This window comes from Bubalus kerabau, chromosome 9 (assembly GCF_029407905.1).
Source record: "Bubalus kerabau isolate K-KA32 ecotype Philippines breed swamp buffalo chromosome 9, PCC_UOA_SB_1v2, whole genome shotgun sequence".
In the NCBI taxonomy this organism is placed as follows: Eukaryota; Metazoa; Chordata; class Mammalia; order Artiodactyla; family Bovidae; genus Bubalus; species Bubalus kerabau.
The window spans coordinates 69,764,026-69,836,114 of NC_073632.1; the positions used below are offsets into that span (position 1 = coordinate 69,764,026).

Genomic DNA, 72,089 nt, shown 5'->3' on the forward strand with positions numbered 1-72,089 from the left:
AATTTTGAGTAAGACCATTTCCCATTTTAAGCCTCATTATGAGAATATTCCACTCTAGAGAGTAGCAGTACACTCAGTCTTTCAGTTCTTTTGGAGTTTGTAATGCTCTTCCTACCAAAAAGTGTTAATATACCATTCAGAATAAATTCTCCTCTCTCAGCTTGCATCATAAATTCCAATCATGGTGAGATCTGAAAGACCTCATCGTCACTGTAATTTTTGAGAATGATCGTTTTTACATACTCACTGTGTACCAAGTACTAGCTAGGTTAGGTACATAGCCACAAAGATTATATAATGCAGCTGGAGTCAACAAAAGCTTATACTTTAGGTCGACTGCTAAGAAAAACGTAAAAGAAGAAATAAAGAGCATAAATTCAATGTAAGCAGATCAGTACAGAGGATTAGAGGCAGTAGAGTTCCTTGTGGGGTTGGTGGTTGCAGCACAGCACGCTAATTCTTCCTCCCATCCCCCTAACACTCTTGGCACCTCCCACAGTATTTGAGAGGCCTTCTTCCATTAAAAATGCAATTCTCAACTTTAGCTGGGATCAGACTCCCAGCCTCGCTTGCAGCTAAGTGCAGTCATGTGACTAAGGGCATCCAATAAGATGTGAGTGGTAAATGGTATGTGCAACTTCCAAGTCACACTCTTCAAAAGAAGCTGCTTTATCCCCAGTTTTCTCTTTTGCCTTAACTGTGGTCTGAAATTGTGCCTTTTGCTCCTACTGAAGCTCTCACCATGTAAATGAATAAAGCAACAGGATGGATGATCTCTGAATCACCTCATAAACAAGACTCACCAAGTCATCCCAGACTGCCTGCCAGCCTCCAGATTATTATATAGGAGAGGAAAATAAATCTCTTATTTGAGTTGTTAAATGCTTTAGTCCCTTTATAATGGTAGCTTAACCTGTACTGAGTAAAAGAGAAGCTTCATGATGGAATGGTTTGAAGGGTGGCTTAGATCTAGATTAAAGGAAAGTGAAAATGAGAGATGCGAGGAAGAAAGAAAATGAGAATTCCCCCTTGAAGCAGAAAAATAAGAACAAAGAGGTGGATATTGACATGCTTGGAGAGGGGTTGATGGATTGATCTTGTTGAAGCTAAAGATGCACATAAAGGAGGAATAAAAGACAGAGTTTAAATTTAGTTTTGAGTCCGATTGTGTAAGCACTTGAATAAGTGAAGTAAAATTCTTCACATAGAAAAAGGGATCAATGTGTTATTAGAAAATCTGTCTGAAGGGTACTGAATGGCCAGAGGCAGCTGGGAGAGATATTCACCTAGGGGAGTCAAGGAAAGATGGATCTGAACTTGGATGAAAAAGAAGAACTGAATCTAGGGAGACATTTGCTGGCCTTGGAGATTATTTGGAGAGGTAGAGGTGAGGTTTTGAGGCTGCATGAATGGAAGACAGCGATATCACACAGGAGGTACTTCAAAAATATGCATATAAAGAAAGCTTCAGTTTCTGAAGATAATAGCAGTACATCCATGAAGAAATATCCAAACATATCAGCGGAAATACAGAATTAAAGCTTTGGGGAACGTTCAGATTCAGTTTAGTTCAGTTCAGTTCAGTTGCTCAGTCGTGTCCAACTTTTTGCGGCCCCATGAATCAGAGCACTCCAGGCCTCCCTGTCCATCACCAACTTCCAGAGTTTACCCAAACTCATGTGCATCGAGTCAAGGATGCCATCCAGCCGTCTCATCCTCTGTCGTCCCCTTCTCCTCCTGCCCCCAATCCCTCCCAGCATCAGAGTCTTGTCCAATGAGTCAACTCTTCGCATGAGGTGGCCAAAGTATTGGAGTTTCAGCTTTAGCATCATTCCTTCCAAAGAAATCCCTGGGCTGATCTCCTTCAGAATAGACTGGTTGGATCTCCTTGCAGTCCAAGGGACTCTCAAGAGTCTTCTCCAACACTACAGTTCAAAGCATCAATTCTTTGGCGTTCAGCTTTCTTCACAGTCCAACTCGCACATCCATACATGACCACTGTAAAAACCATAGCCTTGACTAGACGGACCTTTGTTGGCAAAGTAATGTCTCTGCTTTTCAATATGCTATCTAGGTTAGTCGTAACTTTTCTTCCAAGGAGTAAGTGTCTTTTAATTTCATGGCTGCAGTCACCATCTGCAGTGATTTTGGAGCCCAAAAAAATAAACTCTGACACTGTTTCCACGGTTTCCCCATCTATTTCCCATGAAGTGATGGGACCAGATGCCATGATCTTCATTTTCTGAATGTCGAGTTTTAAGCCAACTTTTTCACTCTCCTCTTTCACTTTCATCAAGAGGCTTTTTAGTTCCTCTTCACCTTCTGCCATAAGGGTGGTGTCATCTGCATATCTGAGGTTATTGATATTTCTCCTGGCAATCTTGATTCCAGCTTGTGTTTCTTCCAGCCCAGCATTCCTCATGATGTACTCTGCATAGAAGTTAAATAAGCAGGGTGGCAATATACAGCCTTGTCATACTCCTTTTCCTATTTGGAACCAGTCTGTTGTTCTGCTTCCTGACCTGCATATAGGTTTCTCAAGAGGCAGGTCAGGTGGTCTGGTATTCCCATCTCTTTCAGAATTTTCCACAGTTTATTGTGATCCACACAGTCAAAGGCTTTGGCATAGTCAATGAAGCAGAAATAGATGTTTTTCTGGAACTCTCTTGCTTTTTCCATGATCCAGCGGATGTTGGCAATTTGATCTCTGGTTCCTCTGCCTTTTCTAAAGCCAGCTTGAGCATCTGGAAGTTCACGGTTCACGTATTGCTGAAGCCTGGCTTGGAGAATTTGAAGCATTACTTTACTAGTGTGTGAGATAAGTGCAATTGTGTGGTAGTTTGAACATTCTTTGGCATTGCCATTCTTTGGGATTGGAGTGAAAACTGACCTTTTCCAGTCCTATGGCCGCTGCTGAGTTTTCCAAATTTGCTGGCATATTGAGTACAGCACTTTCACAGCTTCATCTTTCAGGATTTGAAACAGCTCAACTGGAATTCCATCACCTCCCCTAGCTTTGTTCGTAGTGATGCTTCCTAAGGCCCACTTGACTTCACATTCCAGGATGTCTGGCTCTAGGTCAGTGATCACACCATCATGATTATCTGGGTTGTAAAGATCTTTTTTGTACAGTTCTTCTGTGTATTCTTGCCACCTCTTCTTAATAACTTCTGCTTCTGTTAGGTCCATACCACTTCTGTCCTTTATTGAGCCCATCTTTGCATGAAATGTTCCCTTGGTATCTCTAATTTTCTTGAAGAGATCTCTAGTCTTTCCCATTCTGTTGTTTTCCTCTATTTCTTTGCATTGATCACTGAGGAAGGCTTTCTTATCTCTTCTTGCTATTCTTTGGAACTCTGCATTCAGATGCTTATATCTTTCCTTTTCTCCTTTGCTTTTAGCTTCTCTTCTTTTCACAGCTATTTGTAAGGCCTCCCCAGACAGCCATTTTGCTTTTTTGCATTTCTTTTCCATGGGGATGGTCTTGATCCCTGTCTCCTGTACAGTGTCATGAACCTCAGTCCATAGTTCATCAGGCACTGTATCTATCAGATCTAGTCCTTTAAATCTATTTTTCACTTCCACTGTATAATCATAAGGGATTTTATTTAGGTCATACCTGAATGGTCTAGTGGCTTTCCCTACTTTGTTCAATTTCAGTCTGAATTTGGCAATAAGGAGTTCATGAGCTGAGCTACAGTCAGTCCCTGGTCTTGTTTTTGTTGACTGTATAGAGCTTCTCCATCTTTGGCTGCAAAGAATATAATCAATCTGATTTTGGTGTTGACCATCTGGTGATGTCCATGTGTAGACTCTTGTCTTGTGCTGTTGGAAGAGGGTGTTTGCTATGACCAGTGCATTTTCTTGGCAAAACTCCATTAGTCTTTGCCCTGCTTCATTCCATATTCCAAGGCCAAATTTGCCAGTTACTCCAGGTGTTTCTTGACTTCCTACTTTTGCATTCCAGTCCCCTATAATGAAAAGGACATCTTTTTTAGATATATAATTAGAGGAATCCAAAAGAGAGATGAGGAAGACTAAGGGATTAAGCCCTAAGAAAGAGGATGACAGGGAGGTACATGGAAAGCAGAGTTACTGAAGTCAAAGGAGATTTTCGATGAAAAAAGAGGGAGGGGGCTAATTGAAAAAGGAGTAGGTGACAGGGAAGGTAACGATACAAATTAAACTTGGATTCTGTATTCACATTCTCTTTTCCTGTATATCCTCATATCTAGCTTTACTTAAAATCTTTTTTCCCCCTAAAGTCTGTTCTTTTTCATTTTTCTCTGCTGCCAAGACACTCATCACGTCCTGCCTTGATTTACACAAACTCCTTCTCATTGGCCTCTTTCTCATCAGTTCCCTACTCCAGTCTTTGCCAACTGTGACTGCCAAGTCCATTTTCCTTTCCTGCTGTTCAGACTCTGTTTCTCCCACTCTTCTTTGGCGTCTCTTCACCTTCCAGCCTCCCCACAACTCTGCACCTGCTTACAACTCTTTCTCATCCTTCCTGCAGCCCCCGGCCCGCACCCCCCCCCCCTCCACAACTCCTTCCTCTGGCCCTGCCAACTCCTCTGGCATCTTGAGACAGCAGATTCAGGGACTGGTAACTTCAGGCCAACACCCTACGTCATCCTCCCACACAGAGCTCCCTACTTGTGCACATCGATGCAGCTCCTATTCCTGCTGCAAAGAAACCGAGCACATCCACTCCCTTTCTGAAGCTTGCTCGCTCTAATAACTGTATGCTGCATGCTGCTTTCCCCTAGAGTATACAAAAGACTATTGCTTGTATTGTACTGTTTTCTGTCCCTATTACCTCTAGGGTCATATATTGTTTGTTCTGGAAGAACATGATTTCATTACTGTCAGATGATTTCTTTTCCTTGTAAAGCACTTTATTGGTGTTACCTGGGGGTACTGCATAAATAATACAAATCTCACAATGCCCAACTGGTTGGTCCAAAATCACCTTGAGTTTTATCTCAGGAATACCTAAAACCCTATCTGTCAGAAAAGGGAGAAGATTAATATACAGAAAGGAAGCTGTGATGTTCCTATTGTCCTCGACAAATAATGCATGCCAAAAAAAAAAAAGTATCCAAGTGAAAAAGAAGTTGAGTGGGCATTGTTGGTAGCTCAGCATAATTCCTCTAAGTGATGGAAACACTCCTCCAGGACATATCTACTGTCATCATATAAAGAGAACATTTGTATTACTACCTTTGGGCTTTTACTCATGCAAGTTTCACTTAGCAGAGATAGAAATGTCCTTTGTTTTTGCTGAAAATATTCACTACAGAGCCTAGGGACTCTTATTATTTCAAATAAGATCTATATTTATAAATACATGGACAGGTACAAAAAAATAATAAACTAGTACACATATCTCTAAGAACACGATTGAAATAATTGTTGCTTAGTCCTAAACTTTCTTTCTAACAAGAAAAAAACTTGAATACCTACCATTTATTCAAATGCATGGGGTATTTTCACAAAATGTAGAAGTTGAATATCAAAGAAAGATGTGTTCCTTTTTGCAATTTATTTCCTTTAAATTGTAAAGTAAAAACCTTAATATTCAACATCCTAGTTCCCTTTTCAACAAGAATCAGAAAGCTGTCAAAGGCAAACTGTTTTCCATCACACAAATGACTTGATCACAGATAATAAAACTGCACAAAACTCCAAGTCTAAATAACCATGTAAATGGGTTCTATGTTTTTTTGAGACAGATGGTGGATCACAACAGTGATGGGTTATGAATTCCAAAAAGATTGTCTTCCAGAATATAACCAAAAATGACTGGAGAAGATTTAAAATATAAAGTGGAACAACAACAACAACAAAAAAAAGCACATCAGTTTTCAAGAGATCAAGAAGACAGAAACAGAGAATATATGGATTATATTAGAGTCACTCTGGGAAGAAACCCATTTTGAGTTGAAACATTATGCCTATGTTAACTGAATAAAATTGAAATGCGTTTAAACAGGATGAGTAATTCCATGACATATTCAAGACTGTAGAAAACTGCAACCTACTCTGTCTATCAACCACCTTATCATTTGCTGCTGGCCCCAAAGTATGCCCAACAGCCCCTGTCATTGTTGTGAACTCAATCTTCAGAAGCTCTTAGCTGCATAATATGAGAGTGAATTAGGAACTATTATGGACAAGAATTAAGGCCTGATTAATGAGATCTTGCATTTCAGTAGGACTCAAAAGAATGCAGATTAATGATTAAACTACCCTATCTAGGAAAGCATCAAAGTCATTGTCAAAAGGCCAATAATAAATGAATTCCAGGAAGGCATGGGCAAATGTGATAAAGCAGAAAAAAAAAAAATCAGGAGTGCCAATTTCAACATGGACTCCCTGGATATGTATACTTAGGCCACTGAGCTACATTTTTTCATATGTACTGTATACACACAATCACCTGTTCCTGCATACATCTCCAGTCTCATCTCCCACTACTCGTTTTCTCTTTCTATACACTTCAGCTCAGTTAACCCTTCTTCAAGATGTGTCATGTTACTTTCTGACTCAGAGGCTTCACAAATACTGTTTCCTCTGCATAGGCTCCCTTCCGCCTTAAACAGGGCAACTCCTATGGAGGCTTTACGTCTCCTTTAAATGTCATTTCTCTTACTACAGCTTCACAGAAATTTGCAGGTTTCTTTCAATATATTCATCTCAGTTGTAGTTAGTTTGTAGTTAGTTTGAATGGCTGTCTTAACTCAAAGAGAAGGATCTTATCTTTTGTGGGGGGCACAGTCTGTATTCCTAGTGGCTAGTACAGTATCTGGCCCATAGGAGTAGCCCAATGAATGTCCGTTAATTGACAGGACAAACGAAGGAGTCTCTTGGTGAGTAGGGTGTCATTTGAATGCTGCACAAAATCCAGCTGCTGCATATGCAGACTAATGCTTTGGGGTCCAAGAGGAAGTCCTCTTTTTGGTGTGGAATTGCTTGGCTTTTCTTTACCTCTTGGACCCTGATGCAAACTTTAAGACGTGTGTGTGTGTGTGTGTGTGTGTCATTTTGGTGACCATAAGTAACAGATGCCTGGAATTTAGGAGTAGATGAGGACTAAAAGATGCCTCTGGCCTGGTCTACCCGGAGAGGAAAGTGACGGGTCCCATCTATAGCAGTGTTACACCCACATCTCCACTTCGGAGAGTCACAGTGTACATAAAGCACCTCGATGGGAAGTCTTGCATGGAAGTCTTCAACTCATTCAACCATGAAAACCTATTTTTCAGAAAACATGTGTCCCTCAGGATAGTCTTACTAAGGCTGCTGTATCAAACAGCCTCTAACCCTTACTGCTGCTGCTACTGCTAAGTCACTTCAGTCGTGTCTGACTCTGTGCGACCCCACAGACGGCAGCCCACCAGGCTCCCCCATCCCTGGGATTCTCCAGGCAAGAACACTGGAGTGGGTTGCCATTTCCTTCTCCAATGCATGAAAGTGAAAAGTGAAAGTGAAGTCGCTCAGTCGTATCCGACTCTTCATGACCCCACGGACTGCAGCCCACCAGGCTCCTCCATCCATGGGATTTTCCAGGCAAGAGTACTGGAGTGGGGTGCCATTGCCCTCTCCCTCTAACCCTTAGTGGCTTAAAAAGAACATGGTTTATTTCTCTTTCACACTACACATTTACTGTTCATTGACTGGAGATCCTGCACTGCATGGTCTTCACTCTGGGATCCAAGGTGTTAGAGCAGCCACCTTATAAGCATTTCTGGTTGTTCTAGCAGAGAAAAGTGAGCTCTGGATGTTTCTGCAGTGATATGGTCTAGACTGAGAATGAATTCGGAATTTGGGCTCATAACTCATGGACCAGGACTAGTCATGTGACCCCACCCAGTCACAAGGGTCTGAGGAAGTACTGCCCTCGCATATGGCTGGAAACCAGGTAGTCAGAAATATTCGCTAAATAGCACTGACAACTAAACCTCCTAACCTGACTGAACACTAATAGTCATTGAAGTATAGTTGGAAATGACTGCTGTTCATGGTTTTGAAAATAAGAATTGATAGTAATTACTACTGAAGAATGTTTAGCATCTGTGCTAAAGTTACATGACCATACTTAGTCAGGAATAAGAAATAGGAAGGCTTATTTTTTTTCATACATATCTGGGGGAAAGAGGAATATCTCTCTCACATACCACACACACAAAACAATTCTTTTGGAAGATTTTATGAAAACAATTTCTTTTCACTTAGTCTCTAGTGGAATTCCTACAACAGATAACAAAATCATTTCCCAGCCAATTCGTCATTGCTTCTCTCAAACACGAATGCGTTATAATAGAAAGCATGGAAAATTCCACAACACACCTACGTCTAAGCTCCCTGAGGGAGGTATACCATAAATGTCCATTCACAGCATCTTCACAGATGTGCAGAGTTAAGAAATCCCATAATTCCAGTAAAGTTGGTATACAATTCACCTAGACAAAAAATTAAATATATTTTGTGCTTACTATCATAGCCTCTGAAAATTAATTTCTGATGAAGTCTACCAAATCAGATTATCTAATGTCTTAGTATCTTGGTTGGTAGTTGATCACAACTGTGTCAGCTGATGACGCAGCAGTGGTTAGCAACCAGAAGGCAGTGATGGCACTGGGATCAGTTTTGAGACGTTGCCACCTGCATGCCGAACACAATGAAGGCATGCTATCAGTAGCCATGCAAAACTCCTTAATTCACTGCTTCTATAAATTACAGGGCATGGTAAATTCTTGTCATTTACTCAGCCATTCCCAAGTTCCTTCCCAGTTCTTCATTATATAATCTTTCTATATGCAATCATAATTAAATGGCTTAATACATGTAAAATGCTTTGAGCAACGCTTGGCACATAGCAGCTACTAAGTGTCAGTTGTTTTCATTATTATTATTATTATTTTATGTCTTAAAAGTGATGCTTTGCATGTCTCCTGCCCTTCAGGGATGTGAAAATTTGGTTTGCTTTAAGCAAGTTCAATCCAGTGCTCCCAGTGAGGAGGTCTAACATGCAAGGTATCTTCCATATGGTTTTTTTTTTTTTCTTGTTGAGGACCAAACAGGCAAATCACCTTAGAAGTGATAAAAGTGATTTAAAATGTATTTAAAAGATTTTGTATATGTACCTCTAGATAAAGTGAGTATCTGAAATGGTAAATGTTGAGAACAAATTTTAAAATTTTTGATAATTGCACCACCAAGATACACTGATTAAAAAAGCCCCTTCTTATACTGCATTACCTCAGACTATAATAAATCACTTACAATACTGTTAAAGTATTTAACTATATATTTTATTTTTATAATAATGAATCTGATATGCTCTAATCTCCTTTGGTTTGTTATACATCATCCATACATCATTCATTCCATTCACTTAAAGCATCATCTTCATGTCCAGGTATATCTGTTGGTGACTGGTCAAGAGAAGTTGAATCTTTGTATCTCATTGAACTCAGCTCAGACTGTATCTCAGTTGTCGAGGCCTTTGCCCCCCAGAAATCTTTGACTGCCGTCCTGGAAGAAAAAAGTTTTTAAATATTTTTTGAAATGAAAACTAAAACTTTAGTTTTCTATATATAGAAGAGCCTCCTTGTTGCTGTTCAGTCGCTAAGTCGTGTCTGACTCCACAACCCCATGGACTGTGGCCACTAGGCTCCTCTGTCCATGGGATAACCCTGGTAAGAATACTGGAATGGCATGTCATTTCCTTCTCTGAGGGATCTTCCCCATCCAGGCATTGAACCCAGGTCTCCTGCATTGGCAGATGGATTCTTTACTGCTAAGCCACCAGGGAAACCCATAGAAGTGCCTCCTTAGTCAGGATTTATTTTTATTTTGCAACCCATCAGCTGCACTGTGATAGTAGATGAGCCTTCAGATGTACCAGGGGGTGATACTCATGTAGGTATTAGAAATACTCTCAAATGATGAACTAGTTGCTTATAATAACTACATTTTAAAGTTGTGATTATTTTCAACTAGTATGCAGGGCAGGAAGCAACAGTTAGAACTGGACATGGAACAACAGACTGGTTCCAAATAGGAAAAGGAGTACGTCAAGGCTGTATATTGTCACCCTGCTTATTTAACTTCTATGCAGAGTACATCATGAGAAACGCTGGGCTGGAAGAAACACAAGCTGGAATCAAGATTGCCAGAAGAAATATCAATAACCTCAGATATGCAGATGACACCACCCTTATGGCAGAAAGTGAAAAACTAAAGAGTCCCTTGATGAAAGTGAGAGAGGAGAGTGAAAAAGTTGGCTTACAGCTCAACATTCAGAAAACTAAGATCATGGTATCTGGTCCCATCACTTCATGGCAAATAGATGGGGAAACAGTGGCTGACTTTGTTTTTCTGGACTCCAAAATCATTGCAGATGGTGATTGCAGCCATGGAATTAAAAGACGCTTACACCTTGGAAGGAAAGTTATGACCAACCTAGATAGCATATTCAAAAGCAGAGATACTGTTTTGCCAACAAAGGTCAAGGCTATGGTTTTTCCAGTGGTCATGTATAGATGTGAGAGTTGGACTGTAAAGAAAGCTGAGCGCTGAAGAACTGATGCTTTTGAACTGTGGTGTTGAAGAAAACTCTTGAGAGTCCCTTGGACTGCAAGGAGGTCCAACCAGTCCATCCTACAGGAGATCAGTCCTGGGTGTTCATTGGAAGAACTGATGTTGAAGCTGAAACTCCAATACTTTGGCCACCTGATGTGAAGAGCTGACTCATTTGAAAAGACTCTGATGCTGGGAAAGATTGAGGGCAGGAGGAGAAGGGGACGACAGAGGATGGGATGCTTGGACGGCATCACCGACTCAATGGACATGGGTTTGGGTGGACCGGGAGTTGGTGATGGACAGGGAGGCCAGGCGTGCTGTGGTTCATGGGGTTGCAAAGAGTCGGACACTACTGAGTGACTGGACTGAACTGATTTTCAACTAGACAACACAAATATTAATTCAATAAACTTTTTGCTTTAACAACTACTGTATAAAATTGTGAAAACTGCATTTAAAAGTTTTCTCATGGCTGGGGATCAAGTCATGAGATCAGGTAGTTTGAACCAGGATTGTCTCAGGAGGGATGAAGAGAGTTGGACAGTCTTAAAACCTGCATAAGAAGCATAATGGACAGGGCCTTAGATTCACTGGACAGGGAGGGGCAGACAAGCAGATTTATTATCAAGGGTGATAGTTTAGTTGCAGTTCTTCACCTACCAATTTATAATTATGAAGATCAGTACAAAGATCACAAATATGCAGATAATAACTCCTATGGTCAGCACAAAAACTAGGACTGCATCAGTGTCTGGTCGGCTTGCTCTTTTCATCTGTAATTCTAGAGAAAAAAACCACATAGTGATGTGTTACTACTGGAAAAAAAAAAAAAAGGAATGAACATCTAAATGTGAACTTTGTATCTGGAAAAGAGCTCTAGAAATATACAGCAAGAATTAGTGGAACGTGTTAATGAACTTTATCTACATGTTAGCAATGTTCTTTGCAAACATGCAGAAAGGTTCAAAGAATCTGACAATAAACATCCTGCATTTCCACCACCTAGACACTACCATCAAATTTTAACTATCCTTCTGTTCATGCTTCTATCAATCCACTGATCCACCTTATTTTTTTTTTGATGCATTTCAAGATAATTTGCTAATGTCTGCACACTTCTTACAGAATTCAAGAGAATATAATTAACTAGAGTGCAATATTTGTTTATATTTTTTCTTTTGAGGTAAAATGTACGGACCCTGAATTGAACAACAATCTTAAATATGTTATTTATTTAGTTATGGCAAATGCAAACACATATATGTAATTCAAATCCCTAAAAACACACAGAATATTACTCTACCCCAGAAAGTTTCCTTGAGCCCCTCCCAGTTAATCCCTGCCCAAACCTTCAGGCACAACTACAGTCCTGATTTTCTTTTCCACATAGATTGGTTCTGCCTGATCTAGAATTTCATAGGAATGGAAACATTCATTATACTTTCTTTTGTGTAAGGCTTTTTAACTCAGTATAATGTTTTAGAGATTCAACCATAATTGTTGCATATATCAACAGTTTTTTCTTTTTTATTACTGGGTAATATGCCTCAATTATTCAGTCTCTTGATGGACACCCACACTGTTTCAGTTTGGGGTTATTATAAATAAACTGCTATGAATATTCTTATACAAGTCATTCTGTGAACACACACTCCCACTTCTTTTGGATAAATACCTATGAGTGGAACTGCTGGGTCATAGGGTAGAGGTATGCTTAGTTTTCTAAGAAATTACAGGATCTTTCCCCAAACTGATCATACTTGTTATACATGGTTTATTAAATTTTTTCCCTGGATTTTATCTTTTCATTTTTCTAGTGATTCCTTTTAAAGAGCTAAAGTTTTAAATATTTTAATGTAAGTTTCAGGTGTACAGTATTATGATTTGATATCTGTACATGGAGACTCCACCACAAGTCTAGTTACCATCCACCACCATAAAGTTGCCTCTCCCCCATCATCCATTTCACCTACCCTAAACCCGCTTCCTCTCCGGCAACCAATAATCTGGTTCTCTGTATCCATGAGTGTGTTTCTGTTTATTTTTTTAAATTCAACATATGAGTGAAATCTTTATATCTGTCTTTCTCCATCTGACTTTACTTAACTTAGCAATAACACCTTTAAGGTCCATCCATGTTGTTGCAAATGTCAGGATTTCATTCATTTTCTGGCTGAGCAGTATTTTGTGTGTGTGTGTGTGTGTGTGTGTGTGTGTATGTGAACCGTGAACTTCCTGATGTTCAAGCTGGTTTTAGAAAAGGCAGAGGAACCAGAGATCAAATTGCCAACATCCACTGGATCATGGAAAAAGCAAAAGAGTTCCAGAAAAACATCTATTTCTGCTTTATTGACTATGCCAAAGCCTTTGACTGTGTGGATCACAATAAACTGTGGAAAATTCTTCAAGAGATGGGAATACCAGACCACCTGACCTGCCTCTTGAGAAATTTGTATGCAGGTCAGGAAGCAACAGTTAGAACTGGACATGGAACAACAGACTGGTTCCAAACAGGAAAAGGAGTACGTCACAGCTGTATATTGTCACCCTGCTTATTTAACTTCTATGCAGAGTACATCATGAGAAACGCTGGGCTGGAAGAAGCACAAGCTGGAATCAAGATTGCCGGGAGAAATATCAATAACCTCAGATATGCAGATGACACCAGCCTTATGGCAGAAAGTGAAGAGGAACTCAAAAGCCTACTGATGAAAGTGAAAGTAGAGAGTGAAAAAGTTGGCTTAAAGCTCAACATTCAGAAAACGAAGATCATGGCATCCGGTCCCATCACTTCATGGGAAATAGATGGGGAAACAGTGGAAACAGTGTCAGACTTTATTTTTTGGGGCTCCAAAATCACTGCAGATGGTGATGCAGCCATGAAATTAAAAGACGCTTACTCCTTGGAAGGAATTTATGACCAACCTAGATAGCATATTCAAAAGCAGAGACATTACTTTGCCAACAAAGGTTCGTCTAGTAAAGGCTATGGTTTTTCCTGTGGTCATGTATGGATGTGAGAGTTGGACTATGAAGAAGGCTGAGCGCCAAAGAATTGATGCTTTTGAACTGTGGTGTTGGAGAAGACTCTTGAGAGTCCGTTGGACTGCAAGGAGATCCAACCAGTCCATTCTGAAGGAGATCAGCCCTGGGATTTCTTTGGAAGGAATGATGCTAAAGCTGAAACTCCAGTACTTTGGCCACCTCATGCGAAGAGTTGACTCATTGGAAAAGACTCTGATGCTGGGAGGGAATGGGGGCAGGAGGAGAAGGGGACGCCAGAGGATGAGATGGCTGGATGGCATCACTGACTCAATGGACGTGAGTCTCAGTGAACTCTGGGAGTTGGTGATGGACAGGGAGGCCTGGCATGCTGCGATTCATGGGGTCACAAAAAGTCGGACACGACTGAGCGACTGATCTGTTTTATATATATATATAGCACCTTCTTTATCCATTTGTCCATCAATGGACAGTTAGGTGGCTTCTATATCTTGGCTATTATAAATAATGCTCCAGAGAACATAGAGGTGCATATGTCTTTTTGAATTAGTATTATGTTCTCTGGATAAATATACAGAAGTGGAAAAGCTGTGTCTTATGGTAGTATTATTCTTAATTTTTTGAAGACTCTATGCTGCTTTTCATAGTGGCTGCACCAACAGTGTACAAGGGTTCCCTTTTCTCCACATCCTCTCCAACATTTGTTATTTTTTGTCTTTTTTGATAACAACCATTCTAATAGGTATAAGGTAGTACCTGTGGTTTTGATTTGCATTTCCCTAACTAGTGATGTTGAGCATATTTTTATGCATCTGCTGACCATCTGTATGTCTTCTTTGGAAAAAATGTCTATTCAGATCCTCTGCCTGATTTTTATCAGGTTTTATTTATTTATTTTTTAATGTTGATTACTGTGAGTTCCTTATGCATTCTGGCCTATTAACCCCTCATCAGAGATACCATGTACAAATGTCTCCTCCCATTCTGTAAGCTGTTTTTTTGTTTTGATGATGGTTTCCTTTGCTGTGCAGAAGCTTTTTAGTTTGAAGTAGTCCCACTGTTTATTTTTGCTTTTGTTTCCCTTGTCTCTGCAGTTAAACCTACAAAAACATCGCTAAGACCTATATCAATAAGGTTCAGAAGTCAGTTCAGTCGCTCAGTCGTGTCCGATACTTTGCATCCCCATGAATTGCAGCATGCCAGGCCTCCCTGTCCATCACCAACTCCCGGAGTTCACTCAAACCCACGTCCATCGAGTCAGTGATGCCATACAGCCATCTCATCCTCTGTCATCCCCTTCTCCTCCTGCCCCCAATCCCTCCCAGCATCAGAGTCTTTTACAATGAGTCAACTCTTTGCATCAGGTGGCCAAAAGTACTGGAGTTTCAGCTTAGCATCATTCCCTCCAAAGAATACCCAGGACCGATCTCCCTTAGAATGGACTGGTTGGATCTCCTTGCAGTCCAAGGGACTCTCAAGAGTCTTCTCCAACACCACCGTTCAAAAGCATCAATTCTTCGGTGCTCAGCTTCTTTTATAGTCCAACTCTCATATCCATACATGATCAATGGAAAAAGCATAGCCTTTACCAGACGGACCTTTGTTGGCAAAGTAATGTCTCTGCTTTTCAATATGCTATCTAGGTTGGTCATAACCTTCCTTCCAAGGAGGAAGCGTCTTTTAATTTCATGGCTGCAATCACCATCTGCAGTGATTCTGGAGCCCAAAAAAATAAAGTCTGACACTGTTTCCACTGTTTCCCCTGTTTCCCCATCTATTTCCCATGAAGTGATGGGATCAGATGCCATGATCTTAGTTTTCTGAATGATGAGTTTTAAGCCAACTTTTTCACTCTCTTTTCACTCCCATCAAAAGGCTTTTTAGTTCCTCTTCACTTTCCGCCATAAGGGTGGTGTCATCTGCATATCTGAGGTTATTGATATTTCTCCCTGAAATCTTGATTCCAGCTTGTGCTTCCTCCAGCCCAGCATTTCTCATGATGTACTCTGCATAGAAGTTAAATAAGCAGGATGACAATATACAGCCTTGACATACTCCTTTTCCTATTTGGAACCTGTCTGTTGTTCCATGTCCAGTTCGAACTGTTGCTTCCTGACCTGCATACAAATTTCTCAAGAGGGAGGTCAGGTGGTCTGGTATTCCCATCTCTTGAAGAATTTTCCACAGTTTATTGTGATCCACACAGTCAAAAGCTTGGGCATAGTCAATAAAGCAGAAATAGATATTTTTCTGGAACTCTCTTGCTTTTTCCATGATCCAGCAGATGTTGGCAATTTGATCTCTGGTTCCTCTGCCTTTTCTAAAACCAGCTTGAACATCTGGAAGTTCACAGTTCACGTTTTACTGCCTATGTTTTTTTCCTAGGAATTTTATGATTTGAGGTCTTACGTTCAACTCTTCAATCCATTTTGAGTTTATTTCTGTGTACGGTGTAAGATAGTGACCTTCTTTCATTCTTTTGCATGTGGCTGTCAAATTTTCCCAATACCATTTTTGGAATATGAAGTTTTAAATTTTTTGAAGCCTAATTTATCAATATTTCCTTTTATGGTGACTGGTTTTTGTTATATCTAAAAGGGAAGCCTTGCCTACTCCTGAATCATACAGATACTCTTATATGTTTTCTTTTTTAAGCTTGATGATTTTAGCTTTTATTAATACATTTAAGACTATAACACATCTCTAATTTTTGTATATGTTTTAATATCCAAACACCACTTTTAAATCAGCATTCTCTCCCATATCTGTCTGCTCTTCCTTATTAAGGAGACAAAATGAGTCTACCACATGTATTATAACACTGCTACATTGTAAGCTGATAAAAATGCAATTTATAGCAAATATTACTAACTTTTGAATTATATACCTTTCTTATGGCTCTTCCTGGTCCCTAAATCATAGACTCATAAAAGATTCATGTGGGAAAGGTCCAGAAAGATCATCTGATACAGCTTTTATACAGATAAGTAAACCAACATCCAGGGAGATTTAATGATTTGTGAAAGCTATGTTTTATGTATTTTAATATTTTCATTTTGATAAGTACCATTCTAACAGGGGCTTCCCAGGTGGTACTAGTGGTAAAGAATCTGCCTGCCTATGTAGGAGATGCAAGATTCACAAGTTTGATCCCTGGGTCAAGAAAATCCCCTGGAGAAGGAAATGGCAGCCCACTCCAGTATTCTTGCCTGGAGAATTCCATGGACAGAGAAGCCCAGTGGGCTACTGTACGTGGAGTCGTGAAGAGTTGGACATGGCTGACTGCACACACACAACACTCTAACAGACTTGGTCTCCTATTCAGGCAATCTCAACTGCTTATTCATCTTGATTTTCTTCCTATTCTTTAAACACTATGAAATATAATTTTCCATTTTTCTTAGTAGTTCAAGAACTATAAACTCAATTTAGTAATCTCATTAAATACTTCCAAGTATGATAGACAATTTTAAAAAGTTAAAGTTAGTCACTCAGTCGTGTCTGACTCTTTGTGACCCCATGGACTGTAGCCCACCAGGCTCCTCTGTCCATGGAATTCTCCAGGCAAGAATACTGGAATGCATTGCCATTCCCTTCTCCAGGGGATCTTCTCAACCCAGGGATCGAACCCAGGTCTCCTGCATTGCAGGCAGACTCTACTTAATGAGCCACCAGGGAAGCCAATTTATATCATATTTATATTCTGACATTGTTAAATTTAAAAAATTTTTAACTTTTGATAATTTTAGACTTATAAAAGCAGTGGAATTTTTAAGCTCAAACAAACAAAAAAAAACTTTTAGGATTAAAACTTGAGGGGAAGAAATGCAAAATTTCTTTCCATTTATCTACTACCCTGAAATACTAGTCAAGAGAGGTGTAAAATGAGAGGTATCAAGATTCCAGTTCATTTTAATGGTAGTCTTCTTGCAAGGGTCCCTTAGAGTACTTTTATGTCTAATAAAAAATAGTTTCCATTTCTGTTGAAATTTTCTAATGAAAAACAGACTGAATTTTGATGCTCTTACATTTTAGAAAAACTAAGCTTATGTTTGTATTAGTTTTTGAAGGCCACCATAACAAAGTACCACTAACTAGGGGACTTAAAAACAACAGAAATATTTGTTATCTCACAGTTTTGGAGGATAAATGTTTGAATAGCAGGCATTGGTAAGGCTGTGCTCTCACCAGTGGCTCTGAGAAGGATCCTTCCTTTACTCTTCCAGGCTCTGGGAGCCCCAAATGTTCCTTAGTTTGTGACAGTGTAACTCCAGTTTCTGTGTCTGTCTTCACATGGCTGTCTTCTCCCCATGTGTCTTTGAGTCTTCACGTATTCTCCTCTCTCATGTTCTGTGTTTCTGTGTCCAGATTTCCCTCTTCTCATGAGGACACCAGTTAAACTGGATTAAAAGCCCACTCTTCTCTAGTATGTAAGATCGTGTCTTAACTGAATTAATTACACCTGCAACAACCCTATTTCCGGACACCATCACATTCTTAAGTTAGACGAGTTTGGACTTGAAAATATCTTTTTAGGGGGACATGATTCAATCAAAATAATGCCTAAATATAAAAGACAATTATCGTGGAAGTGAAAAATCTGTCATATGAGGGAATGAATGGGGCATTTTCATTAATTAAACCGTATCTACCCTGAAAATATTTCAGTCATGTATTTGTTTCGAGCCAGTACCATACTGTGAGAACATTTAAAGCCAAAACATTTGTCTGACGTCTAAAACAGCCAAAAGGGTCTGTCACAGCAGTATACCCAATTGTCCTTTTTAAAAGCAACTAATAGATATCAACATTTTCTGAAAACATTTTGTCATCTAACCAGTGCATGTGCTAAGGTGGCAGAGACACCCCCACCAGTCCTGGACAGCTACGAGAGAGAAAAGTCCACTTGTCTCACTTGCTGACCTTGGGGACTGTGCCCCAGTCCTTAGCTTACACCTGTTGCCTTTGAATCACAGGAAGAGCTAACCACTACTAAGCAGTCCTAACAAGGACCAAGCTGGGGGACACGAACTGAGAACGGCTGTCAAAACCTTTAATAGCCTGAACTGTGACTCACTGAGATCATTTTTAGTTGATGATGTTCGGTCCTTTTTTGCCTTTTATTGACATTATTCTTTTAATAACACCGAGTATATCCCAATATATGACTACGGTTAGCTTTCACTGTAACGATTTTTTTAAAGGACACTGAACAATACATCAAAGAAAGTTTACAGTTTATTTTTTTAAATCACCTCCAAAATACCTCAGCTTGTTTCCAGTTAAATAAAAGGCTAGAAGTGGTAGTTGCTCAGTCGTGTCCAGCTCTTTGCAACCCCATGGACTGTAGCCCACCAGACTCCTCTGTCCTCGGAATTCTCCAGGCAAGGATACTGGAGTGGGTAGCCATTTCCTTCTCCAGGGAATTTTCCCGACCCAAAGCTGGGATCAAAGCTGGGTCTTGTGCATTGCAGGCAGTCTTCATCATCTGAGCCACCAGGGAAACTCACACTACCTTGTAGAAAAGTCTTAATGGTATAAAACTAGTGCTTCCCAAAATGTGATCTCTGGACCAACAGCAACTAGGAACTTGTCAGAAATGGAAATTCTTGTGCCAGTGGATCTACAAATGCAGAAACTACAGGAGCTGGGCTAGTGGTCTGTGTCTCAACAAGATCACCATGTGATTCTGATACTCTCTGAAGTTTGAGATATAAGCAAGTCAAAATGTTGCTGGGTACTTACCAGTTGTCGTATAGATTGTGAATCTAATAGATGCTACTATTTCATTATTATCCAACGTTTCACACTCAAAAGCCTTGGGGTGAGTATCCCTGTGAACTTCCAGGATTGCTGAATCATTTGCAAGTATAATGGCTTGCTATTTTAAAAGGAAAAAAATATATCAATATTCTTCATGAAAATCTAAGATCAGAAAATAATTTATTTCTTATAACAAAATAAGAGTCACTTTCTCTCAGTCTAGGACAGTAATTAATTATGTACTTGTATTTTAAGGTCAGACAGAACAAGTACCAACTTCCTGACTGTGTAAATCAGAACGAGTTACTCTCTGCATCTCAGCTACAGTTGGTCCTCCATATCTTTGGGCTCCACATCAGTAGATTCAACAAATCATAGATCAAAAATACTCAGAAAAAAAGAATTTCCAGAAAGTTCCAAAAAGCAAAACTTGAATTGGTTGCACAGTAACTCTTTACTTGGCATTTATATTGCATTTACAAATACTTATATAGCATTTTCCAAGGCAAACCATTGGAAACCTTTGTTTGTTTCCAAGGCAAACCGTTAAATATCACAGTAATCCAAGTCTATGCCATGACCAGTAATGCTGAAGAAGCTGAAGTTGAACAGTTCTATGAAGACATAAGACCTTCTAGAACTAACACCCAAAAAAGACGTCCTTTTCATTATAGGGGACTGGAATGCAACAGTAGGAAGTAAAGAAACACCTGGAGTAACAGGCAAATTTGGCCTTGGAGTACAGAATGAAGCAGGGCAAAGGCTAATAGAGTTTTGCAAGAGAACGCACTGGTCATAGCAAACACCCTCTTCCAACACCACCAGAGAAGACTCTACACATGGACATCACCAGATGGTCGACACCAAAATCAGACTGACAATATTCTTTGCAGCCAAAGATGGAGAAGCTCTATACAGTCGGCAAAAACAAGACCAGGAGCTGACTGGGGCTCGGATCATGAACTCCTTATTGCCAAATTCAGACTCAAATTGAAGAAAGTAGAGAAAACCACTAGACCATTCAGGTATGACCTAAATCAAATCCCTTATGATTATACAGTGGAAGTGAGAAATAGATTTAAGGGACTAGATCTGATAGATAGAGTGCCTGATGAACTATGGATGGAGGTTCGTACATTGTACAGGAGACAGGGATCAAGACCATCCCTAAGAAAAAGAAATGCAAAAAAGCAAAATGGGAGTCTGAGGAGGCCTTACAAATAGCTGTGAAAAGAAGGGAAGCGAAAAGCAAAGGAGAAAAGGAAAGATATAAGCATCCAAATGCAGAGTTCCAAAGAATAGCACAAGAGATAAGAAAGCCTTCCTCAGCAATCAATGCAAAGAACTAGAGGAAAACAATAGAATGGGAAAGACTAGAGATCTCTTCAAGAAAATTAGAGATACCAAGGGGACATTTCATGCAAAGATGGGCTCAATAAAGGACAGAAATGGCAGGGACCTAAGAAAAGCAGAAGATATTAAGAAGAGGGGGAAGAATACACAGAAGAACTGTACAAAAAAGATCTTCATGACCCAGATAATCATGATGGTGTGATCACTCACCTAGAGCCAGACATCCTGGAATGTGAAGTCAAGTGGGCCTTAGGAAGCATCACTACGAACAAAGCTAGTGGAGGTGATGGAATTCCAGTTGAGCTGTTTCAAATCCTGAAAGATGATGCTGTGAAACTGTTGCGCTCAGTATGCCAGCAAATTTGGAAAACTCAGCAGTGGCCACAGGACTGGAAAACGTCAGTTTGCATTCCGATCCCAAAGAAAGGCAATGCCAAAGAATACTCAAACTACCACATACTTGCACTCATCTTACATGCTAGTAAAGTAATGCTTCAAATTCTCAAAGCCAGGCTTCAGCAATATGTGAACCGTGAACTTCCAGATGTTCAAGCTGGTTTTAGAAAAGGCAGAGGAACCAGAGATCAAATTGCCAACATCTGCTGGATCATCAAAAAAGCAAGAGAGTTCCAGAAAAACATCTATTTCTGCTTTATTGACTATGCCAAAGCCTTTGACTGTGTGGATCACAATAAACTGTGGAAAATTCTGAAAGAGATGGGAATACCAGATCACCTGACCTGCCTCTTGAGAAACCTATATGCAGGTCAGGAAGCGGAACAACAGACTGGTTCCAAATAGGAAAAGGAGTATGACAAGGCTGTATATTGTCACCCTGCTTATTTAACTTCTATGCAGAGTACATCATGAGAAATGTTGGGCTGGAGGAAGCACAAGCTGGAATCAAGATTGCTGGGAGAAATATCAATAACCTCAGATATGCAGATGACATCATCTTTATGGCAGAAAGTGAAGAACTAAAAAGGCTCTTGATGAAAGTGAAAGTGGAGAGTAAAAAAGTTGGCTTAAAACTCAACATTCAGAAAACTAAGATCATGGTATCTGGTCCCATCACTTCATGGCAAATAGATGGGGAAACAGTGGCTGACTTTATTTTTCTGGGTTCCAAAATCATTGCAGATGGTGATTGCAGCCATGAAATTAAAAGACGTTTACACCTTGGAAGGAAAGTTATGACCAACCTAGACAGCATATTAAAAAGCAGAGACATTACTTTGTCAACAAAGGTCCGTCTAGTCAAGGCTATGGTTTTTCCAGTGGTCATGTGTGGATGTGAGAGTTGGACTATAAGGAAAGCTGAGTGCCGAAGAATTGATGCTTTTGAACGGTGGTGTTGGAGAAGACTCTTGAGAGTCCCTTGGACTGCAAGGAGATTCAACCAGTCCATCCTAAAGCAGATCAGTCCTGGGTGTTCACTGGAAGGACTGATGTTGAAGCTGAAACTCCAATACTTTGGCCACCTGATGCGAAGAGCTGACTCATTGGAAAGGACCCTGATGCTAGGAAAGATTGAGGGCAGGAGGAGAAGGGGACAACAGAGGATGAGATGGTTGGATGGCATCACTGACTCAATGGACATGGGTTTGGGTAGACTCTGGGATTTGGTGATGGACAGGGAGGCCTGGCGTGCTGAGGTTAATGGGGTCACAAAGAGTCGGACACGACTAAGTGACTGAACTGAACTGATATAGCACTTACATTAATATTATAAATAATCTAGAGGTGTTTTAAAGTATACGGACAGAAGTATCTGTTATATTCAAATACTATATAATTTGCCATGTTATATACTGATATAATACCATGGTATTATATACTAATACTGTGTTATATAAGAAAATTGAGCATCTCTGATTCTGATGTCTGAAGGGGTCCTGGAGTCAACTCCCTGAGGAAACGGAGCAACAATTGTACTTATCTGCAAAATGGGTATAATGATGGGATTACCTCATAGATTGTTACATGAGTAAAAGAAACTCTAGCAGTTGGTGTATATCTGGCATTTAATAAGCCCTCAACTAATGTTAGCTACTGTTATCATTATACAAGAATTATAAATACAAATGAAAACCTTGCTTCCAAAATAGAACACTTTATATAAAATAGATGCTTCTATGTTCTGATAATAGCTGGCCCTAAACATATATAAAGTTGTAGCTCTACTAAGAAATGAAAGACAATTTAAATCCCAATAATAATAAAGTTGTATGATTTTTACTTCATTTTTGCAAACTGCTTTCGAAGAGAAAGTGCTCTGAGAGTCATCAAGCACTGGGAAACAAATCTTATTACTCCCTGGAAAGCACCAACTTATATACATTCATTACTCACCTGGTCTGGCCTTAGAAGTCTCCAAATATATTTGAAACGGTTTTCAGGAGATGTATGAACACATGCAAGCCTAACACGTTCAAGGCTTTCTGAAATTGGTCTACCCCCTGAAAAAAAATTATATACATATATACCAATGGGCCTTGTGAACTGCTTTATACACAATACTACTTTTAAAAGTCACCCCCAATTTTAAAAGAAATTACACGCTGGAAGTTAGTAAATGTATTACTGGAAGTTTGACTGTAGAGGAGCAGAGTCGTCATGGATGCAACGATAAAGTCACGGAAGAGGCAAGTAAACACCATACCTGTCTGTTCCTTTGGCAAAATAAACTATAGAGAAGAGACAGTAAGGGCAAGCTACTTAGTGATCTATTAAACTTTGAGATATACTTACTAGTGGCTGCCAATTTTCTGGTTAGGAACAACCCCTCCTCTGTCCACCTCTTTCTGGCTTAGAGATAATGAAATCTCAGACGAGTGAAATTTGATATAGAAAGGCTCTCAAAGTTCCCAATGTGGAGTTTACCAATCTACTGATAGACTGACACAACCACAAGGTCAAAAGATTTCTTTGGAGGATAGCTTCAACCAAAACCTGAGTGCAGTAAGGTTCCAGTGTACTAGAGAGAATGTTTGTTAAATTTAGACACAACTGAAAAAATGTAAAGAAAAGTAGAAAGACCTATAACTGTCTGGAGAAGTGGAATTTTAAGTTTTCTTATGATTTCCATTCAGTATATCAGTAGATCATTTTGATCATCTCCCTCCACTCAAGGCAAACTGAAGTTAAGGATATCTCCCCAGAGTAAACATGGCCCCTCTGTCTCCCTCCAGTATAAAGTCCAACTCACAGCCACAATCTACTGGTCCACGACATTCTTCCACTCGTACGATACACTTGGATTCACCACCAGGGCATCCACTTGTCAATATAACTTCTCTAATACCGATACCTTTGATAAAAGAAATTGGCAGATGTTAAAAAAAAAAAAAAAAGAATTCCAGGGTTATTTTATTTTTCCACCTAGGTCAATTTTGAAACTTTTCTCCTAATTTCAGAAATTAAATTCCTAAATTCAGGGTAATAACATTTAGAGATAGCTCAGCAGGTAAAGAATCAACCTGCAATGCAGGAGACCTGGGTTCAATCCCTGAGTCAGAAAGATCCCCTGGAGAAGGGAATGGTTACCCACTCCAGTATTCTTGCCTGGAGAGGAGCCTGGTGGGCTACAATCCATGAGTTCAAAAAGAGTAGGATACAACTGAAGTGACTGAGCACGAGCACAAGCACTTTGAATTATTTCATAAAACAACATTTCCAAAATGAGTCACATGAAACACTAGTTCCTCTGGTTGATAACATAAGAAAAAAGATTCCATGATTCTCTACATTTGGAAAGTATACATTAAATTAAAATGAAATGAATCTCCTCAGAATTTTAGAGGACCTTTTAATATGCTAGTAAATGAATGTGCCATTATGTGTAAACTTTCATTGATCAAAGATGCAAAAGTTTTACATTCTAACATTTTTGAGATCAGAATGCATTTTAGAATTGACAGCATGTCAAGAATGACAATATTTTTCCTTTTTAGAGATGTATAAAATGTGCTTATTACAGCTAATAAAGCCTACTACTGAAACAGTAGAAAGCAGTAACACACAGGGTCTTCCAAATTTATTTGACTATGGAACTTTGGAATGGGGGGAGTTGTAGCTTGCAGAGGAAATTACAAAAATTACACTGTAACATAAATGATGCTTTTTAACACCTAGACTGGTAAACATCTCTGTATTAAATTTATCAAGATAGACTTAATGACCAGACCTCCATTTCCAAAGTGATAACTCTTGTTAGAATTGCCACACATTTCATAAGAAATCAAGTCTTTACTGACCCATCTCAGATCTCCACTGAGTTTGCCCTACCAACATCAGAAGTGAGAGAGATGATAAAAGCTGGTTAAAAGCTGGTTCAGTGACATGCCGAACATGTCCTGTGATAAGACTGTGCTGTCACAGGCTAAGGAGTAGTCTGTCTTGATATTCTTCCTACCAAGTTCCTTCTTTCAGTCCCTGTAAGATGTTAACCATACAACCCGTTCTCAAAACAAGGGTAAGCTGAAGTCTAGAGATGGCTTCAGTTCAGTTCAGTCACTCAGTCATTTCTGACTCTTTGAGACCCCATGGACTGCAGGATGCCAGGCTTCCCTTCCCATCACCAACTCCCAGAGCTTGCTCAAACTCATGTCCATTGAGTCGGTGATGCCATCCAACCATCTCATCCTCTGTCATCCCCTTCTCCTCCCACCTTCAATCTTTCCCAGCATCAGGGTCTTTTCTAATGAGTCAGTTCTTCACATCAGGTGGCCAAAGTATCGGAGCTTCAGCTTCAGCATGGGTCCTTCCAATGAATATTCAGGACTGATTTCCTTTAGGATGGACTGGTTTGACCTCCTTGCAGTCCAAGGGACTCTCAAGAGTCTTCTCCAACACCACAGTTCAAAAGCATCAATTCTTCAGCACTCAGCTTTCTTTATAGTCCAACTCTCACATCCATACATGACTACTGGAAAACCATAGCTTTGACTAGACACATTTGTCAGCAAAGTCATGTCTCTGCTTTTCAATATTCTGTCTAGGTTGGTCATAGTTGGGGTTCCCTTGTGGCTCAGCTGGTAAAGAATCTGCCTGCAAGGTGGAAGACCTGGGTTTGATCCATGGGTTGGGAAGATACCCTCAAGAAGGAAAAGGTTACCCACTTCAGTATTCTGGCCTGGATAATTCCATGGACTGCATAGTCCATGGGATTGCAAAGAGTCAGACATGACTGAGCAACTTTCACTTTCACTCTCTAGGTTGGTCATAGCTTTTCTTCCAAGGAGCAAGTGTCTTTTAATTTCATGGCTGCACTCATGTGTAGTAATTTTGGAGCCCAAGAAAATAAAGTCTGTCACTCTTTCCATTGTTTCCCCATATATTTGCCATGAAGTGATGGGACCCTATGCCATGATCTTAGTTTTTCAAATGTTGAGTTTTAAGCCAGCTTTTTTACTCTCCTCTTTCACTTCCATTAAGAAGCAAGTCTTTATTTTCTTGCTTTTGGCCATAACCATGGTGTCATCTGCATATCTGAAGTTATTGCTACTTGTCTCTGCAATTCTGGTTCCAGCTTATGCTTCATCCAGCCCAGCATTTTGCATGATAGATTCTGCTTATAAGTCAAATAAGCAAGGTGACAATATACAGCCTTGACGTACTGCTTTCCCAATTTGGAACCAGTCCTTTGTTTAATGTCCAGGTCTAACTGTTGCTTTTGACCTGCAAACAGGTTTCGCAGCGAGCAAGTAAGGTGATCTGGTATTCCCATCTCTTTTAAGAATTTTCCAACACAGTCAAAGGCTTTGGTATAGTCAATGAAGCAGATGTAGATGTTTTTCTGGAATTCTTTTGCTTTTTCTATGATCCAACAGATGTCGGCAATTTGATCTCTGGTTCCTTTGCCTTTTCTAAATCCAACTTGAACATCTGGAAGTTCTCGGTTCATGTACTGCTGAAGCCTAGCTTAGAGAATTTTGAGCGTTTCTTTGCTAGCATGTGAGAGAAGCACAATTGTGCAGTAGTTTGAACGTTCTTTGGCATTGCGTTTCTTTGGCATTGGAATGAAAACTGACCTTTTCCAGTCCTATGGCCACTGCTGAGTTTTCCAAATTTGCTGGCATATTGAGTACAGCACTTTCATAGCATCAGCTTTTAGGATTTGAAGTAGGATTTGATGGAATTCCATCACCTCCACTAGCTTTGTTCATAGTGATACTTCCTAAGGTTCATTTGTCTTTGCACTCCAGGATGTCTGGCTCTAGGTGAGTGATCACACCATTGTGGTTATCTGGGTCATTAAGATCTTTTTTTTATAATTCTTCTGTGTATTCTTTATACCTCTTCTTAATATCTTCTGCTTCTGTTAGGTACATATCATTTCTGTCCTTTATTGTGCCCATCTTTGCATGAAATGTTCCCTTGGTATCTCTAATTCTCCTGAAGAGATCGCTAGTCTTTCCTGTTCTGTCATTTTCTTCTATTTCTTTGCATTGATCACTGAGGAAGGCTTTCTTATCTCTTCTTGCTATTCTTTGGAACTCTGCATTCAGATGGGTATATCTTCCCTTTTTTCCTTTGCCTTTTGCTTCTCTTCTCCCAGCTATTTTTAAGGCCTCCTCAGACAACCATTTTACCTTTTTGTGTTTCTTTTTCTTGGGGATGGCTCTGATCAGTCTCCTGGACAATGTTATAAACCTCCATCCACAGTTCTTAAGGCACTCTATCAGATCTAGTCCCTTAAATCTATTTCTCACTTCCACTGTATAGTCATAAGGGATTTGATTTAGGTCATACCTGAATGATCTAGTGGTTTCCCCTACTTTCTTCAACTTAAGTCTGAATTTTGCAATAAAGAGTTCATGATCTGAGCCATAGTCAGCTCCCGGTCTTGTTTTGGCTGACCGTATAGAACTTGGCTTATAATACAAGAGATGGCTTATAATCTGTTGGTTTATCATATAAGAGATGGCTTATAAGAGCATGTTTCAATCTTCAGAGTGCATGCAAAACACCTGAGACATACTAATGTGCAAATTATGATGCAGTAAGTAGGTCTGCAGTAGGTCCTGAGGTTCTGAATTTTTCACAAGCTCTCAGGCTATGCTGATGTAGCTAGCCTGTGGACCAAACTTTGAGAAGCAAACAAGAGAGTTCTCCATATGAGATAAGGAGAGGGAAGGTTGGATGAGGAAAGGTCTCTTTTGATTAAACGAGATTCTTAAGAATGGCTGCAGAATGGCTCCACTTAAATTTATGAATAGTACTTCTCTAGGGGGATAGTCTTATTCTGAAATGCATAAATATTTTCCAAGCAGGAATTTTATGTATTTATTTATTTAGCCAAATAGATTTCATTGCAATGATGTGTGTAGATGTGACATGTAAGTCAAAACTTAAAAACATGCTTGTGTGTTCCAAGAAAACAAAACTTTTTGAATGCTAAAATATTGTTTTGGGCATTCAACAGAATTTTCACTAAAGCATTTTTTTCTTTTAAATAATTTTTACAGGTTGAAAATATTTTTAGTAGTTAAAATATTATAGATGTGAAATATTGCCTTTTATGGTTTATTTTTAGAACTTACCACCATCTGACATATTACGTTTTACATTATGTATCTTTTTGACCCTACTAAAAAATATACTCCTTAAAGGCAGAGAGTTCTCACTGCTTTGTTCACTGCTGTATTCTAACACCTATAATAATACCTGGCACATAGTAGGCAAAAACTTAAAAAGCAGAAAACAAAAACTAACTTGTTGAATGTGTGTTAGACACTCAGTTGTGTCTGACTCTTTGCAATCCCAGGGACTGCAGCCCACCAGGCTCCTCTGTCCATGGGATTCTCCAGGCAAGAATACTGGAGTGGGTTGCCATGGCCTCCTCCAAGGGATCTTCCTAACCTAGAGATCCAACCTGGGTCTCCCACACTGCAGACAGATCCTTTATCATCTGAGCCACTAGGGAAGCCCAAATTTATTGAATAAAGATATATAATTTCTGAAGTACATCTTTAAAGAGTAGGACATACCAATTATTAGAATTGTCATAAAAATCTTTCTCTGTGAGATTTCACAAGCAAGCAGCAGAATAAAAATATAAATTGCAAATGAATAAATACAAAATTATTACATAGATTCCTCTCATCTCTGACTCTAACTGACCAAGAAATTAAGGTAAAAAACAGGTTTAAAACTATCTCAAGAGACAGAAAGTAGAATAATTGTTGCAAGGGATTGGGGTAAGTGGGAAATTAGTGTTTAACTGGTACAGAGGTTTCAGTTTGGGGATGATGAAAAATTTGGGAGTGGATTGCAATAATGACTGCATGACAATATGAATGTGCTTAGTGTCATTAAAACGTACATTTAAAAAATGGTTAAAAGCGTAAATTTTGCTAAGTTTATTTTAGCATCATTTTTTAAACCTTATCTCAAATAAAAACAATTTAGCTATAATTTTTGACCAAAAAAATAAAAAAAACCATACATAATGTTTTGATCTGTATCTGCATGGACTTTGATTTCTTTCCCTCTGGTTTTTGTTCTTCCCTTCTGTCACTATCTTTTTCGAAGGCAGACTCTATTTAGAATAAACTTAATTACATTGTGAATTATCTACTGTCTTCTTAGTATATTAGTCTATAGTGGTTCTCAAAAGATGGTCTTTGAAAAAGCAGCATCAGCTTCATTTGTGAACTTACTTTAGAAATATAAATTCTTAGACCTCATTGAAGGCCTAAGTGAGTCAGAAATTTTGAAGTAGGACTCACAATCCATGTTTTAACAAGCCCTTCAGGCACTTATGGTGAATACTTTTAAGTCTGAGGTGGTGCAATGGTAAAGAATTCACCAGCCAATGCAGGAGATGTAGGAGATGCAGGTTCGATCCCTGGTTTGGGAAGATCCCCTAGAGAAGGAAATGGCAACCCACTCCAGTATTCTTGCCTCAGAAATCCTATGGACAGAGGAGCCTGGTGGGCTATAGTGCATGGGATCACAAGAGTCTGACACAACTAAGCACTCACTATCTTATTACAGCACGTGTAGTCTTAATTCAATACTTATCTAAGAGATTTTACGTCCAATTTCTATCCAAGGAATGATCAAAATAAATCAGTCTTTGAATATTATTTTCCCCACAAAGCCATTACCTCTTTTTTCTAAGACACGACATATAAAATGGAAAACTGTAGAATTTAGAATAGACTATTTAAAAAAGCAAATCTGTTGATAGATTTGCCAACACAGTATGTGGAAGACATCTGTGAGATGCATCAGAAGACCTTTAATCTTCCAAACCTCTGAGATAAAGTTTTACTCTTGTGAAAGCAGTTTATGTGCCCCCCCACACAAAATAATAATATGTATATATATTAAAGAGTGGGCTTAAAATAAGACTTAGAGGTTATGAACTGAAAATATCCTCCCTTAGAAAGCAATCAGTTTGAGTTTTGTGTGTAAATCACAATTACAAACAGAGATCAGAAAGACGCATGATAGTACACTTTGTCCCCCCATCCCCACTACAATATTACTTATCTGCTCTATGTTACTTACCACATGTAACAGTGCACATCCCAAATTCTACTTCTTTGACTATCGTCTTATTTGAAACTAAAAATAAATGCAAAAATACATTATTTAATCATAGGGAAACTTTTCTAAGTGAAAAACTCTTACTTGGAGATGGAGGATATAAGCACTGATCATATAGGAAGCAGACATTTAAAAAATTAAATTAAATCAGAAAAGCAATGCCATTACTACTACATCTTCTATTACTGTTTAAATGAAAAGACAGCTAAACCTTTAAAGAATTAAATTAGGAAATAACTTACAAAGATTTATATTTAAACCTGTACATAATTTTTAAAATAATGCTTTTCATCAGTTTAATACATGGTGAGTTAAAAGTTATATGGAATGTCAGAAAAATTACAAAAAAAAAAAAAAAAGCCTGCCAATTATAGGGCCCAATTTTTTCTATTTTCTACTTTCCAAAAAATTTTTAGTGTATTATTTCTATCCAAAAAGAAACCTTCATGCTAAGTATTCATTAAAATTATGTTATAAATTGGTTCTACTCATTCTCAGGTTAAGATGGTAAATTAGTCCTAAGAATTTATTTCAACATTTTATTTAGCAGGGTGATCAAGGAATATACAAGTATTTGAGTAGTTAAAAATTACTGGTTTTAAATCTCATGTTTCTCTTTTTCTAATTGTTCCACAATTTGACATGAATTCTACTAGCTGTATTTAATCAATTCTTGCTAACTCAGATTAGGACTAAAATCTCAATAAAAATAAATATTAAATGAGGTGCTAGAAGGTAATTTTTAAAAGGCATGATGTAGTGAGGTAACATTTATAATGTAGGAAAATGCATCAAAATTGGAGTCCAAATTGCTACTTCTACCACGAATTAGCTATTCTGAGTTTGGACAAATTCCTTAAACTGAGTCAGGCCTAATTAACCCATGTAAAATTTGGAAAGGAGAACCTATATCACTGATATTATTGTAAGAATTAAATGTGATAACGTATATGCAAGCATTCTGTATATCGTTTAGCCTTCTAAACATGCCTAAGATATAACCTCACTCACACTTCATTCATTCATTTTGTAATTACTAATTTTATGTAAGTATAGGATTTTTTTCCATTTTGATTATTATAATTTTTCATAAACACTTCTATACTTACAAGCACCAAATACAGTGCCTTGAATATACAGTAAACTAATTTATACTTGATGAATATACAAGTAAATTAATATTGACTTTGTGAAATTGGACTATCACGATGATCGATTCTGCATTGACATTTTTGCTTGAAATGCTTGGATACGTTCCGCTGGTACATTCAGTTCAGTTCAGTTGCTCAGTCGTGACCAACTCTTTGCATCCCCATGAATGGCAGCACGCCAGGCCTCCCTGTCCATCACCATCTCCTGGAGTTCACTCAGACTCACGTCCATCGAGTCAGTGATGCCATCCAGCCATCTCATCCTCTGTCGTCCCCTTCTCCTCTTGCCCCCAATCCCTCCCAGCATCAGAGTCTTTTCCAATGAGTCAACTCTTCGCATGAGGTGGCCAAAGTACTGGAGTTTCAGCTTTAGCATCATTCCCTCCAAAGAAATCCCAGGGCTGATCTCCTTCAGAATGGACTGGTTGGATCTCCCTGAAGTCCTAGGGACTCTCAAGAGTCTTCTCCAACACCACAGTTCAAAAGCATCAATTCTTTGGTGCTCAGCCTTCTTCACAGTCCAACTCTCACACCCATACATGACCACAGGAAAAACCATAGCCTTGACTAGACAGACCTTTGTTGGCAAAGTAATGTCTCTGCTTTTGAATATGCTATCTAGGTTGGTCATAACTTTCCTTCCAAGGAGTAAGTGTCTTTTAATTTCATGGCTGCAGTCACCATCTGCAGTGATTTTGGAGCCCCCAAAAATAAAGTCTGACACTGTTTCCCCATCTATTTCCCATGAAGTGCTGGTACATTAGGAAATACAAATTAAAAGCCAAATCTTAAAAACAGAAAACAAGAGTATGCAAATGAGTACTAGACTACCTTAAATATAACCTCTTTCCAAAAAAAACAATTAATCAGCTCTGCTATGCTATTTTAGGAAAGTTGCTAATACTTAAGTACTTCTAACTTTAGAAAAAAATGAGATTCAGTCTAATAGTCTAAAGTTCCTTTTGCCTTTGTTTATTGAATGTCCAGTAGGGCATTCAATGACTTTCTTTTTTGGTGGAAATCCTATAGCAGTGGGTCTGGGAAATTTTATGTATCCTGACTTGCGTGGTATTTGTCAAAATTTCCCATTATATACCTGTGAATAAAAAGTATGGTCAGTTAAGTTTCCCGTGTAACTTGTTAAACAGTAAGATCCACTGAAGCTAACTGATTGGTTGGTGTCATGTGTTATCAGTGATCTGTCACAGAACTCTGTCCTGTTCAACATTTTTATGAATGATTTGGAAAATACTGATACCATGCTGACTGAATCTGGGGATCATGCAAAACTAGGAAGGACAAAAACAAAAAATTTGAAGATAAATCTGGATTTAAAACTGACAGGGTGGAATAATGGGCAAATCTAACAAAAGAAAACGTCAGAGGATTAAAAACTTTTGCACATACAGCTGAAAAGTCAACTGTTCCAAAATACTATACAGGCTATCTTAATTGATAGAACAGGTGAAAATGAGTGAAGAGTTCACCAGGTGTCAAGAGAGTGATAAAGCTTTCCTAAAAATCTACTGAGTCTTTGACCATGCAGATAAAAGCTTGACATTCACAATGATGTAGATAATGATCCTGATCTTTTTTGTTCTGGCCAGATCCTAAAATGTTCTCTTCAATTCTGGACAGCACACTTTAACTGTTTGTATATACCATCAAAAATCAATTTTAATTTTTGAGGCAACTTTCTCATAGTCTGTTTTTAGTTTTTCTATATTTTGAAACATTTTGTTATTTTATCATCCATAATGATAGACTTCATTATTGTTCATCAATTATTCCCAACTGTATTTAAAAAGAAAAGACTAAATAAAATGGAAGAATGGTGGGGCTGTCTGGGAAAGATGACATAACTGTGAAATAAATCACAGCTATTACATCATCCTTTGTTTTCTTGCTACTTTGTCCAGTGTATTGTATAATCTCTCAGGAAGATATAAAAGAAGTCTAAAGGCACCTTTCTCGTAGTCTATTTTCAGCTTTCATTGGACAGAGTTGAGATTTTTGAATTTTTCTTGTTTTTCTATAATGGCAGAGAAGAAAAGTGACAGAGAAATACCATTCACAGTTATTGGGTGAATTAGAAGATAAATGGAAAGGGATAGCAACACTTTAGATGCTAATAGTGAAGCTGACTCCATAAGCAAAATGAGAGATGGTATCTTAAGTAAATATTCTAGATGAATTTTCTCTTCACTCAAGAATCAGTGAATGAATATTATATTTTGAAGGATGAGAAGGATATATGCTATTCTCATCTAGTTGGTCTTTCAACAGGAAGAACTTGATTCTAAAATGTTTTGGGAAAATAAGCCAGACCATATTATTTTGCTAAAAAGGATATGGAGAGTATTCTTTTTAGATTTATAAATGCCAATTAGAATGATTAGTCCAATGAATTTTATTCATTTCTACATAATCTGTTTTCTTTTATCACCTTTATATACACACCTGCCATCATGATTTGTTCATTTACAAGTCTTATCAAGTAAATGCTGGGAAAGAATACTTTCCATATCCTTGAAACTATGGAACAAACAAGATGGCAGCCTTCTTTTGAACAAAATATGTGCCTTCATAGATTTCAAAAGTACTGTGTTTTGGCAATGCAAGTGCAAAAAGAAACCAAAGTAATGATAAAACTAGAATCTGTTAGGGATGTACTTGAAATCTGGAATCAGTCTTTACAAAATGGATACATTCCAGATTCATGCATAACAGCTGATGAGCATTCAGCTGCATTCAGAGTACTTTGCCCAATTAAGGTATGTATTTCTTCAAAACCAAGAAATGTAGAATCAAAATTTGGAGCTTTCCAGGTTTAAATTCTTATTATTACAAACAACTTATAATCTCAAATAAGTTGTTTTCACTATCCCTTTACTCTTACGTTTGCAAGTTATTTGTAAATACCTTAAGCTTTATATATATACATAAATAATGATCATTGCTTTTACTGGTCTGCTGAGGGTTAAAAGGGACTTTGCCAAATTTTAATTAATGATTCTGGAAATTTTTAGATCTCAGATATCTTGGATTAAGTTCTGGATTCTCATTCTCCCCAGAAAAAAAATAGCTGCACATAGAATTGTATATATTAAATGGTACGAGGGCACCCTGAAGTTCAGAGGATGAAACGGAGAAACTGAGAGAATAACTTGCCTATATTTGAAGTGAAATCTAAGGTATTATAACTTCATCACCTGCCTACACTCTAGCATTTTACAACTATCCCTTAACCAGTTTAATATTGTTAACTCAATTACTTTCAAAACAAAAGCAACTATGCTTCAGAACATTCTTTTCTACCCTAGTCCTCTTTTCACATTTCCAAAATAGAGGACCTCTCCAAGCTCTCTTCAGTTCAGTTCAGTTCAGTTGCTCAGTCGTGACCAACTCTTTGCATCCCCATGAATGGCAGCACGCCAGGCCTCCCTGTCCATCACCATCTCCTGGAGTTCACTCAGACTCACGTCCATCGAGTCAGTGATGCCATCCAGCCATCTCATCCTCTGTCGTCCCCTTCTCCTCCTGCCCCCAATCCCTCCCAGCATCAGAGTCTTTTCCAATGAGTCAACTCTTCGCATGAGGTGGCCAAAGTACTGGAGTTTCAGCTTCAGCATCATTCCCTCCAAAGAAATCCCAGGGCTGATCTCCTTTAGAATGAACTGGTTGGATCTCCTTGCAGTCCAAGGGACTCTCAAGAGTCTTCTCCAACACCACAGTTCAAAAGCATCAATTCTTCGTCACTCAGCTTCTTCACAGTCCAACTCTCACATCCATACATGACCACAGGAAAAACCATAGCCTTGACTAGACGGACCTTTGTTGGCAAAGTAATGTCTCTGCTCTTGAATATGCTATCTAGGTTGGTCATAAATTCCTTCCAAGGAGTAAGCGTCTTTTAATTTCATGGCTGCAGTCACCATCTGCAGTGATTTTGGAGCCCAGAAAAATAAAGTCTGACACTGTTTCCATTGTTTCCCCATCTATTTCCCATGAAGTGATGGGACCGGATGCCATGATCTTTGTTTTCTGAATGTTGAACTTTAAGCCAACTTTTTCACTCTCCACTTTCACTTTCATCAAGAGGCTTTTTAGTTCCTCTTCACTTTCTGCCATAAGGGTGGTGTCATCTGCATATCTGAGGTTATTGATATTTCTCCCGGCAATCCTGTTCCACCTTGTGTTTCTTCCAGTCCAGCATTTCTCATGATGTACTCTGCATATAAGTTAAATAAGCAGGGTGACAATATACAGCCTTGACATACTCCTTTTCTTATTTGGAACCAGTCTGTTGTTCCACGTCCAGTTCTAACTGTTGCTTCCTGACCTGCATACAGATTTCTCAAGAGGCAGGTCAGGTGGTCTGGTATTCCCATCTCTTTCAGAATTTTCCACAGTTTATTGTGATCCACACAGTCAAAGGCTTTGGCATAGTCAATAAAGCAGAAATAGATGTTTTTCTGGAACTCTCGTTTTTTCCATGATCCAGCGGATGTTGGCAATTTGATCTCTGGTTCCTCTGCCTTTTCTAAAACCAGCTTGAACATCAGGAAGTTCATGGTTCATGTATTGCTGAAACCTAGCTCGGAGAATTTTGAGCATTACTTGACTAGCATGTGAGATGAGTGCAATTGTGTGGTAGTTTGAGCATTCTTTGGCATTGCGTTTCTTTGGGATTGGAATGAAAACTGACCTTTTCCAGTCCTGTGGCCACTGCTGAGTTTTCCAAATTTGCTGGCATATTGAGTGCAACACTTTCACAGCATCATCTTTCAGGACTTGAAACAGCTCAACTGGAATTCCATCACCTCCCCTAGCTTTGTTCGTAGTGATGCTTTCTAAGGCCCACTTGACTTCACATTCCAGGATGTCTGGCTCTAGGTCAGTGATCACACCATCATGATTATCTGGGTCGTGAAGATCTTTTTTGTATAGTTCTTCTGTGTATTCTTGCCACCTCGTCTTAATATCTTCTGCTTTTGTTAGGTCCCTGCCATTTCTGTTCTTTATTGAGCCCATCTTTGCATGAAATATTCCCTTGGTATCTCTAATTTTCTTGAAGAGATCTCTAGTCTTTCCCATTCTGTTGTTTTCCTCTATTTCTTTGCATTGATCACTGAGGAAGGCTTTCTTATCTCTTCTTGCTCTCTTACATGTAATGTTATCAAGGTAGTGAAAGAAAGTGAAGTCACTCAGTCATGTCTGACTCTTTGCGACCCCGTGGACTGTAGCCCGCCAGGCTCCTCCATCCATGGGATTCTCCAGGCAAGAGTACTGGAGTGGGTTGCCATTTCCTTCTCCAGGGGATCTTCCTGACCCAGGGATTGAACCCGGGTCTCCCGCATTGTAGGTAGACACTACATGTAACGTTATCAAGGTCTGACTCTTTGAGACCCCATGGACATGAGGGTCCTCCATCCATGGCATTTTCTAGGCAAGAGTACTGGAGTGGGTTGCCTTTTCCTTCTCCAGGGAACTTCCCAACCCAGGGATTGAACCCAGGTCTCCCGCATTGTAGACAGACGCTTTACCATCTGAGCCACTAGGGAAGTCTCCAGTTCAAACCTCAATTACACCATTAACCTCAGATAGTCAATTTCTTTATGTCACTGAGGGTCACTGTCATAAGGATATAAAAGAATGACTGATAAATACATCATCTACTTGATATGTATAGGAGATAGGAGACTGCCAAGGATATTAAAAAGAATCTCAACTGGGTCATTTATAGAGGGAAGAGAATCATTCTCCTGTAGATGACTGCAAACCTGCAACTGACCTTTTACCTACCAGCATGTGAGCTAACTAATCACTATCCCAGCTTATCAAGTTTTATTGTCTAATGAGCCAGGAGAACAAGGCAAATTTATGTATCAAATATAGGCTAGTCTTCTTTTGTTAAAATGTATATCACTTAACAAAGCCTCTAGTTGGATCCCTTGATAGGTGTTCTCTACTGCCACCCTTGCTTTGTGATTGGAAGTTGAATTTAAAACACCATCACACTGCAGAGGGGCTGCATGAAACTAACAGAGGTTTTCTGGGCTATTCTGTCAGCACCTTGATCTATCTAGATGTGTCACAGTTAAGGGAATTTGGAATTCCCTTGAGTTCCAATCCAAAGGGCAAATGTGAAAAGGAAGACTTCAGGCAATCTGCACTTAAAAAACAAACAAACAAACAAAAAAAACTACAGAGGGAAAGTCCCTGGTGACTCAAATGGTAAAGACTCCGCCTGTAATGCAGGAGAGGAGACCTGAGTTCCATCCCTAGAGCAAGAAGATGCCCTGGAGAGGGAAATGACAACCTACCCCAGTATTCTTGCCTGGAGAATTCCATGGACAGAGGAGTCTGGTGGGCTACAGTTTATGGAGTCGCAAAGAGTTGGACATGACTGAGCAACACACACACACACACACACACACGGGAAAGAAAATCATAACTGCAAGTGGGTGGAAGGTCACTTTGTGACTCCTACCCTTAGAAAATTAAGCATCTATTCCCTTGTCCAGAGCAATATTTAGCAATATTTCTGTAGCAATTTCTATACATATGCTTGTTTATATTGCTGAGGTTTTGGAGAATTAGCGCATCCTTTTTTGCAGGGCCATTAAGTTTGCAATAATGTATACATTCAGGGCTTCTTTCGAGAAAGCTTTCAAGAGTTAACAGATGTTAACTTGGGTAATTCACATCTTCCTCAAAAAGCAGGGAAGGCTTTGCCTTCAACAGGTGCCTCTGGGTCCCTGCCAAAGAACCTCTCACCCTCACTATCATCCTCGGCCTCAGCCTGGGGCTCATTCTCCGTCTCGCTGTCATTCTCGGGCTCCTCATCGCCCTCAGGTTCGCCCTCGCCTTCGCGGGCCAAGCTGGGATCTTGGATCGCAGTGACGTTGATCCCGCACGTTGACTGGAGGCCCGCCAGGAGCAGCCAGCCGACTGTCAGCAGCAGCCTAGCAGAGCAGCCCGCGCCCCTGGATCTCATGGTTCTAGGCCTGGACGGCTGCCCAAGGCGCAGTCGCAGCCGCCCGCTCCTGACGAGAGGTACGTAAAAGAGAGGAGCGGCCAGATTCCGAACGTCTGCACCCTGCCCCGGCAACCATTGGGGCGTCACGGGTCGTCACCATCTCACGCAGCCCATAGAACACGTGCAAGGCCTCCAGCATGGCGCCCCGTGGGCCACTTCCGATGGCACTCGGGCCACGCCCCACCCCTTCCGGCGTTCCAGGATGTGCTGCCTCACTGGGCGGAGCCACGCCCTCACTCTTCCTCCGTTAGTAAGCTTCGCCAAGTGCCCTGGGTGACTTTTCTTACTCACTGTGTGTAGATTTGAAAGGTGATGTCTCCTCTCTAAACCAGACTCACTAGAACCCTCGAGTATGCTCCCTGTGACTTGGCTTCAGATTCCTTATGCACAGTATCCAATTCAATGTGTATCAAGAATGATTCATCTTGTTATGCCTTGTCAAGTAGGTTGCCCCAAACCTCATCCCTATCAGCAGGCGAGGCTTGATTTGTAGAGGATGTAGGGGCTACACTTTCACACTCTGATCCGAACACTGTTGTTAATGCACCTCAAGCATGTACTCACGTTTTAAGATTTTGTGCTGTGCTGTCAGCTCCACATGGGACTTCACTGAGCTAGAATGCCAGGAAAGGAGGGGAGGGGAGGATGCAAGTATTGTCAAACTAGTTTTGTCCATCCTGTATTTGGAGAGCTGATGTTTTGGGAGCCAAATATCAGACTTAACCTTTGTTGCTTGTGAATGTCTGTCTTTGTGCCTTTGGCCTATTTTTAAAATCTCGTTGAGATTATTTTAGGGGCTGATTTTGTTACCTTAATGTATTTATCCCAAGTTTGATTTGGAAAATGTTTCCTTCAGATCAGTAACGAAAATGTTTAAAAGAGCAACAGGCTAATAATAGAGCACTATATTGAAAAGCAGAGACATTACTTTTTCAACAAAGGTCTGTCTAGTCAAGGCTATGGTTTTTCCAGTGGTCATGTATGGATGTGAGAGTTGGACTATAAAGAAAGCTGAGCGCCGAAGAATTGATGCTTTTGAACGGTGGTGTTGGAGAAGACTCTTGAGAGTCCCTTGGACTGCAAGGAGATCCAACCAGTCCATCCTAAAGGAAATCAGTCCTGAATATTCATTGGAGGGACTGACGCTAAAGCTAAAACTCCAATGAGAAGAGCTGACTCATTTGAAAAGACCCTGATGCTGAGAAATATTGAGAGCAGGAGGAGAAGGGGCTGACAGAGGATGAGATGGTTGAATGGCATCACCGAATCAATGGACATGGGTTTGGGTGGACTCCGGCAGTTGGTGATGGACAGGGAGGCCTGGTGTGCTGCAGTTCATGGGGTCGAAAAGAGTCGGACAGGACTGAGCAACTGAACTGAACTGAACTGAAGTAAGTCTCTGACAGTGATCCACTAATCCACATGTTGATTTAACCCAAGGAGTCGTGTCTTTTACTAAGAGTGAATCAGACTGGAAGCAAGAATACCTTGGCATTCCCACTTGAATCAGTAGAAAACATCAGAGGTGTAACTTCCCCACTACCCTCCTGATGGTATTTAGTATCATTGTGTCCAGTTTTGTCATAGAAAGAAATGAAATCCATTAGGTTCCTTCAGTTGATGATTTAATTTCAAGAAATCAGCTCTAATTAAGACTTCTTTAAGAGATTCAGTGACTTTTTTGAGTCCAAAAGAAGCTTAGAAAGAATCTAACAGTCCAAGTTCCACATTTTTAGGTGAAGAGATTAAATGACTTACCCAAGATCATCCAGAAAATTATTTGCAATGCAGAGCTTCATACTACATTTCCTGAATGCTCATTCAATGCTTAGTGATTTCATATAATTTAAAATAACAATAAAGAAACAGTCAGTGGAGTAGTCCAAGAGTTCAAGCACTGAAAACAAATAAGGGTTAAAATTTTTTTTAATTTTGTTAAATTCATTATTCCACATTTGGTTTGATCTAGTGGCTACAATGTTGTATTAAGAAGTATTGATGAATAGATAGTTTGATGGATTTCTATCTGGGATTTGAAACAAAGCTCTTTTTGTTATGTTTCTATGTGATGTTATCTCCTACCTTGAGATTTAATCTCTAAATTGCTGTGACACATGGGCTGAAGAGTAATCTACTACATCTATTACAGAGTTAACTTAAGACATAAACTGACTTTTAGAACATATATACATCCAGATGTACGGATATGAGAGTTGAACCATAAAGAAGGCTGAGTGCTGAAGAGTTGATGCTTTCGAACTGTGGTGCTGGAGAAGACTCTTCAGATTCCCTTGGACAGCAAGAAGATTGAACCAATAAATGCTAAAGGAAATCAGTCCTGAATATTCATTGGAAGGACTGATGCTGAAGCTCCAATACTTTGGCCACTTGATGTGAGGAGCCGACTCATTGGAAAAGACCCTGATGCTGAGAAGGACTGGGGACAGGAGGAGAAGGGGATGACAGAGGATGAGATGGTTGAAAGGCATCATCAACTCAATGGACATGAGTTTGAACAAATTCCAAGAGATAGTGAAGGACAGGGAAGCCTGGTGTGCTGCAGCACGTGAGGTCTCAAAGACTCAGACACAACTGAGCAACTGACAACAATAATACATCCAGCCTCAGAGAACTAACAGCTAAGCAAGTAACTGAGAAACCTAGTAGGAGGATCTTCAGCCCCACTTATTTGTACCAAAAGTAAATTACTTGAAACAAAAATGAAATTTTTATTTGAATTTTTCTTTAAAAAATGCTTCTAATTTTGAAAATAGACAAGAACTGCTAAGAATGGTTAGTATTAAAGTTCAAATTGATATTAGTAAGGAGTCCATGATAATGTTTTGTATAATTTAAAATACCATAAAATATTATAGCACCTCACAAGATTATGAGGGAAGTTAGAAATGAGAAGACATGATTTTGAGACACAAAGATGTTTCATGGGCAAATGAGTAACTATACTATTTTACATTCCTACCAGCAATGTGTGAGTGATTCAGATTTTCTGCATCCTCACCAGCATTAGCGAAGTGAAGTGAAGTTTCTCAGTCGTGTCCGACTCTTAGCAACCCCATAGACTATAGCCTGCTATGCTCCTCCGTCCATGGGATTTTCCAGGCAAGAGTACTGGAGTAGGTTGCCATTTCCTTCTTCAGAGGATCTTCCTGACCCAGGGATCAAACCCAGGTCTCCTGCACTGTAGGCAGACGCTTTACCATCTGAGCCACCAGGGAAGTCCACCAGCATTGGGTATTGTCAATTAAAAAAAATATTTTTACCTATTTTGATAAGTGTATTATGTGTTCTCGCTACTAGTCCTCTGTTGGATATGTGGTATGAAAATATTTTCTCTGAATATGTAGTTGTCTTTTCAGCCTCTTCATGGAGTCTTACACAGGGTGAAAGCTTTAACTTTAAGGAAGACCAGTTAAACAGTTTTCCATTGATTGATCTGGCTATTGCTGTCAAGTCTAGGAACTCTTTGCCTAGCCCTGTCCTGAAGATTTTCTCCTATTTTTTTTTACAGTTTATGTCTAAGTCTATGACCTATTTTGAGTCAATTTTTGTATAAGTACTGAGACTTAGATTTCTTGTTTGTTTGTTTTGGTTTGGTGTTGGAAGGGGCAGGGTTTGCCTTTGGATATCCAGTTATTCCAGGTTAGTCTGTTAAAAAAGGCTGTTCTTCCTCCTCTGAATAGCATTGGCTCCTCTGTCAAAGATTGATTGGCCATATTTGCAGGTCTGTTTCTGAGTTCTTTGTTCTATTCCACTGATCTATGTGTCTCCCTCTGTCAACGATAGAGAGTCCTGATACTGTAGCTATGTAATACATCTTGAAGTGGGGTAGATTGTCCTCCACCACTCCTTTTCTTTTCCAATTAAAAAAAAATGTTTTTTAGCTTTTATAATTCTTTTACCTTTTCGTATAAATTCTAAAATAATTTATCTCTATCTACAAAAAAAAGTTGATGATTTTGATAGGAATTATGTTAAACTTGTTTATCAGTTTGAGAACTGACATTTTCACTATGTGAATCTGCCAATCATGTTCATGATTTTTTTCCAGTTATTATTTATTTATGTGGTAGTTTTTACCATGTGTGTTTTACACATTTTGTTAGATTTATACCTTAGCATTTTTCTATTTTGGGGTGATTTTAAATGGTATTGTATTTTAAATTAAGTATGTAGAAATACAATTGACTTTTGTATGTTTATCTTGTATCCAGTGAGCTTTCTAAATTCACTTATTAGTTCTAGATTTTGTGCAGCTTTTTTTTTTAATTTTCCACACAATCATGTCATATGTAAATAAGAGGACAGTTTTATTTCTTCCTTTCCAATATGAAAGCCTTTTATTTCCTTTCATTGTCTTCCTACACTGCTCAGAACTTCCCTCAAAAGGTTGAATAAAAGTGATGAGAACAGACCTCTTTGCCTTTTTTCTAGCTTTGGAAGGAAAGTGCGTAATTAGCTATTGGTTTTTGCAGATGTTCTTTAACAAGTTGAGGAAGTCATCCTTATTCCTATTTTTCTGTGAGTTATATCATGAACAGATGTTGAATTTTCTTAAATGCTTTTTCTGCATCAATTGATATGATCATGTGATTTTTCTTCTTTTTAGCTTGTTTATATGATGGATTGGGCTTCCCAGCGTCTGCCTGCAATGCGGGAGACCTGGGTTGGATTCCTGGGTGGGGAAGTTCCCCTGGAGAAGAAATGGCAATCCACTCCAGCACTATTGCCTGGAAAATCCCATGGACGGAGGAGCCTGATAGGCTACAGTCCATGGGGTTGCAAAGAGTCGGACACGACTGAGCAACTTCACTTTCACTTTCACTATATGATGGATTATGTTGATTGATCTTTGAATTTTGACCCAGCTTTGCATCCCTGGAATAAATCTACTGGATCATAATGTATAATTCTTTTTTATATAATGCTAAATCCTATTTGCTAGTATTTTGTTAAATATTTTAAAGTTGAATTCTTTTGGGATGTTAGTCTCTAGTTTTCTTTTTCTGTACTAGTTTTTGTTTTGGGGAGGATATCAGGGTAAAACTGGTTTCACCAAGTGAATTGCAAAGTATTCCCTTTCTATTTTCTGGAAGAGATTCTGTAGAATTTCTATTAATTCTTTAAACACATGGAAGAATTCTCCAGTGAACCCATTTGGGCCTCTAATTTCTTTTGAGAGAATTTTTTAATTATAAAATCAATTTTCTTAATAATTGTAAGGCTATTCATATGATCTGTTCCATGTTGAGTGAGTTTTAGCAGTTTGTGCTTTTTGAGGAATTGGTCCATTTTGTCTAAGTTGTCAGATTTAGAGGTGTAGAGTTCTTTGTAGTACTCCCTTATCTTTTTGGTGCCTGAAGTGTCTGTAATGACACCCCTTGTTTTATTCCTGATATTGATAATATGTGTCTTCTCTTTTTTTCTTTGTCAGCCTTGCTAGAGGTTTGTCAATTTTATTGATCTTTTCAAAGAAAGAGCTTTTTGTTTCATTAATTTTCCCTATTTTCTATCTTTAATTTCATTGAGTTTTATTCATATGTTATTTCTTTTCTTCTGCTTGCTTTTGGTTTATTTTTCACTTCTTTTTCTAGTTTTGTTTTTTTTTTTTAATTGAAGGATACTTTCTCTACAGTATTGCATTGGTTTCTACCAAACATCAAAATGAGTCAGTCATCAGTTCAGTCGCTCAGTCATGTCCAACTCTTTGGGACCCCTGAACCGCAGCACGCCAGGCCTCCCTGTCCATCACCAAGTCCAGGAGTTTACTCAAACTCATGCCCATTGAGTCGGTGATGCCATCCAACCATCTCATCCTCTGTTGGCCCCTTCTCCTCCTGCCTTCAATCTTTCCTAGCATCAGGGTCTTTTCAAATGAGTCAATTCTTCACATCAGGTGGCCAAAGTATTGGAGTTTCAGCTTCAACATCAGTCCTTCCAATGAATATTCAGGACTGATTTCCTTTAGGATGGACTGGTTGGATCTCTTTGCCGTCCAAGGGACTCTCAAGAGTCTTATCCAACATCACAGTTCAAAAGCATCAATTCTTTGGTGCTCAGCTTTCTTTACAGTCCAACTCTCACATCCATTCATGACTACTGGAAAAACCATAGCCTTGAGTAGATGGACCTTTGTGGACAAAGTAATGTCTCTGCTTTTTAATATGCTATCTAGGTTGGTCATAACTTTCCTTCCAAGGAGTAAGCGTCTATTAATCTCATGGCTGGAATCACCATCTGCAATGATTTTGGAGCCCAGAAAAATAAAGTCAGCCATTCATTTTGATATTTGGCAAAACTAATACAGTTATGTAAAGTTTAAAAATAAAATAAAATTAAAAAAAAAAAAAATAAAGTCAGCCACTGTTTCCACTGTTTACCAATCTATTTCCCATGAAGTTATGGGACCAGATGCCATGATCTTAGTTTTCTGAATGTTGAGCTTTAAGCCAACTTTTCATTTTCCTCTTTCACTTTCATCAAGAGGCTCTTTAGTTCCTCTTCACTTTCTGCCATAAGGGTGGTGCCATCTGCATCTGAGGTTATTGATATTTCTTCTGGCAATCTTGATTTCAGCTTGTGCTTCCTCCAGCCCAGTATTTCTCATGATGTACTCTGCATATAAGTTAAATAAGCAGGGTGACAATATACAGCCTTGACATACTCCTTTTCCTATTTGGAACCAGTCTGTCATAGGTTTACCTATGTCCCCTCCCACTTGAACATCCCCCCCACTCCCTCCCCAGCCCACTACTCTAGGGAACTCAAACCAGGTCTTGATAAGACTTCTTTTTCTAGGTTCTTGAGGTGTACAAGCTTAAGTTATTTATTTGAGAATTTTCCTCTTATCTATTGTAAGCATTTAGTGCTATAAATATTCATCTCAGCTTTAGGTGTGTCCCAGAAATTTTGATATATTGTATTTTTATTTAATTTAAATTATTTTTTACTTCCCTTAAGATTTTTCTCTTTGACTCATGGGTTATTTAATAGCCTAATGTTCAGTTTCCATGTGTTTGAACATTTTCCTGTAATCTCTGTGTTATTGAGTCCTAATTCCATTGTGGTCAGAGAATACACTGTGTATGATTTCACTTCTCTTAAATTTGTTGAGGTTTGTTCTGTGGCCCAGGATATGGTTTATTTTAATATGTACCATTGACACTTGGTAATAATCTGTATTAAAGGAAAGAATGATATGGACCTAACAGAAGCAGAAGATATTAATAAGAGGTGGCAAGAATACACAGAAGAACTATACAAAAAAGATCTTCACGACCCAGATAATCACGAAGGTGTGATCACTCACCTAGAGCCAGACATCCTGGAATGCAAAGTCAAGTGGGTCTTAGGAAGCATCACATGAACAAGCTAGTGGAGGTGATGGAATTCCATTGAGCCATTTCAAATCCTAAAAGCTGATGCTGTGAAAGTGCTGCACTCAATATGTCAGCAAATTTGGAAAACTCAACAGTGGCCACAGGACTGGAAAAGGTCAGTTTTCATTCCAATCCCAAAGAAATGCAATGCCAAAGAATGTTCAAACTACCACACAATTGCGCTCATCTCACACACTAGCAAAGTAATGCTCAAAATTCTATAAGCTAGGCTTCAGCAATACGTGAACCGTGAACTTCCAGATATTCAAGCTGAATTTAGAAAAGGCAGAGGAACCAGAGATCAAATTGCCAACATCTGCCGGATCATGGAAAAAGCAAGAGAGTTCCAGAAAAACATCTACTTCTGCTTTATTGACTATGCCAAAGCCGGTGACTGTGTGGATCACAGCAAACTGTGGAAGATTCTTAGAGATGGGAATACCAGACCACCTGACCTGCCTCCTGAGAAATCTATATGCAGGTCAGGAAGCAACGTTAGAACTGGGCATGGAACAACAGACTGGTTCCAAATAGGAAAAGGAGTACATCCAGGCTGTATATTGTTACCCTGCTTATTTAACTTCTATGCAGAGTACATCATGAGAAATGCTGGGCTGGAGGAAGCACAGGCTGGAATCAAGATTGCAGGGAGAAATATCCATAACCTCAGATATGCAGATAACACCACCCTTATGGCAGAAAGTGAAGAAGAACTAAAGAGCCTCTTGATGAAAGTGAAAGAGGAGAGAAAAAATGTTGGCTTAAAACTCAACATTCAGAAAACTAAGGTCATGGCATCCCATCCCATCACTCATGGCAAATAGATGGGGAAATGGTGGAAACAGTGACATACTTTATATTTTGGGGCTCCAAAATCACTGCAGATGGTGACTGCAGCCATGAAATCAAAAGATGCTTGCTCCTTGGAAAAAACCTATGACCAACTTAGACAGCATATTAAAAAGCAGAAACATTACTTTGTCAACAAAGGTTCATCTAGTCAAAGCTATTTTTTTCCCAGTAGTCAAGTATGGATGTGAGAGTTGGACTGTAAAGAAAGCTGAGCACCAAAGAATTGATGCTTTTGAACTGTGGTGTTGGAGAAGACTCTTGAGAGTCCCTTGGACTGCAAGGAGATCCAACCAGTCCATTCTGAAGGAAATCAGTCCTGAATATTCACTGGAAGGACTGATGTTGAAGCTGAAACTCCAATACTTTGGCCACCTGATGTGAAGAATTGACTCATTTGAAAAGACCCTGATGCTAGGAAAGATTGAAGGCAGGAGGAGAAGGGGCCAACAGAGGATGAGATGGTTGGATGGCATCACCGACTCAATGGGCATGAGTTTGAGTAAACTCCTGGACTTGGTGATGGACAGGGAGGCCTGGCATGCTGCAGTCTTAAGGGTTGCTAAGAGTTGGACACGACTGAGCGACTGAACTGAACTGAACTGAACTAAACACCCACTCATGATTTAAAAAACAAATAAACCCCTGAACAAACTAGGAATATAGAACTCTCAATTTGATATATAATATCTACAAACATTCTACAGCTAACACATAATTAAATGGTGAAAAAAGAGATACTTTCTCATTAAGATAAAGGAGAAGGCAAAAATTTCTGCTTTCACCACTCCTTATCAACACTGTATTGGAAGTCCTAGATCATGAAGTAAAATAAGGAATAGAATATAAAAGTATAAAGATTGGGAAAGAAGGAAAAAAAACTCATGATTTTTATAGATATATAAGATTTGTATATATATATAAAAGACATGATTATATAGAAATGTGAAATAATAAACAACAAAAAATACTTTTGGAACTAATAAGCAATTGTAGCAAGGTGACAAGAGACAAAGTTAATATATAGAAGTCATTGCTTTCTTATATGCCAGCAATGAAAATTGGAATATGAAATAAAAACACAAATATATATAAACACCAAAGAAACCCACTTAAGTATATATCTAAGACAATATGTGATAAATTACAAAACTCAGATGGAGAAAATAATGAATATCTACATATATAGAGATATGGCTGGAGAGAGACTCCATGAACACAAATAGGAAGACTCAATATCTTCAACTTGTCAGTTCTTTCTAACTTGATCTGTAAATTTAACATAATCCCAATCACAATCCTAGTGTGTTCATGTTAATAACTTAAGTCTCAAGTTTACATGGAAAGATGAAAGAATCAACACTATAGTAGCCAACACTATATTTAAAGGAGAAGAACAAAGTTGAGGACACTATCTGACTTTGAGATTTAATATAAAGCTACAGTAATCAGGACAATGTGATATTGTCCTCCTCATGCCAAAATTTAAAAAAAAAAATGATAAGTAGTTCAATAAAACAGCAGAGAGCCGAGAAATAGACCCAAACAAATACAGTCAATGGATCGTTGAGAGCAGCCAGCAAAGGCAATCCGGTAGAGAAAGGATAACGTTTTCAACAAATGGTGCTATAATAACAGATCCCTGGATTGGGAAGATCCCCTGGAGAAGGGAAAGGCTACCAGCTCCAGTATTCTTGCCTGGAGAATTCCATGGATTGTGTAGTCCATGCAGTCACAGAGTCAGACATGACTTTCACTTTCATAACAGATGATCACATGCAAAAAATCAATTCAAATTGGACTTAGATTTAAATGTAAAATCAAACTATAAAACTACTAGAAGATAACATAGAAAATCTAGGGGATCTTGGGGTTGGCAGTCATTTCTTAGATACAATACCATTCCAAAAGCTTCATTCATGAAAGAAAAAATAGATAAGTTGACTTCATTAAAAACATATGCTTTGTGAAAGACATATTAAGAGAATGAAAAGCCCAGCCACAATCTGAGAGAAAATATTTGCAAAACACATATCTGTTAAAGGACTGGTATCTAAAACATACAAAGGATTCTTATAACTCAATAATAAGACAACCTTTTTTAAAATGGGCAAAAGATTTGAATAGGTGGCAAATAAGCATATGAAAAGCTGCTCACCAAATATCATTAGAGAATTGTGAATTAAAACAACAATGATATATCACTCAGTTCAGTTCAGTTGCTCAGTCGTGTCTGACTCTTTGCGACCCCATGAATTGCAGCACTCCAGGCCTCCCTGGCCATCACCAAATCCCAGAGTTCACTCAAACTCATGTCCATCGAGTCAGTGATGCCATCCAGCCATCTCATCCTCTGTTGGCCCCTTCTTCTCCTGCCCCCAATCCCTCCCAGCATCAGAGTCTTTTCCAATGAGTCAACTCTTCGCATGAGGTGGCCAAAGTATTGGAGTTTCAGCTTTAGCATCAGTCCTTCCAAAGAAATCCTGGGGCTGATCTCCTTCAGAATGGACTGGTTGGATCTCCTTGCAGTCCAAGGGACTCTCGAGAGTCTTCTCCAACACCACAGTTCACAAGCATGAATTCTTTGGCGTTCAGCCTTCTTCACAGTCCAACTCTCACATCCATACATGACACATACCTAAAATTCAAAACATCAAATGCTGGTGAGGATTTGATAACTCTTGTGACATGAGCTCTCACTCATTGCTAAGGAAATTGCAAAGAAGATGGTTTGGAAGTATTTCTAAAACTATAAATAGTTTTACCATCTTATCAAACAAGGAACACTTGACCTCCTTGATGCTTACTCAGAATGAGTTGAAAATCTAAGACTACACAAAAACATGCGCACATATCTATAGCAGCTTTATTCATAACTGCTAATACGTAGGAGCAACAAAGAGATGAATGGATAAATTGTGGTACATCTATACAACAAAATATTATTCAGCAATTTTAAAGAAATTCAAAATTTAAATTTTAAATTTTAAAGAGCTATCGAATCATGAAAAGACATTGAGCATCCTTAAATGCATACGGCTCAGTGAAAGAACACCCCACTCCAGTACTCTTGCCTGGAAAATCCTATGGATGGAGGAGCCTGGTGAGCTACAGTCCATGGGATCGCTAAGAGTCGGACACGACTGGGTGACTTCACTGTCACTTTTCACTTTTATGCATTGGAGAAGGAAATGGCAACCCACTCCAGTGTTCTTGCCTGGAAAACCCCAGGGATGGGGGAGCCTGGTGGGCTGCCATCTATGGGGTCGCACAGAGTCGGACACGACTGAAGTGACTTAGCAGCAGCAGCAGTGAAAGAAGCCAATCTGAAAAGGCTACATACTGTATGATTCCAACTACCTGGAAAAGGCAAAACTATGTAGATAGTAAAAAAGTGAATGGTGCTGGAGGTTAAGGGTAGGGAGAGATAAATAGGTGGAGTACAGGTGATTTTTAGGGCAGGCAAGGTGTTCTATATGGTATTACAATAGTAGATATTGTAATTATTTGTCAAAACCCACAGAATATACAATACAAAGAGTGAATCCTAATATAAACTATGGACTTTGGTTCATAATAATGTATCAACACTGGCTCATCAGTTATTTTAACAAATGTACCACACTAATGCAAGTTGTTAGTAATGGGGAAACTGGGGACAGGGGAAAGAGCAGAGGTTTCCATTTACCATACAGGAACCACCTCCTTTCTGCTCAGTTTTTCTGTAAACCTAAAACAGCTCTAAAAATAAAACATTAATTGTTTTAATTTAAAAAAGGAGCAAGAAAGAGAGCTGAAGCGGGGAAAATGGTGCGCATAAGGCTATACTGCCCAAGCTTTTTTCAACCTATTCATGGTGGGGAGTAACAATCCAGGCTTTAGCTACCTCCCCCCTACTCACATCACAGAGCACAATGAATCAACACATCTGCAGCCCATTTATGGCTTAGGCTACAGAACACCTATTGGGAAATTTTGCTCTAAGAAACCAAGAGAGAAAAAGTGAATTTTAATGGTAGTTTTAATTATATTCTTTGTGAAAAATCATGAGCTGTATACTGATTAATTAGCAAGTTGGAAATAATTATTTCTATTGCTGCCATAATATAGTGAAATTGAAATGCTCTAACAATGCAGGTTTCAAAATAAATTGATTTAGACCTTCCCCAAAACAGCATAGCTGTAAGTTTTCAAAACCCTATAATATTACATATACTTGAATCCAGTAATTTATTATTGGTAATTTATGCTATGGAAATGAATTTAATGAATTAAATTATTGTACAAAGTTATTTATTATTATGTTATTTATAATAACAAAACACGAAAACCAAAAACTATCTGAATATCCATATAATAGGAGAATGATTGAATAATCTTTGTTTATCAGCTCAATGGGATATGATGCAGCCATTACAAATCATGTTTAGGAAGTTTCATTATCGTTTAAATTGCTGTTAATAATCATACTTACAATTAGCTCATCATAACACTAAAAATAAATGAATACAAAAGCCTCAAATATTACATTCTTTCCTTTTAACCTCCACAAGTTTTTCCATGCTTGTTCCTTGGACAAACTTGGAATAAATGAATCAGTGTACAAATAGAATTATGTAAACATCATATGAGAATATACAGATTCTGGCAAGGCACTGAAATTAAAAAGCCATATGGTGAGATTTAGCATTTCCTTTTTAAATTTTTCGATTCCTACCATTGTTTGTATAATAAATAATTTATCCTTCAATGATGAGCAGTGCTATGCTTCTTTTAATATAGTAGGAATTTAAATAAGAGACCTGAATGATCACTCTTGAATAGTCATCATGGCAGTATCTACACTGGCAGAAAAATTTGAGAATTTAGGTACTTATCTAGATAATTTAACATTCTGAACTTCCCCCTCTCTAGCTCACCCCATCTCACCCCCCAGATAATCACTTTTTGAAAAATCACAAAAAAATTGAAACATTTTTTTCCTTTGATAAAACTGTCAACTCATAACTCACTTTGCTGGTTACAGTCTGTTACAGCAGTGCTTCTCAAAATTTAATTGTATATAAATCACCTGGGGATGTTGTTACAAGGCAGATTTTGATTTGGCAGATATAGGGCGGGGCCTGAGGGTTTTCATTTCTAGCTCCCAGGTGATGCCTGTACTGCTGGTCCAAGGACCATACTTCAGTAACAAGTCATGTAGCACTTGAGTAATTTGCTTATTTAGTGAATCCCAGTAATTTATGTGAGAGAAGGCAATGGCACCCCACTCCAGTACTCTTGCCTGGAAAATCCCATAGATGGAGGACCCTGGTGGGCTGCAGTCCATGGGTTGCTAAGAGTCAGACACGACTGAGCGACTTCACTTTCACTTTTCACTTTTATGCACTGGGGAAGGAAATGGCAACCCACTCCAGTGTTCTTGCTTGGAGAATCCCAGGGACAGGGGAGCCTGGTGGGCTGCCGTCTATGGGGTCGCACAGAGTCAGACACGACTGAAGCGACTTAGCAGCAGCAGCAGTAATTTATGTACTTATTTATATATGTGTATATGTGTGTGTGTATGTGTGTGCCCAGTTGCCCTGTCAAGTCTCTTTGTGACCCCATGGACTAGGGCCCACCAGGCTCCTCTGTCCACGGAATTTTCCAGGCAAGAATATTGGATAGAGTGGGTTTCCATTTCCTACTCCAGGGGATCTTCCCAACCCAGGGATCAAACTAGAATCTTTTGCATTTACTGCATTGACAGGCAGATTCTTTATGCTGTGCCACCTGTAAGCCCAGGATGCATATGCATATAAATGTGCACATATGCATACCTATGGATGCATATGCATACCTATGGATGGATATGCATATAAATTTGCACATATATGCGGGTGCATATGGATGCACATGCATATAAATGTGCACATATGCACACATACCTACACATATTCAAAGTGTTCAGTCAGGTTTGGCCATCACCATCAAGCAAATTTTAGAAACACCCAATTTATACTGTAATTTATGCTCTATAGACAGCCTAGTAGCCTTAGTTTTCTCACTTTCGAAACAAAGATAATAAACAGTGGGATACCTACTGTTTCTAGATTCTGTGGAAAAATAAAAGAAATGTTATAGAGTTAGATCATTCTTGGCAGAGGCTTGACTCGTTTGGTGATAAAAGCAAAATCTGGTTGTAAATATTCAAAAAGCATCAGCAGACTCTTGTAACTCTTGCTAATGAAATTGACATCTAACACTCTTCTTTCTCATAAACTATGCTCAATAAATAGTTGTCCAGTGAAGCCACATGAACAAATACATGAACACCTACAGCTGTATCTTTGTGAGGCATCCCATGCAGCAGTTTTCAGATACTGGCCAAAAACTTTATCTCTCTTTTTTTTATTATGTTCTCACATGATAACCTGATCGGTTTCAACTAGGATGAACATATTCAGTTTGTGGAAAATGTTAAATCAGTGAGATGCTGTTTCCTTTGACATAGTGCTTGAATTGATAATATCTTCCAGAGTCCATGAGTAACTCTCAACAAATTATATTTTCCAGACACTGTTCTCAGCAAAAATAATGCTGAGAGGTCAGGGGCCCTCGGTAGGGTGGAAAGAGGGGACGTCTAAAATACACTTCTCACTTTTTCCTTTGCATTGCATTCTCCTACCGAATAGGAAATGTTGCCATAGTAATGTTTTAAAAACACTCCTCCTAGATCAATATTAGAACTGCAGAAAGTATCTCAGACATGCTATGCAGTTTGTGAGTCTAAAGCTATGCTCTCACTCATTTATCTGCTCAACTGCAGAATAAAGATTTGAGCCACTCCTCATGACTGGTCAGTTCTGTGATGTGAAGAATGTCAGTTGACCAACAGGGTGTCATGTGAATGTTTTCCAAGCAGAGGACTATGCCAGGTGCTAAAACACACACACACAACAAAGTCAAGTGCAGAAGCTATGGTTCTCTGATCTAGAAAAATGCAGTGCCAAATGTACAAGGGGATCCCAACTGTCCCCAAAAATGCACACTCTGATATCTGCCATATTATATTTTAGAGTTCACCTAAAACAATTAAATGTCTTTTTTTTTCATTGTCTTCTTCACCTTCAGCTTCCCATCACCATTGCCAATCTGTCCACATAAATGTCACATAAGTACACACACCCCTTGCACAAAGTATGAGAAATGAGTTTCAATTCTTTATGTTACAGAATGTTTAAAAACATTCAGATGGTTTAGAATCAAAAGCTAGAAGATAAAAAAAAATACACCAATTACGTGTCTGCTTCCTTTTGTAACAAAGCTATACTTACACAGGCAGTGCTTATTATGCCAAGATGTAGACATTTATTCCAAAAGGGCCCATTATCTTCAAGTACTGTTGCACAAAGCTCCTCATGTTATCCCAATAATGAATGTGCTTCTGAGGAGCTGGAGAAGAAGAGATCCAGGTTCCAGCTACAGCCCTGCTTCCAGCCATGTGACCCTGAGCAAGTCATTTCACCTTTCCTGAGACTGGCTAACTTCCCATGGGTCAAAAAGATGGAAGTTGCATTTCACAATCTTTGAGTCCTCCTCTAACGGTAAAACTGGGGCTCCATGAAGCACAGTAAAATATGGAATGCCCTCATCGTCTTTTGGTTTGCTGCTCCATTTTTGTAGTTCCTGCTGACATAGTGCAGTACTAAGTATCTGTTCTTACAGAGACTTGGCAGTAAACACAACCTGTCTGTCAAAAAGATTTAATTCAGTGTTTCCCCAGTCATGCATATTACAGGAATAAATTCAGGGATTCACTTTGGAAGCTACCAACTTCAGAGATGACACTTATTATTTCACATGTTAAATGTATTTATACATATTTGTATATATACATATATGTTATATATAAAACATTATCAAGTGAGCATTGTGAAGTCATTGATCAAGTTGCTTTAATTTTCTATAGCTCTAAATGTAGAAATAAAAATCAAGTCCCACTACATATGGCTTTTAGCCATCAGTCCTATATTATTCCCCCATTGTGGACTTGATTGAAATTGCATGTAGTTTACTGACCTGTAAAATAAGATTCAGCCTTTAAAATGCAAGCTATTTTCAATACAAATCATTCTTTGTTTGACTAGTTGTGACAGGCACTTTAGTTACATGAAAAGTGCTCAAAGTGTGGGCTTGGAATGCTAAATTATAATTTAAACATCATTTGGCATAGACTTGACTGTGCCACTAAGTGAATTCTCGGTTATCTGCATTGTGGCAAATTGCCATCTGCCCAGGTAATTGAAAATTGACTGTATTTTCATTAGTTTGAAATTTATCTTGGCCTGCTCCTTTTCTCCCAATCATCTTTGGCCACTGAAACTTTCCTGACCAGGATCTATTTCTTTAGTTGGAAAACTTCAGAAACAGTATTGTGTGGGACTCCTAGAGAGCTAGATGTTAGAGAATTATGTTAGATGTTATATAAGAAGTATATTCAGGATGTTTCTATTTGCTCACATTAAATGGCATGAATAGTCATGACAACTTCCATAATCAAACAACTGTATACTACTCCGGGACTGTCAGGTAGCATGGTAGAATGAGCTGATGTGAGCAGAGACTGCGTCCCTGCATTCCTGTCATTATACACAGCTCCCCAATCAAATGCTGGATGACATAGGACAACACCCCAATACAAGCCCAGCACAAAAAGAAAGGTAAAAATGTAGGAAACAGATCCAAAGAAAGAAGCCAAAGCCAGAGCAGTGTGCAGTGTCAGTGTGACGCAGCCATAGCCCAAAGGGATCGAATGAGATAGAGACCTTGGGGACCACCTAGTCCAAGACAGGAAGTTCAACCTGGACTCCCTGAGGCTGGAAACCTAACTGAACCTTGGAAATGGATGTCAGAGCCCTGAGCACTGCCTGCTTTAGGGAAGGAGGCCAGGAAAACTCCCCACTAGTCTGAATAAGCCTGGAGGAAGGTTGCTGTCCTCCTGGGGCTTTGGGTTGGGAAACAGTCACTAGAAATCAAAACTCAAGTTTGAGTGTGCAATTTGGATTTAGACTACTTGCATGATGGTGAAGCCTCAGACTGAGAAACAAACTTACCATTGGCCCAGGGCTATTGGAATTGTAGGGCCCAGAGGAAGGAGTTCCAACCGAAGGTGTCTGGGAAGTTTTCCTAGTAAAGATGTTTGAGCCAGTGCTTGAAGGATAAACAGAATTCTAATAGGCAGAATTGGGGCGTGTCAGTCCCCATGGAGACCTCTCTGGGCAGAGGCATACGAGGGAGCCTCTGGTGTAAGGTGAGGAGTTGGCAAAGTGGGTAGAGGGAGAAAGGCTGCTGGATGTGTAGATTAGGACACTCTAGGATCCAAGGTTTTCAGTGTAAAAGTTTATGTATGGCTGAGTCCCTTCGCTATTCACTTGAAACTATCACAACATTGTTAATTGGCTATACCCCAGTACAAGATTAAAAGGCTTTCGTTTTTGTTTTTTTTTTTAAATAACAGTATATTGTGTTCAAGTTGATTGCAGCTATCATCTTGTTTAAGGCAAGTAACCAAGTCCTGTTCCTTTCTGCTGTATAGTGAGCATTGTGACTAATGACTGATAAGAATGAGGGAAAGGGTTATTTAAGACCAGCTGACCTCTCTCTGTGTTTTTTCGAGGCATATTATTGCCTGTCATCGGGTAAACAAGCCCTTGGTGCTACAACTGCCCGTGCAGCTTGTAGAGAAGGCCAAATGAGGGGCAGCTCAGTCTTCACATAATGTGGGGCATTGGTTCTTGTTATTTTCAGTTTGGGGTTATTTTCAGTTTGGGGCTCACATTTCAACCATCATTTGTCTGCTGTGTCTCATTCAAGCGTACACAACCTGTCACTGAATCTCAGCTTCCACTGCCTTGGGAGATCACTACCTACCTCCTGATATCTTTCCTGGGATCTTCCCTAGGGTGTATTTTATATAGTCTCCATAGCTTATTGCTATTGTTCAGTTGCTAAGTCAACTCTTTGCAACCCCATGGACTGCAGCATGCCAGGCTTCCCTGTCCTTTGCTATTTGCTGGAGCTTGCTCAAACTCATGTCTATCGAGTTGATGATACCATCCAACCATGTGATCCTCTGTCACCCCTTTCTCCTTCTGCGCTCAGTTTTTCCCAGCATTTGGGTTTTTGCCAATGAATCATAGCTTATACTTAAAAACAAATCATTTACAGAAGAGCATTGAAAGGACATAGTACTTCTATGATAGAGTGGGTGTCACATGGAAAGAAATTTTATTTGATTGGAATAGGTCACACATAGACAAGCTTTTTTTAATGAAGAGACAAATAGGAAATAGCTTTTTTTTCTCACATCTTCATTGTTGTTGTTGCTGGTTTTTTGTTTGTTTGTTTGTTGCTTTTACAATACTTAAAAATGATGTAAAAAATCAGTCTTAGCTCATAGGCCTAAAACGGGTGCCACCAGCTATAGTCTGCCAAGCCCCGATAAAGATTAATCTAAGGAATACAACAGTTTTGGCATTTAATTACAGTGAAGTCCAGAGCTAGCGTGAGTGAATGCCTGAGACCCTGAGGGATGACTGTTAGAGTGCTGTGACCAGCTAACAGAAAATGCTAAAAACACAAGACCATGCTTGCCTGAATAACCAGAACATCCATCAAAAGGAAATCATTTTCAAAGTGAAATCATGCTAGCATGACGAACAGCAGAATATCAGTCCAAACAGATGTGTAGGAGGCAATGGAAAGTCAAAACCATGGAAGAGTAGATTATTAAAAGCAAGTGAAGCTAAGTGCCAGAGAGGATGTATAAAAGAACTGGAATGGAAGCTGAAGAAAGCGTCTACATGAAAATGAAACCAACCTGCTGTGTCACCCTTCAGTCTCAAAACCACCTGACCACTTCTAGTCTAATTATCCCTTATAAACTTATATCTAAAATATAAAGCTCTTTTTCTGGACAAAAGAAAGAATAAGAGAGAAGGGAGGAAATGAAAGGGGAGGAGAGAAGGGTGAAGGGATGGGGGAAGAACAAAAACATACCATCTAGTAAACCTTTAAATACATCTAAGATGACCACTGGCATTTGTCTCAACCCTGAAGATGCTGACAGCAACAAGATATTGCCTGTTTTTTTTTTTCTCTGCACTCATTTCCACAAGGAAAGTGAAAGTGAAAGTTGGTCTCTCAGTCGTGTCCGACACTTTGTGATCGCATAAACTGTAGCCTGCCAGGCTCTCTGTCCATGAAATTCTCCAGGCAAGAAAACGAGTGGGTTGCCAATTCCTTCTCTAAGGGATCTTCCTGACCCAGGGATTGAACCCAGGTCTCCTGCATTGCAGGCAGATTCTTTACCATTAGAGCCATCAGGGAAACCCATAAGGAGGTGGCAGCTTATTCTTCAGGACTGGTCACAAGGCCACATTAGGCTGCAAGGAGATCATGAAATAGCTAAGCACACTGTCTCCTCTGATTAATCAGGAGCAAAGAGACATTGAGGTTGGGATAGGCTAAGATGGCCCTTGCCACATACACCTAATGTGACCATCACCTCATTGTGGTGAGCAAATATTTTTCTCCCAAATCAGGGATCTGAAACCACAGGAAATTTAAGAAGTATTCAGAACCACAGGTATATGACTGGACAAAGTATTTTGGCAGATGGACATTAGTAAACACTAGAGCATTAAACAGAAATGAGGGTACATAAAATGCACTGCTCTTTTAAGCCACTCAAAGGAATGTGACAATAACCTTGAAAGAACAGCAGTAGTCTGGAACTTAACAAAACATAATTTATTAGAGGAGCTCTTTTGAAATGAAAACAATTTAAAAAGTGCTGCTGGACTAGGAGAACATATTCACAATGCACATCCCTGACAAAGAACCTGTATCTAGATTATCCAAAGAAATGAACTCCATGGACTGTCACCTGCCAGGCTCCTCTGTCCATGGAATTCTTCAGGAAAGAATACTGGAGTGGGTAGCCTTTCCCTTCTCCAGGGGATTTTCCTGACCCAGGGATGGAACCTGGGTCTCCTGCATTGCAGGCAGATTCTTTTATCATTTGAGCCACCAGGGAAGCCCAAAGAATTCTCAGAACTCAATAATAATTTTAAAAAAAAAAGGTAAAATGTTCAATTTTAAAATGGGCAAAAGATTGGAATAGGGCCCCATCCACAAGGTCATCTTAGCTTCCATTCCCCACTGAATACTCTGCCCAAACTCCATCAATTAGAACTTCAAAGGACAATGACTTGGTTTCCTAGAGCCAATAAAACTTCAATTTTTGAGCTCCTCCCCTCCCCAAAACTTCCAGGCATACTCAGATGGGTATATGTGGCCTCCAGTCCCCCTTGGGGCAGATGTTCCTTGGCCCAGCCCCAAACATCTTTCACTCTAAAGCAGCTGAGTTCAGGGTCAAGGACAGAGTGGGCTCAGGGAGGGCAGACAGAGGCAGTGATTCTGCACCAGTAATCAGGCTTTGCATTTACTTTTGATTTCAAGCAGCCACTGGTGCAGCCTGACCAAATTAACTTGTAATGGCTTTAGTCTGCCTAAAACTCTATTCTCATTGTGGACACCATTTACTGCAGCTTCAGGGATTCATTAACTCAATAGCTATAGCCATATTTCCTGGTTTCTGGCCACAGGACTTGCTGCCCCATGGTTAATATATTTCTTCTTCCCATCCAGAGTCAAGTTAGTACACAAAGCGCCATTCAAGGGGCCTGTCTTATTTCTACCTCTCTTCTCTCAGCCTCTAAAATAACTCTATACTATAACTCTCTATATTAACAGTAGACAGCGAGGGACAATGAGGGACTCTTACACATCTTGCTGCCCAACTGGATAAGAGTATTTGCCACTGGAATCCAGGGAGTCCTTTCACATTCCTGAACCTGGCCCATGTGGTCCTCTTCCTTTCCTTTCCAGTAAGCCATGTGTTTGTCAGCATCTTATGTTGTTGTAGTTGTTCAGTTGCTAAGTTGTGTCCTGGACTGTAGCCCTCCAGGTTCCCCTGTCCATGAGACTTTTGGAGTGGGTTGCCATTTCCTTCTCCAGGGGATCTTCCCCACCCAGAGATTGAACCCACATCTCCTGCATTGTCTGGTGAGTTCTTTACCACTAAGCTACCAGGGAAGCTCCAGCATCTTATACTCTCTCCAAAAACTGTCAAGAACTATGAAAGGTCTGAGATTTTATTCTACTTGCAAACTAATAAGGTAGCCTACCACAGTGTCAGGCTTCCCAGGTGGCACAGTGGTAAAGTATCTGCCTGCCAATGCAGAAGACTCAAGAGACATGGGTTAGATCCCTGGGTCAGGAAGATCCCCAGAGTAGGCAATGGGAACCCACTCCAGTATTCTTGCCTGGAAAATTCCATGGACAGAGGAGCCTGGTGGGCTACAGTCCATAGGGTCACAAAGAGTTGGACACAACTGTGCATGCACATGCACCGCACTGATGCTGGCAGAAGACACAAGACTCCAGGTGTCACAAACGGAATGTTTGTGTTCCCCCCACCAAGTTCCTATGTTGACACCTAATCCCGAACAAAGGGCCCTTGGGAGGTGATAAGGTCATGAGAGCAGACTCCTCAGAAATAGGATTAGTACCCTTATAAAACATGCCCCACAGAGTTCTCTCTCCTTCTGACCTGGGAGGACACAGCAGCCATCTGCAGGACCATCTATAAACAAGAAAAAGAGCTCTCTAGACACACAAATTCTGGAGCTTTGGTCTTGGACTCCCCAGCCCCCAGAACTACAGGAAATAAATTCCTGCTGTTTATAAGCCACTCAGTCTATGGTATTTTTTCATAGCAGCCTGGGACTGAGATACGTGGCTCAGAGACAGAATTCCTTAATACAGTAGTTCCCCTTTATCCACTGGGATACAGTCCTAGACTCCCAGTGGATACTTGAAACTGCAGAGTACCCAACTCTATTTATACATACTATGTTTTTTCTTACACATACATACCTATGGTAAGGTTTAATTTATAAATCAGGCACAGTAAGAGGTTAGCAATAATAACTTATAAGATAAAAAGACTATATACTGAAATAAAAGTTATAGGTATATGGTCTCCCTTTCTCTCAAAATATCAAGTCCAAATTCAGTGCCTTTTCCACCTTAACACTTATCATGTACTGTGGTCATAACGTTTGCAGTTTGATGTACGACAACAAAACTAACAAGACTTTTCTTTTTCCTGCTACACAACTTTCACCTTTTCACATCAAGGAAGTACTTGATGGCTTCTCTTTGGCATATCTGAATTGCCAGCATCACTACTCTTGGGCTTTGGGCTCTTATTAAATAAAACGAGGATCAGTTGAACACAAGCACTGTGATACCCTGACAGTGGGTCTGATAACCCAGACAGCTACTCAGTGACTAAAGAGCAAGATACCCTGGACAAAGGGATGATTCATGTCCCAGGCTGATGCAGCAATATTTCATCACATTACTCAGAATGACGTGCAATTTAAAACTTATAAATGTTTATTTCTGAAATTTTCCATTTAATATTTTCAGACTGCAGTTAGCTGCAGGAAACTGAAACCTTGGGCTTCCCAGGTGGCACTAGTGGTAAAGAACCCACCTGCCAATGCAGGAGACATAAGAGACCGGGATTCAATCCCTGGGTCAGGAAGATCTCCTGGAGGAGGACATGGCAACCCATTCCAGTATTCTTGTCTAGAGAATCCCATGAACAGAGGTGCCTGGAGGGCTCCAGTCCATAGAATGGCAAAAAATTGAACAGGACTAAAGTGATTTAGCACATACACAGGCACGCAACTGAAATCATGGAAAGTGAGGCCGTAGATAAGACGGGAATACTGTACTCTCAGCACAGCCAATGGCATGAGCTCCATGCTTGTGTCACTTCACCTTGCCTCTCTCATCTAGTGGGAGCATTGTGGATGGGCCCAGTGAATGCCGTGTGCACACACTGGGAGCTGTTAGAACTGAAGAACCCTGAGCTTTTGTACCGGACAGTAAACAAATCTCCTCTGCTCCACAGGAGGGCACTCTGTCCTCTGAGGTGGTTTGCTGTACAAACCTGAAAAGACAGTTCAAAACAAGAGGGCAGATACACCTCTTGTATTTCTGCCCACAAGAAATGCAGAGCATGCAAAACATCTGTGGAGAATTGTCTCTGAATATCCAGTGCCTCTCTCTTCTTGATACGCTCTTACTTGTTTACTTTCTTGTAGTGTTTTGTTCCCACCAGAACCTAAGTTCCATAAGAACAAGAACCTTCTCTGCTTGGTTTCTGCTCTTCCCCTACCATTTAAAACAGCACTTAGCACATAATAGAAATTCAGTAAATACAAATTGACCAAATAAATCTCTCACAATCTTACTTGTCTTTCAAGACCCAGCTTAGATGACCCACCTTCAGAAGAGCCATTCCAGATCCCTGGAATTGAGATTTTAGTGTCTAGGCATCTTGGCTTTCATAATATTACTTCTTATCTTTTAAGCACGGCTCTTGGAGTTGAACCTATGGTGTTATAATTCTTTTTATTTGTGTTTGTTTGACTAGACTGAAAAATTTCTGAAGGCAGGGATGGAGTCTTATCTGCAGGGCTTAGACTAGATTGAAACACCTCCAGTGCAAAATCTAAGGAGACACTCATTCAAGTTCATGCACATGACCCCAGGTGCCTTCCTTGTCTCACCCTTGTCCAGCTCTAATTATCTTTTTTCTTTTTTTTTAATGGCTACACTGGGTCTTCCTTGTGGTGCACAGGCTTAGTTGCCCCAAGGCATGTGGAATCTTAGTTCCCTGACCAGGGATCAAACCCATGTCCCCTACATTAGAAGGCAGATTCTTAACCATGGGACCACTAGGGAAGTCCTTCTGATTATCTTTATACCCTCAGAACCCACTAGAGTGGCATTCATCTAGTGGACCATCAATGCTTTTTCCATTAAAATGAATAGATTTTAAAGGATCACAAGCAAAAAGTGTTTGAGACCTAAGTGTTTCGTACCTGTACCTGGTATTGACCCTCAGCTCCTGCAGGGTCATGCTCTACTACTCTGTGTTTCACTTTGTGCCACAGAAGGCTGACTTGTACAAGCTTCACTGAAAGGCACTCTTGGCTTCTAGCTACTGGTTGCAACTGGTCAGTGGGGGGACACCCAGTAGGACCTGGAAGGGCGGGGGCAGGAGGGAATGGCCTTAGGGTATATACTCCCTCAACACCTCACTGCAGGGTCACCTTGAACTGAGTGTGTCTCCAATGAAGACCTAGATATTATCAGTCAGTCCTGTCTCCCAGGCATAGTTACTGTCTTCAGGTTCCAGTGATTGCTTCCTCCCTTGCCCCTTCCTGCCTACCATGGTAATGACTCCCCATTGTGGCTAGCTCTGCAATGCATTCCCATGCCTTTTTATCTCCCTCAAGCCTGCCCACACTTTTTTATGAGTTCATTTACTTAAACTTTTCCAATTACCTCATTTGAGCATTTTTATTTTTTTCTACTGGGTCTCCAAAAGACTACAATATTGAACCTCAAGAGATACTTATAATAAGCGTGGGAAAAAGTAAAGATATAAAATATACTGCTTAAAATTTTTTATATAAAAGATGCCATTTTAAAAGGAAATTTGACAGCAACTATATGACATTTTATTGATTCGATGGATCACAATAGCTAAAATTGATGAAGTAATGAAATTAGGCCAAAGGAGAACTTGTTTGAAGGCCAAGAATATTGGTGATGTATTATGGGTATTGGGAGGGGAGGAGGGTATTTTTATAATTTATGTTTATGTCATTAATAAGTTAATAGGAAATCTATATATCAAAATTAAAATGCTCAATTATATGATTACAGAGGGTCTTAGATGATTCTAAGAATTATTAGGGCATAAGGACTTTAAAGAGTGTGGAAACTAACGGCTGCTATTCAAAATTTTTAAAAATTATGTTAATGATTAACATTCTAAGCATGAATAGTCTTAATTCAAAATGGCATAAATGGTCCTGGCTAGGAAAAGGAAAGCTTTAGTTGAATAGAAAAGGGTTACAGTTGATATACTGTTTTACCTGGGAGACTCAATTACCAAAAAGTAGGAGAGCAAATTGATTAATAGATGGTTTTAACAATGATTTTATGCTCTGGTCACTACAAATAGAGTGAGAGGTGATGGAAATTCTACTAATTAAATTCATAACATCTTAATAAGCCCAGAGAATTTTGGATAATAATAGCAGGTTTATTTTGATGTGGGGCTGACATGTTACTTTAGATTCTGGCTCTTCTAATGGTGTCATTAAAGAAAAAAATCTTTGGATGAATTGGGAAAGGCAATTCATTAACCCTTTTTTCTCTGCAAGTAATTAACTACAGAAAGAATGTGATTGCCTGTTAAATTTTAAGGTTGTTTAGAAGGTACAGAGCAGAATTGAATTGTTAAACAGATAATTGAATCCTGAGATTTTCTTTTTATGCAAGGGATCCAAATAACTGATGCATGAGGATGAATTATCCACATTATGATCTCATTTATCGTATTCGCTTTAGTAACTGCAGATTAAATTTCAACTGACATTTATTCAACAGCAGCTGATTTCAAGGTATTCCATACATTGTCCTAGCTAATCTTCCTAACACCTTTGTTGTACAGGTATCAGTTGCATCTTATGGATGTGGAAACTCAAGTTCACAGATATTTGCAACTGGCCATAGAGTTGTACTCAAACCCACACCCCCATTACTTTAAGTCCTTCACAGTTCCCTATAAATCTCATTTATGTCTCATTTATGGGGAAATAAATGAAAAATGAAACTTGAACATGGGTGTCAAAGCCACAAGCGCCAAGTAAACACAAGCAGCCCAGGAATGAATTTGGGCCTCCAAAGTTGTAACTGAAAATGCCTTGAACTTGGCTGTGAAGTTTTTCTTTGGGGTCTCAGAGAAGAGGGGAGAGTAAGTTTACATTAAAACTGTTTTGTTTCCCTCATCTGTTACGGGTCACCTTCTCTGGAAACTATTTACCATTTTTTAACCTGATTTTTTGAGGAATAATGAAAATATTATGACATAAAATGGTCAGCAGCTAAAAAGTGACTCATGGTTTATCTAAGGAATATAGAGACACTTTCCAGAAGACTGCATTTGCCTCTGCCAATGTTACAGATAAGCATGTTATTTTACATATAGATAATCAAAACTCTGAAAGAGAACAAACAACAATTTAAAATTCCAATGCCTGAGAAAAAAAATGTATCCAAAGAGATAACTCTTCTGGCGTTCACTGTCTTCTATTCACAGAGAAAAGAATGCATGCGATTGAAAATATATGAGAAAACGGAAAGAAGCAGGAGGTGGAGAGAGATGGAACAGAATCGCTGTTGTCTAGTAAAGAGCAGATGGTTCTCAGTTGGTAAGAATACCAATCGCTTTCCAGTGGTGTTTGACTTAGTAGAACTAAAATAAATGATATATTGGTCTAGAGAGAAAACTGCCATGCGTCTAAGCTAGCCAGAGAAATGAAGAGCTTATAGAATGTATTCAAGGAAACGTGATTATCATTTGCACTTTCCCCTCAGTTTGACTTTATACCTCACATCCCTAGCTTCCTGCACACTAAGCAGTGAAATGAGCTTTTTTTCTAGACCCACTCAGCAACCCATCCAAACACTGGCTCATAAGCACCCAACAGAAACCAATCTGTAAAAAAGCTCCTGAAAACCCAGAGGGGATCATTATGTTCTTTTCCTTATGGGATATTTCTCATCCTGCCTTCTTGCCTTTCTCAGTCCAGAAATTGCTCTGGCCATCATTAGAAATAGTCTTCAATGAAACCTATACCTTATTCTTTTTTTTTTTTCCTCCAAGAAACTACAAGAGTAAAACTCTTAAAAGAAGGCTCGACTAGGGATTTCCCTGGTGGTTCAGTGGTTTAAGTTCTGCATTTCCACTGCAGTGGACTTGGAAAATCCCATGGACGGAGGAGCCTGGTGGGCTGCAGTCCATGAGATCGCTAAGAGTCAGACACGACTGAGCGACTTCACTTTCACGTTTCACTTTCATGCATTGGAGAAATGGCAACCCACTCAAGAGTTCTTGCCTGGAGAATCCCAGGGACGGGGGAGCCTGGTGGTCTGCCGTCTATGGGGTTGCACTGAGTCGGACACAACTGAAGAGACTTAGCAGCAGCAGCAGCAGGGGAACTAAAGGCTTCCCTGGTGGCTCATTGGTAAAGAATCCACCTGCAATGCACAAGACCTGTGTACTATCCCCGTGTCGGGAAGATGCCCTGGAGAAGGGAATGGCAACCCACTCCAGTATTCCTGCCTGGGAAATCCAATGAACAGAGAAGCCTGGCAGGCTACAGTCCATGGAGTCGCAAAGAGTCGGACATGTCTGAACGACTATCACTCAACTCACTCAGGGGATCTAAGATCCCACAGACCACCCCATGTAGCCTAAATAAAGACACTTTAAAGGGGGAAAATTTTTTTTTAACTCAAAGATCAACTAGTCTTTCTAGGTAAACCTACTAGAAAGAAGCAGTTTCTCTGTTTATCCCTTCCTCAATTGTTTAACCAGTGCCTCACCATTTTTACATAACCTGTCAGGTGCTGGGCGTTCTGAGGACTGGCCTGAACTGGCTTTCAGCCTAGAAGAGAACACAGAACACACAGTACAATGTAGTTAGGGAGCCTCACAGATAAGAACATTAGTATAGGATAGCACAGACGTGAAAGTTGAACCACTTTATAATAATTTAAAATACATTGTTTCATGATTTGACAGTGGTGCTGTTTCTTGCAAATACATATGCTGCAAACCCAAACTGGTCTCTGGCTATTCTGAGGTCGCTTCTGGGCAAACAGAAAGTAGCCTGTGTAGTGGGGTGTCTTTGGCAAGACTCCTTTCCCGTGATGAGAATCTGCCCCGCACTTTTCAAGTGAGCCAGGACTTGACTCAGATTCCTTTAAATCTAGTGAGTGCCTTTTCTTTTTTATTTTTTTTTCTTTAACTTTTGTTGGAAAACACTAAAATGAGGAAAAAATGCCCATAAGTTATTTAACACGAAGCGTACTCTACTTTGTATTACGTCTGCGTCAGAGGAGGCACCCCAGGAGATGTACAACAATGAGGTCAGAGTCCTGAAAACAGCGACTCCTAAGCACACAGGAGGAGAGAGATTTCCCTTCTTTCCCTAAAGGATTCTCCTTTTGTTAAGATTTCAAAGTGGAGGATAGGACATTACGGTCCCTTGCTAGGGCACTGCCCCCAATCCCAGTGTCTGCAACCGCTTCCCCGGAGGGAGGGGCCATGGCGACTGGAAGGGGAAAGCAGGAGGGCAGCCGGAGGGCGGAGTCTCTCTCACTCAGCATCCGCTCCCTGAACCTTCCTCCCTTTGCAGCCGCGGCAATAAGAGTATTCCTCTGCCTCCTCCCACCCGTTCATTCTACTTTCTCTGCCTTGAGAAAAGTCCCAGAAGGTCACCCAGTGTATCATCCATCATGGCATCTTGACAGAATACCCTCAGTCCTGCTAAGGGAATACATGGGGTCATTAAGGGCTTTCAACATGAGGAGGAGGAACCCGATTATATTATGAACCAAATGACTCTCTTGGCCATGAGGGATATTAGTGTCGAAATGGATTTCCTAGAGGCTATCGCAGGATCTTCCAGCTCGGACACCTTGAAGGAGAGAAGGAACCATCATGTCTAATGTTAGATAGGGATGGGAGGAGGGACTGGGGGGTAAACAGCATAGCCCCCACATTTTCTTCCCACTTCAGATGTCTATTTAGCTTCTGTTAGATACTGATCACAAGTGCTTTTGAAAAAGTATTGGATATGAAGTGAAACAAATTGCTGATCATTTACCTTTACTCAGATCACCTCCGGGTGTACATCAACAGTTGATGAGAAATAACGAAATTAATGGGAACTGTCTACTAAAGAGAAATTGCCACCTACCTGTCTGTTCCCTGTAGGCTTTCACAACCAGGAGAATCAGTTACCAGAAAGTTTGCTGGGGAAAATGAAATTAAGGGACAAAATCAGGAAGAAACGATCCTCAAGTCAGTGACCCCATTTTAACGCCCCCTTCTCAACAATCACACGGCACTCAATATTACTATCGACTTAAGTGAAAATGTGAATTGGGCCCCTAGTTCCCATTGATTAATCACACTGAGAGACAAATCAGCCAAGAACCCAATTGAATTAAAAGGCTTCTTTATTTGCTGAACAAGATAAAACCCAGGAACAATCCTTTAACCTAGACAGTTATGACTCAGTTGTGAACACTCAGCACAAAATGATCCTGAGACGAGGGAGAGAAATGACAGCTCTCATTATTATTGTTACTATCATTAGTTACCATTATTACCACATTTTATAAAAAAAAAAAACTCATGGGAATAAAATAGATGTGCCACAGTAAAACTTCTCTCGAGAATTTAAAATAGAGTAAAAAGAAAAATTCAAGCTTCCCTGACTGTGCTTGAATTAAATGAATGTTTAATATACTCTGCTAATGTAATTTTTTGGCCTAGGACTGTTAACTAAAAGGCTAAAAGGACTGGTACATTTTCAGAAAAGGAAAAGGAGATATAGTCAAGATAATGCAGCAAAATAAATACTGTTCTAGTTGATAATTATCTGTCACACAATACAGTAACTTTCAATTAACTTGGTCACAGTTTAATTAAAACCTAAGTTTTCTTTGATGGGCTCTCCAGGAAGCTAGTAATTTGCATTTGCATTGTGCTTAGACTGCTCTTTTTGTTCTCCCCGCCAGTTATTATTAGCAGGTAATTCAATAATGATTGCTTGTGACTAGGCTCAGTAGTCACTGAGTTTATCAGCTGACCAGCAAATGACCTCTGAACGAACCTCCTTAGGTTTCTCTAACTTGTCTTATTCATAAGGCACTCTTGTTCCAAGAGGTCAGATACAGTTATCAGTGGCAAAGGACAGCACGTGTCTTTAGATGGCTCATAAGTTAGTGGTCCTACAGGGATTATTATGCTGCTTTATACATTATGGGGGCTTCCCTGGTGGCTCAGAGAATAAAGAATCCACCCGCAATGCAGGAGACCTGGGTTCAACCCCTGCATTTGAAAGATCTCCCGGAGAAGGAAATGGCTACCCACTCCAATATTCTTATCTAGAGAATTCCATGGACAGAGGAACCTGAAGGGCTATAGCCCATGAAATCGCAGAGAGTTGGACACACCTGAGCGACTAAGCATACAAACGTTATGGACTGCATGTATTCAGGAAAAGCAACAAGGAAGCAAAGAAAAATCCAGGTGCTGTCCTGTCCCTGGTGAAGTCTGTGATGTAGTCCAGGGAGGCATCCTGGTGTCTTAGCCCCTCACAAGGGCCTCACACTAGTCTTACTTCCCCACACCTCTGCACGCTACCCTAGTCCACCTGCTGCTCTTCTGTCTGATCTGTCTTCCTGATCAGCTGTTACTCTCCCCAGGACAGCTGAGTCCAGGCTCTTCAACCCTCGGAATCTATACAATATGGTCCCAGTTCCATGAATCGCTTCTCCAGACTCACCCTCAATGCCCTGTGAGGATACTAGCTCCAGCCTTCATCCCCACCTGAGTCATCACCTCCCCGTCCTTTGATTAGCCATATGCTATCTGTACTTCAAGTTTGAGTTCTCCTCCTCCATAAAACTTGTCAGAACATCCTAGCCCTCAGTTCTCTCCCTTTCCTGTTCAAGGGACTTTCTGCTTTGGCAAAGATTTCATTTAGCAACCAATCTACCACGTTATATCATTGGTTTACTGTGTAGAGGCCAGAATTTACACCTTCTTGGTATCCCCAGGCCTTATTCTAGCACTATTTTTCCTTACCTAGTATTCCTCAACAAACAATAGTAAGTCATGATGGATGCTGATAAAAATGGTAAATAACTGATGATGTGATACTTTACAACGTTCCTGATGTGTTGACACATACAGCTACTATATTTCAAATTTACTTATGTCTTCCCTCTCCAAACTACACTATATTTTCTCTGAGAATCTAAGCATGTCTTCCACTTTTTTGTTTTATTCCTAATTTTTAGTTAATTCCAGCACTGTGTGAACTGTAGAGATTTACTACGTAATTTCTGGTTTAATTTAATTTGGTATAAGCTGACATAAATATCTACAAAATGAAATACAAATATCTATGACACTGCTAAAGACTATAAATTAATTACTATTTTCAACAGTGTTAGTAGACTGCCTTGTGTTGACATTTTACTGCTCAGTCTCATGGGTTATTTATTTAATCAAAGCTACTTGCCCATTAGAGTTCACCAGCATATAAAAAAAAATTTTTTTTTCTGAGATGTACCGAAAAGAATAAATTATACATGTGTATACTCTGTGACCCTAAATTGTGTTACTTTAAGAGGTATCATGAGAAGGCAATGGCAACCCACTCTAGTACTCTTGCCTGAAAAATCCCATGGACGGAGGAGCCTGGTAGGCTGCAGTCATGGGGTCGCTAAGAGTCAGGCACGACTGAGAGACTTCACTTTCACTTTTCACTTTCATGCATTGGAAAAGGAAATGGCAATCCACTCCAGTGTTCTTGCCTGGAGAATCCCAGGGACAGAGGAGCCCAGTTGGCTGCCATCTATGGGGTCGCACAGAGTCGGACACGACTGAAGTGACTTAGCAGCAGCAGCAGCAAGAGGTATCACATCTGTTTGACGACCTAGGAATCCCTAAGAAGACAAAGTGTGCAAAACATAGGTATATAACTACTCTGTAAATATATAAATATTGTAAATATATGTAAAAACCATAATACATGGATTTGCTCATGGTTTAAATCTCTTCTGAAGTAAATTAAGGTAAAATAAATCAATTTGATTCTACAGGACTTTGCCTTGCTTGGATAAGAAATATAAACATGCAGGAAGGTACACTAGGGTTAGTGTTGGTTGTGTCTCCAGGAGTTACCATAATTTTGTTGTTGTTCAGTTGTTGAGTCCGACTCTTTGTGGCCCCATGGACTGCAACACACCCTCTCCTTCACTATCTCCTGGAGTTTGCTCAAACTCAGGTCCATTGAGTCAGTGATGCCATCTAACCATCTCATCCTCTGTCTCTCCCTCCTCTTCCCACCCTCAATCTTTCTCAGCATCAGTCTTTTCCAGTGAGTCAGCTCTATGCATCACATGGCCACAGGATTGGAGCTTCAGCTTCAGCATCAGTCCTTCCAGTGAATATTCAGGGTTGATTTGCTTTAGGATTGACTGGTTAGATCTCCTTGCTGTCCAAGAGATTCTCAAGAGTCTTCTCCAGCACCACAGCTTGAAAACATCAGTTCTTCAGTGCTCAGCTTTCTTTATGGTCCAAATCACACATCCTTACATGACTACTAGAAAAACCATAACTTTGGCTATTATAGACCTTTGTTGGCAAAGTAATGTCTCTGCTTTTTAATACGGTGTCTAGGTTTGTCATAGCTTTTCTTCCAAGGAGCAAGCATCTTTTAATTTCATGGCTGCAGTCACTGTCTGTAGTGATTTTGGAGCCCAAGAAAATAAAATCTGTCACTGTTTCCACTTTTTCTGCATGTTTGCCATGAAGTGATGGGATCGGATGCCATGATCTTTGTTTTTTGAATATTGGGTTTTAAACCTCTCCTTTTTCACTCTCATCAAGAAGCTCTTTAGTTACGAGTTCTTAACTTGTTTTCTAGAGTTTCTGTTGGTTGTTGCTTCTGGCACATTAAAGGAAGACAATATGTCATTCTTGGCTGTAATGAAGTTCTGTGTTAGAATAATCTTTGCTTCTACTCTCAATAAGCAGTCCATTCTCTATTGAAATGAGAGCCTGCTAAGAAAAAAGAAAGCTAAATTGCAGCAGGCAGAATAGATCAATGTTTGAGTCTACCTAGTAAGCAAATGAACAAAGCCATTGCCTTGAAATTGGACAGATGGAGCTTAAAATGACTTCTCTGAGACACATTGAAGAACTGATGTCATTTGTGCTATTTCTTGGAGTTCATTCACTGAAAGACTTTATCTTGAAGCAAACAATGTAGATACATGGACAAAGGAAACCATGATCTTGTTTTTTATACAAGACTTTAATGCAGTCCACAGTCAGGCCTGTCACCTACCACTCCTGTTTCACTTAGGACCAGATCTTTAAATGAAATTATTGAATTATTAAAGAAGCACTTCTCACCAGCCCATCAGTCACTGTTTAGGGATTTATATTTCACAAACAAAATCAATAGTCTCATGAGGACATTGCTGTTTATATTGCAGAGCAGCACCATCTGTCAACCCTGAAACTTGGATAAATTTTTATATGGCATGCTATGGAAGCATCTTCTATTCAGAGACCTCAAAAAAGTTTCTTGG

At 39.6% G+C, this 72,089-nt stretch overlaps 1 protein-coding gene across 1 annotated transcript; it reads right to left on the bottom strand.

Moving 5' to 3' along the window:
* Nucleotides 1–9,318: 9,318 nt before the first annotated feature.
* Nucleotides 9,319–38,418, bottom strand: SPACA1 (sperm acrosome associated 1). Its single transcript, XM_055534663.1, has 7 exons — nucleotides 38,205–38,418; nucleotides 30,229–30,285; nucleotides 23,918–24,019; nucleotides 23,062–23,168; nucleotides 19,339–19,474; nucleotides 11,251–11,371; nucleotides 9,319–9,540 (listed from the first exon to the last, which is right to left on the bottom strand). Exons 1-7 carry the CDS (start codon nucleotides 38,416–38,418, stop codon nucleotides 9,384–9,386), a joined length of 894 nt encoding a protein of 297 aa, XP_055390638.1. The 3' UTR covers nucleotides 9,319–9,383.
* Nucleotides 38,419–72,089: the final 33,671 nt, after the last annotated feature.

What these genes read in the sequence shown, in the direction of transcription:
- SPACA1 (XM_055534663.1), bottom strand. Translation starts at nt 38,418, where the DNA reads ATGAGATCCAGGGGCGCGGGCTGCTCTGCTAGGCTGCTGCTGACAGTC. An exon ending in TGGACCAGTAGATTGTGGCT is followed by an intron (nt 23,169 to 23,917) that starts GTGAGTTGGACT and finishes ATTTTTTTTCAG; the next exon opens with GGGGTAGACCAATTTCAGAA. An exon ending in CACAATCTATACGACAACTG is followed by an intron (nt 11,372 to 19,338) that starts GTAAGTACCCAG and finishes TTTTTTCTCTAG; the next exon opens with AATTACAGATGAAAAGAGCA.